This window comes from Amphiprion ocellaris, chromosome 7, assembly GCF_022539595.1.
Source record: "Amphiprion ocellaris isolate individual 3 ecotype Okinawa chromosome 7, ASM2253959v1, whole genome shotgun sequence".
In the NCBI taxonomy this organism is placed as follows: domain Eukaryota; kingdom Metazoa; phylum Chordata; class Actinopteri; family Pomacentridae; genus Amphiprion; species Amphiprion ocellaris.
Window position 1 is genome coordinate 35,574,155 of NC_072772.1, and position 60,948 is coordinate 35,635,102.

The 60,948-nt window shown below is 39.0% G+C and overlaps 4 protein-coding genes across 11 annotated transcripts in view; 2 read left to right on the forward strand and 2 right to left on the reverse strand.

The window, feature by feature from the left end:
• Positions 1–10,352, forward strand: part of ostn (osteocrin) — a 12,043-nt gene extending 1,691 nt beyond the window's left edge. The window contains exons 2-6 of one of the 3 annotated variants that reach the window (XM_035942400.2): positions 3,373–3,516; positions 4,874–4,973; positions 7,340–7,551; positions 8,175–8,301; positions 8,378–10,352. In XM_035942400.2, coding sequence (XP_035798293.1) covers positions 4,890–4,973; positions 7,340–7,551; positions 8,175–8,262 — 384 coding nt within the window. In that variant the 5' untranslated portion in view covers positions 3,373–3,516; positions 4,874–4,889 and the 3' untranslated portion in view covers positions 8,263–8,301; positions 8,378–10,352. Of the gene's footprint in view, positions 3,517–4,873; positions 4,974–7,339; positions 7,552–8,174; positions 8,302–8,377 lie in introns of all 3 variants that reach the window. The other 2 variants (XM_035942402.2, XM_023297172.3) reach the window with 2 other exon arrangements.
• Positions 10,353–11,790: 1,438 nt separating this feature from the next.
• On the reverse strand, positions 11,791–33,302 carry LOC111587265 (interacts with SUPT6H, CTD assembly factor 1). 4 transcript variants are annotated; one of them, XM_023297175.3, is made up of 17 exons: positions 33,086–33,302; positions 31,500–31,582; positions 28,914–29,604; positions 26,610–26,675; positions 25,923–26,130; positions 24,776–24,833; positions 24,228–24,337; positions 23,989–24,139; positions 23,833–23,915; positions 22,174–22,303; positions 21,983–22,100; positions 21,150–21,261; positions 19,740–19,796; positions 17,912–17,968; positions 16,472–16,583; positions 15,014–15,165; positions 11,791–13,784 (listed from the first exon to the last, which is right to left on the reverse strand). In XM_023297175.3, exons 1-16 carry the CDS (start codon positions 33,126–33,128, stop codon positions 15,040–15,042), a joined length of 2,205 nt encoding a protein of 734 aa, XP_023152943.1. In that variant the 5' UTR covers positions 33,129–33,302; the 3' UTR covers positions 11,791–13,784; positions 15,014–15,039. The 4 variants fall into 4 exon arrangements, with proteins under 4 accessions (XP_023152943.1, XP_054868260.1, XP_023152942.1 ...); XM_055012285.1 differs by lacking the exon at positions 19,740–19,796; XM_023297174.3 differs by lacking the exon at positions 15,014–15,165.
• A 1,235-nt stretch (positions 33,303–34,537) lies between these two features.
• Positions 34,538–38,545, forward strand: wdr74 (WD repeat domain 74). The gene is made up of 2 exons (XM_035942398.2): positions 34,538–35,309; positions 37,139–38,545. The coding sequence occupies exons 1-2, from the start codon at positions 34,701–34,703 to the stop codon at positions 37,664–37,666; spliced, it is 1,137 nt and encodes a 378-aa protein (XP_035798291.2). The 5' UTR covers positions 34,538–34,700; the 3' UTR covers positions 37,667–38,545.
• On the reverse strand, positions 37,997–60,606 carry zgc:162872 (BAR_ACAPs and ArfGap_ACAP domain-containing protein). Of its 3 annotated transcripts, none has more exons than XM_023297179.3 (22): positions 60,173–60,606; positions 59,468–59,525; positions 57,056–57,175; positions 56,123–56,176; positions 55,467–55,525; positions 53,892–54,075; positions 53,774–53,818; positions 52,389–52,484; positions 51,419–51,493; positions 51,232–51,335; positions 51,107–51,158; positions 48,658–48,758; positions 48,440–48,551; positions 46,897–47,090; positions 46,388–46,457; positions 45,379–45,473; positions 45,130–45,206; positions 44,471–44,625; positions 42,462–42,571; positions 42,273–42,383; positions 40,870–40,931; positions 37,997–39,969 (listed from the first exon to the last, which is right to left on the reverse strand). In XM_023297179.3, the coding sequence occupies exons 1-22, from the start codon at positions 60,223–60,225 to the stop codon at positions 39,845–39,847; spliced, it is 2,112 nt and encodes a 703-aa protein (XP_023152947.2). In that variant the 5' UTR covers positions 60,226–60,606; the 3' UTR covers positions 37,997–39,844. The 3 variants fall into 3 exon arrangements, with proteins under 3 accessions (XP_023152947.2, XP_035798290.2, XP_023152946.2); XM_035942397.2 differs by having other exon boundaries at positions 40,876–40,931; positions 45,118–45,206; XM_023297178.3 differs by having other exon boundaries at positions 45,118–45,206.
• Between the last annotated feature and the right edge of the window lie 342 nt (positions 60,607–60,948).

Genomic DNA, 60,948 nt, shown 5'->3' on the forward strand with positions numbered 1-60,948 from the left:
ACCTGAACTCTTAGCGTGATGCCAGAGAGTTTCGTCAACCATGTTGGCTCCACAGTTTCTCAATGACTCTGTTGTTTCTGTTGCCACGTTGCTGCAGGTCCTGGACCGGGTCCGATGCCAGAGCCGTGACTCACCTGAACTGCAGCTCCATTTGTTTCCCACCTTAATAGCAGGTGACGTGAGTTTAGCTGAACCTCTGCTGATTCCTGACCCTCACAGCGCACCGTACGTCACTTTAGTTATTTCCACGAACACCCACAAACTCAGCAGCAAAGAGTTCACTCAGGCTTCAGGAAACGATAGCAGTGGGACGTGGTAGACGACAGAAACCCACAAATGATTAAAGGTAGTAGCTGTCAGATGTATTATTAATGATAATAGCTGTTGGTTACAGCCGTACAGATCTCCTGTGATGGAATAATGATAGCAAATATTCAGAGGTCTTCATGGATCGGAGAAAAGACCCTAAGGAACCGAGAAAACCTGGGTTTTTCTGCATAGATGTAGCACAAACTGAGACTAAAAACTAAACATTTAAATCCTCTCTGGATGTGTTGAACCCCAGAAACCCACCGGGAGGTTTGAGAGGCATGTTTTCTTTTTAAAAAATCACAAAATGTCACCATTTCCCACCTAAAAACTGTAGATACGACAGGAATCATTGGACTTGAACCTTTCTGACGATGCTTTAAGCTGCAACGTCCATCAGGAAAAAGAACTAAATCTGAACCTTAAAATGTGATATTTCATCAAAATCCATTTATTCAACACATCTCATTGAAAAACACTCCAAGATTATGATAAATAATAAATGCTTAATGGTTCAGAAACAGTGAACAGAGCAGCAAGTTGTTGGAGGTACATTCAGCATGGTGAAACATCTTTCTACTGGTGATGAGCAGAGACTCAAAACTGGACTAAAACTTGCACAAAATTACTCAAATTGTCCAAAATTACTCAAAAATGGCAATTTTTAATAAGTTTTTATTCATTTTAAACTAGTTTCAGATCATTTCAGACAGTTTTAAGTAATTTTGGACCATTTTTTGTTGTTTTCAGACAATTTACTGTTACTTTGCACACATTTCAAATCATGTTTGCACAATTATTCAGCTGAAAGAAGAATAAAACAGGAGCAAGGAGTTCGTTACAACTCAAAAATGCTCATTTTGAACACATTCTGAGCTAGTTTTAAGTTATTGTGGACCATTTCTTTGTAATAATTTGGACATTTTTTGTTACTTTGGGCCAATTTTGGAAAATTTTATGTTCCTTTGCACATATTTAAGGTTATTTTAGACACATTTTGAGTCATTTCAACAAGTTTAAAGTAATTTTGAGCAGTTTTCGAGTTATTTTGGAGTCAGTTTGGACAATTCTGTGTTACTTTGGACAAGTTTCAAGTTATTTTGGACAAATTAAGAGGAAAATCAAAGCTACTGAATAAAATAAATTCAGCTCGGCTCAGAAACAGTGAACAGAGCAGCAAGTTGTTGGAGATACATTCAGCATGGTGAAACATCTTTCTACTGGTGATGAGCAGAGCAGAGAGGAAAGGTTTTATTGTTTTAGGCGCCGTAAATGTGGAAATCTGGATGTTTTTCTAGTGGTGATAACATCTGTGGACACTTGGAAAAACATCCGACATGTTTTTATTTCCATTCCTGACATTTCTGAGTTCTCTCTAATTCTTCGTTTTGTTTCCATCGAGGTGCTGGACTTTAGATTTTAGAGAAAAATGAGCCACAGTGAAGAAAAACAAGACTTCAGAGGGTTAAATCTGTTCATTGACGGTAAATCCGTAGGGTGAATGTAAAGTCTTTGGTAGGACCTGGACCAAGCCTGTGCTTCTTGAATCCGAGTCTCCGTGGCAACCGGGAGGAAGGTGACATCACCGGAGGTCGTCTCTAATTGGAGGCCGAGCGGTTTCCGTCATTATTAGCGTGTTAGCGTCATTAGCGTTATTAACCCAGGTGTGTTTTCTCAATGATCCAATCCCCCGTCCTGGGATGGACCCGGAGGTCGCCGGGGGCCCCGTCGCCGTGGGAGGAGGGCCCCGTCACCGCGGCAACGGCAACACAAAGAAGACGGAGCTCACATGTAGAACCGATGGGACAGCTGCTGGTCCTCGGGTTAATGTCGGCTAACGAGCTTCAGTCAGAGAGCAGCAGCTTCCTGAGTTTAGAGGAACCACAAAAAGAAAAATAAAAGTTTGAAATCATCGACTGGATCCAGAAAACAAGAATCTGAGGTGTTGGAATTATTATTAATCAAACTGATGGATTCAATGGACTTTCAGTCTGAAGAAACTCTGAATCCAGCTTCAACTAAACACGTTTAAAAGTCTTAAAGTTCATTTCAAAACATCTGAAATGTTTGTTCTCCAACACACACATCAGTTCATCGACTCACAACAGGAAGATATTTACACAAATAATCACCAAACATTCAGTTTTCTGTCCTCTAGACGTGTTTGCATCACTTTGTGGTTGTTTTCTGTCTTTGTGGCTGTTTTATTGCATTGCTTTGTGTCTTTTTGCAGTTGTTTTGTCTCGGTAATAGCTTTTCTGTCATTTTATATTTGTGTTGACGTTTTTTGTCTTTGTGACTGTTTTGTGTTGGACTGGTTTGTGTTACGGGGAGATTTTTCATCCCTTTTTAGAAGTTCTTCAGTAGTTTTTTTTAACTTTGTGGTGGTTTTGTATCTGTTTGCAGTCGTTTTGTTGTTGTTTTGTGTGTCTTTGCAGTTGTTGTGTCTCTGTAATAGCTTTTCGGTCATTTTAGAGTTGTGTTGATGTTGTTTTGTGTCTTTGTGGCCGTTTTGTGTTGGATTGTCATTGTTTTGGTGACATTTTTGCATTACTCTGTTGTCATTTTGCGGTTGTTTTTTATTTTTGTGGTGGTTTTGCATCAGTTTTCAGTCATTTTGTGTTTTACTTTGCGTCTCTTTGCATTCATTGTGAGGTTGTTTGTGTCTTTGTGGACATTTTGTTTTGTTTTCTGGTTGTTTTGTGTTTAATTGTAGTTGTTTTGGTGACATTTTGCATCATTTTACAGTTGTTTTTTGTGTTTTTGTGGTAGTTTTGTGTCTCTTTTCCATCATTGTGCAGTTGTTTTGTCTCTGTAGTCATTTTGTCATCATCGTGAAGTCGTGTGTTTTTGTGATCTTTTTCTTTGGGCCTCTTCAGTATTTAATCCTTATTTTTAGGTCATTCCACTTGAATAATTCCATTTCTCAGAGTTATTCTTTAAGTTTTTGATGGTATTTTATCTGAAAGCTCTGGACGTGTGGAGAGTTTCTGTTTGTGTTTCCGACGGTGTTTGTGTTAAAACCTGAGCCGCAGCTCGTCTCCTGGGAGCCTTCGTTAACAGGTAATCACCTGATGACCCGGCAGAGGGCGTGATGTCATCGCAGCGGAGGCCTCCGATTGGACGGCGGATTCCCGGCAGCAGCTATAAAACCTGATGTGAGGCCAGAAGAAGACAAACAGAGACGAGGTCCAGCTCCCAGCCGAGGTGAGTGTGTGTGTCTGTGTGTAGTTTTATGTGTGTAGATCTATATGTGTGTGTGTGTGTGTGTGTGTGTGTGTGTGAGAGAGATGCAGGTGTGCACAGGTGTTTTATTTTATGTCTCTTCTCTAAACTGTTCCTACCCACAGCTTTAAATAAAAGCAATTTTTTGTTGTTAATAATCATTTTTAATAATAATGATTGAACCTGTTGTTGCACAAAATGTGTGAAGCTGCATTTGTGTGTTTTATTTCAAGTTTCTGTTGCACTAGACCAACAAATTAAGGCGATTTTAAACAATTTGTGTGAGTTTTGTGTGGCCATACTGCTGTTTCATGTGATTTTTCTGCTTGTTTAACAACTTTCGGCAGATTTTAGCTGTATTTTTGATGAATTCTTGCATCTTTTTTAAATTTAAATGCTGATTTGTGCTTATTTTGTGCAACTTGCTGGATCTTTTGTGCAATTTTGTGATTTTAAATCCTGATTTGTGGCTAATTTTGCTGCTCATTTTGAACACAACACTTGAAATTTTAATTTAAATCAATATTTGCTGCTTCAATAAATTAAAAACAAAAAAGAATTAATTAAAAGAAGCAGAATGCAGCCTTGAAAGTAAAAAAAAAATGAAATGAAAAACAGACTTTTTAGATTCAGGTGTGGAGCTGCAGGGAGGAAACTGTGTGTGTGTGTGTGTGTGTGTGTGTGTGTGTGTGTGTGTGTGTGTGTGTGTGTGTGTGTGTGTGTGTGTGTGTGTGGGTGTGTGTGTCTCAAGGGGGCAGAATGCAGGAGCGCGCACGTCACCCAGCGTGCATGTGACGGTCAAAAGGCGTTTATTTGCAGAGATGGAAAATGCTAAAATTAGCCGATGTTGCTGGACGATGCAGAGGATAGAAGAGAGAGTGTGTGTGTGTGTGTGTGTGTGTGTGTGTGTGTGTGTGTGTGTGTGTGTGTGTGTGTGTGTGTGTGTGTGTGTGTGTGTGTGTGTGTGTGTGTGTGTGTGTGTGTGTGTGTGTGTTCAGGTTACTATCAGGGTTTCATCAGTTGTGCTTCACTGTTATTTTCTACCTTTAAAGTTTGATTTTTTTGACGTATTTGGTTTATTAATTATTGATAAAATTGATCAAACATCGTCTTTGTGGATGTTTTGTGTCTCTTTGTTGTTTTTTGTCTCTTTGTGTTACTTTTTTTCTAATTATTGATGAATTTGTAGGTTCATCAGTTTAAAGTTTCAGCTGCTGATTTATTAACTTTATGAGGATCTTGTTTATGTCTGAACCTGTAAACAATATCTGCAGAACATCGAGTAAACAAGTTCTAAAATAAACAACCAGGAGAATAAAGTTCTTCGTTTCTCCGTCAGGATTCAGTGAAGTTTGATGTCCTTCCAGATGTCGTCCTGCAGCTGTTTGTTGTTCTGCTTCCTGCTGAGCTTCATCGCCGTCCTGCACGGCAGTGACCAGGTAACTAGAACTCACCTGGCTGTCGCCATGGCAACCCTAAAACCAAATTCCCAAAGGTTCTGACTCTGAGCTGAACTACCTTTAGTTTCAGTACATAGACCGGTCCGCCCTCTTTTACTTTTACTTTTACTCTTCACTCATCTTATTGTATTCATGCTAAGTTTAGCAACACCTGTTTTAATCCCAGTGCTTAAACCTATCCCATCATCCTTTAAGGGTTCTGTTTTATTCCAGTATATAGCCTTGTTCCACGTCATGTGATTCCAGCAGTTTGTCTGCATGCTAAATAACCAGATGCGTTAAAAACATCCTGAACGTTTCACATCGAGTCTCGTCAAACCTGCCTGGAATTAAAACGGATGGGATGGGTCTATGTACTGGATTTAAAAGCAGGTGCAGTGAGACGACTGAAATGGAAATACTGGAAATGTTAAACAACGTGGGAATGAAGTTAAAGTTGGGATACATCTATGTACTGTTAGTAAATTGGATGAGATAAGGCTACGTGCTGGAAAAACAAGGATGAGATGTTTACAGAGACTGAAGTAAATGGACTGAAAGTGCTGCTACGACTGAAAACTACTGAAGTACTATAACTCGGGACAAGGCTATGTTCTGGAATACAAAGAAGGCGACATGTAGGTGTTAAATGAAGGTGAGAGAGGCTTGACATAAAAGGCTTTGGGATAGGTCTATGTACTGAAAATGAAGGCAAATATAAGATTGGGGGTAAGATGGGTTAATGTACTGGAAATGAAGAGGGTGGTATCAGTCTATGTACTGGAACTCAACAAAGCAGATTAAACGGCATGACTATTGAAGTTAAATGATGTGGGCTCAGGCTATTTACTGAAGTTGACATGAGAAGTTGATGGAGTGAAATTACCAAAAGTTGGGTTAGGTCTATGTACTGATATTAAAGCAGATGGTATAAATACGTACTTAAATGGGGGATACGGCTATGGGGAAAAAAGGACGCTGGGATAGGTCTATGTACAGGGACTAATAGGACTACTTACTGACAGTGAAGACGGCTCCTCAGAGTCGGCGTCAGGTTTGGTGAAGCTGCAGAAGAGAAGCTGGAAGCTGTTTTCTGTTTGGTCTGGAGGAAAGTCGATCCGTTGGACAGGAAGTGAGAACCTGTGAGAACCACAGATGTCAATATTATCCATGAGGAGACTCCCTCATAGTAAACAAAAGACTCAGGAGACGCTTCACACATCTTCATCGCTATGTGGAGTCTTAAACCAACATCTTAGACGTTTCTTTGAACTTCTCCGAGTGTCAAACAGCTGAGTCCATCTGCTGAAGACCAGGAGAAACGGTCAAAATATCCCACCTGTTAACTTAAGTATATAGACCTTTCCCACCTCCTGTTATTTTCAGCGTTTGGCCTCATCCCTCATTAACTTTTGTATTGTTATTGTGTCTCCTTTGAACTTCAGTAAATAGACCTATCCCACTCTGATATCAGTGTGTATACTCATTACACCATTTCTGTCTATAGACTTATCCCTGTCATCTAATTTAAGTAGTCATAATATTCTGGTCTTTAGTTTCAGTATATAGACCTATCCCACCTTCTGTTAACTTCAGTACATAGACCTATCCCACCTTCTGTTACCTTCAGCACATAGACCTATCCCATGACAGTACATTTCCTACTGTGCCTATATTTAAGTTCAGTACATAGACCTATCCCAACCCTATTTAATTCCAATATGACCTCACCTGTTGATCAGCACATAGCCCTTACTATTACCGTATTTGTACTGTTATTGTGTCTGTTTTGAACTTCAGTACATAGACCTATCCCACTCTGATATTACTACGTACACTCATTCCATTATCTCTGTCTATAGACTTATCCCCATCATCTAATTTCAGTAGTCATTCCCGTCTTTAGTTTCAGTATATAGACCTGTCCCACTTTCTGTTCATTTCTAATTCCATAGAGTCCTCCTTCAAATTCAGCACATAGCCTGAGCCCACGTCACTGAACTTCATTGGTCTTATTGTACTTTGTTGATCCCACCCCCTTGACTCTATGTACAATCCCAACTTGTCCCACCATCATTTAATTTCAACTTGAAATTATGCTATGTTTTTTTTAATTCCAGTACGTAGCCCATCCCACATCATTTAACTTCAGTACACAGACCAATCCAATGCTATAGTTTTTTTTTTTTCATTTATCTCCAGTAGTCCTGTAACAACCTCCTGTTGTATGAGCAGACAGGCTTACTCCGCCTTCTGTTAATTCCAGCACATAGCCGTATCCCATTTACATCCGAGTATATTTGCACCCTTGTTTAGATACGGCACATAGACTAGTCCCAGTTTCTTGACACATCCTTGTGTTCCAGCATGTAGACCGGCCCCTGCCGAGGCCCCGCCCTAGAGGGGTGAAGGTGGGGGAGGAGCTGACGGCGAAGCTGCTCCGATTGGACGACCTGGTGAGGATGGAGAACGACGTCATGGAGCCCAAGAGGAAGAGGAGTTTCCCCGGCAACAACGCACCACTGGACCGCCTGTCGGTCAGCTCCATGGAAACCAAACAGACGACAAACAAGCAGAGGTAGGAAACACCTGGAGGAGACACCTGAGATGTAGTTTTTACTGTTGGACTGTTGGATCCTGATTAATTTCAGTTGTTTGACTGTATATGGCTTTAGTTTCAATAAATAGACACATCCCACTTTTAATGTTTTTCAATTCATTTCAACTTATGCTTATTTTACTCCTGTACATAGCCTTATCCATTGTCATTCCAAGTCTTATTGTGCTCACCTTTACTTTGGTGCCACCATCTTTAATCAGTACATAGACCTATCCCATCCTCCTTTAAACTGTACACAGACTTGTTCCACATTATTTAATTTCAGTGGTACTGTTCCTGCCATTAGCTTCAGTACATAGACTGATCCCACCCTCATAAATTTCTACACAAAATTACACCAACCTTGTTTCATTGTAGTACATAGCCTTATCCCATGTCATGCACCTCATTTCAGTAAATAGATCTATCCTATCTCTGGTTTCTCAGGTGTTTTCCGTCTTTGTTTGGATTTAAAAACAGGTGGAACACAGGAAATGGGTTTTGACAGTTTGAAGAACTTAAATCTCGTTTTTCATCGCTGTAGGTCACTTTAGCTCTTTATGCTAACTGATGCTAACTCACCTGATACTTATTGTCTGCAGTAAAGTTGTGGAGTTGCCGCGGCGACGATCCAACCCGCCTCCCATCGACAGGATCGGTATGAGCCGCCTACCGAACAGCCGAGGATAGGCCACGCCCCCTCCTCTGAGAGCCCACCCCTCTGGACAGGTAGCACATCACCTCACAGCATCAACGTTAGCCTAACGAGGCTAAAACGCTCAAACCTTTCTTTATCCGTCCGCAGAGGAATCACAGATGCATGAACCACAGCCAATCACCTGCTGAGCCACGCCCACCACCTCACCTGAACACGCCCACCTCTCCGAAATGAATGTTTATGGACAGTGCATTCAGGTGCAGCTCGGTTATTTTAGCATGTAGAAGTCCGGACCAAAGCTTGTTGAGTTTGTTTGAGTCTTAAGTTGACAGCAGCCGATGATTCTGATCAGCTGATTGATTGATTGATTCTGATCAGCAGCTGAGCTTTAAATCAACCTGTTTAGTTTTAGTTTTAATCTGAAGTCTAAAAACTCAACGACACCCCCTGAAGGGCTCAGTGAGAACGTCTCCAGGACCAGTTTGTCGGTGAGGGTTTTAGAGAAATAAAACACGACGTATTTGTTTAACTGCTGTCTGAACCTGCAGCGTTTCCATGACGACCTGTTTCATTAACAGAAGACTAATTTTTATAAATCAGGACGGTCAGGGAAGTTTGATTTATTTTAGCTGCTCAGCAGCAAAATACCAACAAACATGGCCACCACTGTGGCATATTTCAAAATAAAAGCAGATAAATAGACAAAAATTACTACAAGTCTGGTCATATTGAAGTAAAACAAACCAGTAGATCTCCATTTGTACCTACTGCTCTATTTAACTACTAGTCTATTTACTGACTACCTACTAGTTGACTGACTAGTTTACCTCCTAGTTCCCCTACTTGTTTACCTACTAGTCTATTTACTGATTTACTGGTAGGTAGACTCTACCTACTGGTTAGTCTACCTACCTACTAGTCTTTTTACTGACTAGTCTGTTACCAACTATTGCTCTTCTGCTCTGTGCAGGTTGTGAAGTTAAAAATGAGACTGAAAACAGAATCAGAAATGAGAAACTGTCCTGATTCTGTCACTAAAACATGAGTTTCATTAATCATAACTCTGGACTCCAGCAGCAGATTTCTGTTTTATTGATTATTAATCTGTCAGAGAAACGCTACAGGTTCAGACGCTAACATCTGGATGGTCACAACAGACTGAACAGCTGGATCCTGTCAGAGATCAGGATTTAAATCAGCAGTAAACTGGATTAACTGTTCACATGGAGCAGAAGGAAAATACTGCATTGCAGGTAAAAGTACTCATTCTGCAGTATAAATACACAATCAGCCTGACTGATCAGTAAACAGACGGATTAGTTGACATTTCTGATTGAGTACTTTTACAGAATATTATAGTACTTTTTAAGAGGGGTTCCTGTATAACGATGTTTTTCACTGATATCTAAAAAAGCAAAGTGTTGCATTTTACAGAATCAGCTTCAAACATCTCTTTAGAACAAACTAGTTTTAGTTTCGTCACCTGAATGCGCCGTCCCGCCTCCTGCTGTGACTCGACTGGAGGCGTCGTCGCCTCGACTCGAACCTCTGACATGACTCGAGTTTCCTTCTCATAGTTTTTGTTGTTTTTTTTTTTTTATCTCAGCAGGATGACGGTTTCCACTGCAGCGCTGTGTCTCCATAGCAACAAACAGCGACACCATGTGACAGGAAACAGACGTTTGACTCCAATTTAGTCGGTTTTCTTCGACTGATAGTGACCTAGAGCCAATATGAATAAAATCTAATCAATACGAGGTAATGGAATAATTTAAAACACCTCAAACCACAATTCAACATTTCTAACTAACCGTTTCAGATGTGCAGTTGGGGGATTTTTAAGTCAATTCCAGTTCAAGAATCAAATTAAATGTTGAGTTATTCCTTTAAAAACACATCAGACTTTCTGAATCTGTCCTACAGAAACCCTGAGATTAAATACGTCTCCTCTAACGCCGAGTTAAATCACTTGATGTTGTTTTTCTGCTCTGGCAGCTCTCAGCTGAACCATAAACCTGATTTAGGACCAGCAGCAGTGGAAACCGCCTCCTACTGACGCTGTTTTAAAGCTTCTTTCTGCCTCCGTTTAACTGAGCTTTAATAAAGACTAAATGACCAAATGGCTCAGTCTGTCTTATTCTGAAAGGTTTTGTCTTTAATCCAGTTGTTTTATTCTGAAGGGTTTTGTCTTTAGTCCAGATGTTTTATTCTTATGGGTTTGTCTTTAATCCAGTTGTTTTATTCTGAAGGGTTTTGTCTTTAATCCAGTTGTTTTATTCTGAAGGGTTTTGTCTTTAATCCAGTTGTTTTATTCTGATGGGTTTGTCTTTAATCCAGCTGTTTTATTCTGAAGGGCTTCTTTAAACCTGCTTCTGTTCTGTCTTTAAAAGGAAACATAAACATCAATTTTTGATAATTTACTTCTTTTTAAAAAAAAAAAAAAAAAAACTCTAACTTGACCCCTTTTAGAATCAGACTCTGAACTGACCCTTTTGAACTTTGACTCGGTTTGGACTTGATTCCTTTAGAACTGAACCTGGACTCTGACTCAACCACATTGACTCAGACTTGACTAGTCTGATGCTGGTTGGACTCTGTTTCGACTTGGGCTCAGTGTTAACTCTGACTCGACCCCTTTAGGACTATGTCTTGACTTGGGCTTGACCCTGTTTGGATTGGACTCAGTCTTAACCATGGCTCAACCCTTTCTCTATTAGACTCTAGTCTTTGACCTGAAATCTGTCTAGCCTTGGACTGGATCCCTTTTGGGTTGGACTTGGTCTAGACTCGACCCCTTTTAGACTCTTGTCTTTGATTCAACTTCTTTTTTTTAGGGTCAGTCCTAACTTGGACTCAACTTCTTTTGGACTTGGACTCATCTCAGATTAGACCTGAACTGGACTTGAAGAACTCTTTTAGACTGGACTTGTTCTGGACCTTGACTTGATTCCTTTTGAACCAAGTCTTTGCTCTGACTGGAGTTTTGGATTCAATTTTGACTCTTTTGGATTCTGGCTTGACTTTGACTCGACCTCTTTTAGTTTATACTCTGTGTTGACTTGACTGTCTTTACACTTTCAGACTGGCATTGGTCTTGACGCAGTTTCGACTTCTTTTGGACTCTGGCTTGACTCTGACTGGACCACTTTTGGACAGGTCTGTGTGTTAACTTGGACTTGACCATATTCAGAGCTTGGGTTTCGCTCTGACTCCTTTTGAACTATCTTGAGTTGGACTCTGCCTTGACTGACTCAAGTCACTTCTGGACTTGACCTTGACTTAACCCCTCTAGGATTCCTGTCTTCAATCTCGTTGGACCTCTTTTGGACCAGGCTCAGTCTTGACTTTGACTTGGCCCCTTTTTGAACGCTGTCTAGACTTGGACTCGAACCCTTTTTGTAATCTGACTTGACTTTGACTCTGCCCCAGTTTGGACTTTGCTTGACTTGTACTCTGACTTGGCCTCTTTTGGTCTGGACTTGGTCTTGGCTCTGACTCTTTGGAACTCTGCCTGGACTTGGACCTCCTGTTAGCACCTGAAGAAGGACAAAGAACTGGGGTGAATTTCTGTGGAGTCTTTATTAAGAAAAGTATCATCTGATCCAGAACAGTGCACAGAGACGGGCCGGTTCACAGAGTCCACATCGACTCCGGACCACAGACCTGGCCCGGGTCAAACAGAGTCCTTGTGTCAATGTGTGAACTCAGTCCTGCAGAGTCCATGGTTTCCTGTACAGCTGCTACGGGAGCAGAGAAGGGACAAAATGGACCAGACTATCAGCAGAATACAAACACCTTCACATCCAGAGACAAAGAGGGCAGGAGGGACTTTAATGATCCAATGTTGAAACCTGACGGTCCTCTGGACAAGAAACTCACCAAAACAACCCTCAGATCAGCTGTTTGCCAACAGAAGCTAATGCTAATGGATAAAATGAGACTTTAGACCTTCATGATGATGTAGCTAACAGCTAGCCTTAGCCTCAGAGATTAAAGCTGTAAAAAGTTGAAAAGCTGAAGGCTAACACATGCTAACTGTGTCAGCTTTAGGTAAAGGTAACACACCACTAACATTAGTTATCTTAGTGGATCCTGTTGCTATCCCGTAACTAATGTGGCTAACTGCTAACATCAGCTATTGCTAGCCATTTGACATTATACTGATGTAGCTAACTACGGTAAGAAGTGCCAGATGCTCAAGATATGAAAGAAAGTCAGTTTCCTCTTCTAATTGACATCAGCTAACGTTACTGAAATTTAACATTAGCACTGTGTTAACATTAGCAACAGTAACAATCCAGTTGGTCTGAAGCTGCTAACAACTGCTAAGATTAGCTCGTGTTCTGAACCTATGTTTAGGGATAAAGCTTCAAGCTGATGTAGCTAGCTCATGACACAATCTTAAAGTATGAACGAGCTACATTTACCTTAAAGCTAGCACAGCTAACATTAGCTATCTTAGTTAGCTTTCACATAAAGCTAACAGTTCATATTAAAGACAACGTTATAGTAATTTTACCTCCTGATAGCTAACATTAGTCTTATTAGTTAGCTTTGATACAAAGATAATGTTGGTTAAAATCAGTTTTACCTCCAAGTGACTGATTTCATCAGCTAACTTTCTGTATATGCTAACATCAACAATCTTGGCCGGTGCTAGCATTACATCAAAGTTGGCCGATACAAGTCATACTTCTAAGCAACGGCTAACATTTGCTAAAATTCTGGACTTGGCAATAAAGCTGAATGCTAACATGAGCCTAACATTAGCCATCTTAGTTGGCTATGAGGTAAAGTTAACAAAAGTTATTACTCAGGACTGCATTACAGCAATTTCACTTCCAACCGACTGCTAACATTAGCCAGGATTCTGTTACTAAAGACAGATAAAGATGACAGCTAACAATAACTATCTTAGTTAGCTTTGGCATAATGATAAAATCAGCTTATTTTAGTTTTTCCTCCAAGTGACTGCTAACATTAGAGAGGATTGTGGACCAGTAGCTCTTTTAGCTGATGCTAGCTTAACATCAAAGACAAATAACACCAGTTCTACCAACTGTCTGCTAACATTAGCTAGCATTCTGTACTTGGAGACTGCTAGCATTATTTTGAACAACCTAATTCAGTGCTAAGATCAGCTAACATTTTGGATACAGCTGTTGTGGAGCGACAGCTAATGTAGCTAACTGCTAACACAAGCCAATGTTTGTTCTCTCGATCATTTTGGAGTGTTTTTGTCCAGAGACCAGCGAAGTTTCTTTTATTTTGACATTCTGACTGAAGAGTTTTGACCTCAGTCCTTCAGTAAGGCAGAGCTGAACCTGAGGAGGAAGCAGCTGTTGTTCAGGAGCAAAATGTTAAAAAGAAAAAAACTGAATAAATCCTATGGAGAGTTTAAAAAAAAAAAAAGACAAAAAAAGAAAAATCAGAGCGGCATCCGGTTTCCTTCCACGCTGATTTTAACGGCGTGACCCGTCTTTGTGAGGCGGCGGATGTCAGCAAATCTACGCATCTGTTTATCCACTCGAGATAAACCTTTTTTCACCGGACCCTGGAGGGAAAAAAAAAACACAGAAAAACAACATTTATTTAAAATATGAAGACAGAAAGATGCTCAGCGGACCATCTTTATCTCCTAAAAGGATAACGAAACGCTAAACTGCTGCTGAAGACGTTCCACAACAGTTAGGATTTGACACTTTCCAACACTTTTAGCGTTATTTTTAGCATTTCGTCACTCTGTAGCACACTTCACTTGTCATGCTGGGACAGTTAGCATCCGGAGAATTCACAAACACCTCATTCAGAGCCACCAGGCGTGAGAAACAGAGAAATGTTTCTGGTTTTAAGAAATAAAATCAATTAGAGACAGAGCCGAAGATCCTTTTTCTCAACACTAAGTCCATAAACTCGTGTTTATACGTACGACTTTAAAATCCAAATCCAGACAAGACTGGAACCTACGGACACCTGCTAGCACATTATATTATCTCATATGTTTTAATTTACCGTCTTCTGATGTGATTTTAAAGATGTGTACATTAACTGACAAGTCACCCGTTCATCTTCTCTGTAGTTAAAACCACTTTTGAGACTTTAGCAGTGGTTTGAAAGGTATTTTACAGTCAATATACTATTTTACATCCACATATTTGCAGTTTTAAAGGTTTATTACACCCAAATTACCACTTTATGCCAAAATATTTAGCGTTTGCAAGGTTTGTTCCACTAAAAATACCACTTTCCCTAAAATATTTGTAGTTTTAAATGGTTATTCCACCCAAAATACTACTTCCTGTCTGAGTATTTGCCATTTTCAACATTTATTCTGCCCAAAATACTACTGTATGCCCAAATATTTATACGGTAGTTTTAAAGGTTTATCACACCTAAAATACCACTTTATGATGAAATATTTAAATATTAGAACCAAATTAACTGCAGTTGAGGTTTTTGTTTCGCATTTCGAGGATTAAAAAGCCTCCAGAAATCATTCGTTAGTTTTTTCCTGATCCTCCGTCATGAAGTTTCTGCAGTTTTTTTTTCCATATCAGTGACTTTACTTCAACAGAAACTCAAACTGCAGCGTTTTAAAATCAGTCGAACCACAACAACAACAACAACCGAAGCGTCATGAGGGAGGATTTACTGCAGGATGTGTACTTTAAGCTGGTTGTTTTCTAGTATTTTGTGGTATTTTTTAGTATTAGAATATCAAAGATGTTCTCTGCAGACAGACGCGCCACTCTGAGCTGCTTCACTCCATGCAGTCGGACTTACTGCCCCCTACAGGCGAGCAGCGGCAGCTACAGCGGCATCCTGTTCCCTTCGATGCTGATCTTCACAGCTCCCTGCGGTCGTCGCATTTTCTTCTGCTCGGCGAAGCGACGTTTGTGCTTCTCCAGCAGGCTGATGGCCTTTTTATAGCCACTCTACAGGGGACCAATCACAGCTCAGCTCCTGGACTCACCTGATGGCAGGTAACTGACTGATGGCTGGGACCAGAGCTTTACGGGAAACCACAACCCCAGCGTGATTTTGTTCTTGTTTTTACAGGAATAAAAAGGTTTCTAATGCCTCACCGTTCTTATAATCTCCTGAAATAAACCGTAACAACAAACATTTTAATAATTTTAACAAGTTTGATTCAATATTGTATATAAAAATGAGATACTTTAATGTTTTCTGAGATATTATCTCAGTTTTTAAAGTTATTTTTTATTTCTCAACTTTATAAGCCTTCTGGTTTTACATTTACATTTTCCTGCTTCAATATTACATCTAAAATATGATAATTTACTTTTTTTAAAGAAATGTTCTCATTTATTTCTGATTTTATTGTTCTATTATTTTTCAGTTTTCTTTTTTAACAAGATTGCTTTACAAAATCAACACGAAAGGACTAAAAAAATGCCAAATAAAGCTGTAAAATCACAACAAAAAGCTAAAATCATCATAAAAAGATGTGAAATCACGACAAAACACGTTAAATAATCATAAAAATATGGAAAATTACCACAAAAAGATGCAAAACCAAGACAAAAATAACACAAAAATGCCAGATAAAGACGTGAAGTTTGATTATCTAATAAGCAGAGAGACATTTACTCAGATTTTTTTGTTAGTTATTTTTTTAATCACTTCTCTACTTTATAAGCCATTTTACATTTTCCTGCTTCAATATTACGTCTAAAATATGCCGATTCAACATTGTTTTTAAAGAAATGTACTCATTTATTTGTTTTTATTGTTTTATTATTTCAGCTTAACATAACTTTTTGAACAAGACTGCTTTAAAATTACGCATCTCACATTTTCTTTATATATTTTTAAAAACATTTTCAGACTCAAATAAATTTTTGTATTAATTTCTGTTCCAGTGCATTCAGATCCGACTTGATTCTAAGTTTTTTTTGGGCATTAAAATATTAATTAGTAATCAAACTGAATAAACAAAGTAAGAATTATTATATTAATTCATTGATTATTTAAAAATATATTTTTTTTTTATTTTATTCAACTATAGAACCATCTGTATATGATTTAACAAACGAATTTCACGTGAGACGACAAGAAAGTATTTTTTTAGGATTATTTTACCTAAAATATTCATTAAAATCAGACAATCTGCGGAGGTGAAGCTCCTGTAGTTCGTTTTAAAGCTTCAGAGTCACTGCTTTAAACTTCCTGAAGGTTTAAATCGAGATTTTCAGACTCAGATCTGGTCTCTGGACTCACCCGGCTGGAATCGCCCTCCACGTTCCACTTGGGTCGGACCACGTAGTCCTTGTTGGAGGGCATCGGGACCCGAGCTCGAGCACAGAAACCAGGATCTCCGGGTCGCAGAGCTCTGCAGGGACAAAGCAGGTTTATTATGATTAATATTAATATTATTATTACACAGAATGTGGACAGAAAGGAGCTGCAGGATGAACTTCGGGATGTTTTCATGGAGTTTAAACTTTACAAACAGCATCAGCTCAACATCTGGATCATCTGAAAACAGCAGCTAACTGGTCTGTGTTTCACTCCTCACTAGTTCTTGTTCTGATCATCAATAAATGTGTTTTCAGAAATCAGATGAAAACATGAAGCTGCTAAGATCCCAGTCTGTTCTCATTATTTCAGCATAAAGTGCAAAAAAATGAAAAAAAATTGCCAGAAAAGTAGGTAAAATCACAACTAAAACAAGTAAAATCACCACAAAAAGATGCAAAAATCAAGACAAAAAGGACTCAGAAATGCCAAATAAAGATGTAAAAATCACTACAAAAATCTGTGAAATCACCGCAAAAACATGAAATTAATAGCAATTTCTGGGCTCCAGATATTTGGCCCCAATTAATGATGACTATCCGAATATTCGGATCGTCCCACGAGAGGCGGGGTTTAAATGAAGGGGTGATCTGAATATTCAGATCTCAAAAATTAATATTCAGATATCGGTGTAACGACCGAACATTCGGATATTCAGGTCCAGCCCTAGAAATTACCACAAAAAAATCAAGACAAAAATGGCACAAAACAACACAAAAGAACTCAAAAATGCCAAATAAATATGTAAAATCACAACAAAAAGCAAAAATCGTCATAAAAAGATGTGAAATCCTCATAAAAATGTGTGAAAAAGCCATAACAACGTGTGAAATCAGGACAAACTATTCTTATTACTATTTTTCCTTCTGACCAACATAGTCCACAACTACATTCCTGGTAATTTTAGATGAAAAACCACAGCGCTAAATAAACAAATTCCCACAAAACAAAACTTTATCCACATAAAATGCATCTTTAAATCCTGAATTTGTTCTATGCAGTGAGTAAAAATGTTTTCCTCCTAAATAAAGACATTCTCAAGAAACATATCAACAGGTTCATGTTTGCAAAGCCTTCTGGTTGCTCTTAATATTTGTCATGTTTAACATTAGAAATTAATCTTAAGTGCTGTTGTCTTGTTTGTTTTGTTTATAAACGTGTTGATTTTACAGGCTTTTTTCCTGGTTTCTCTTTAGTTTCTGGTCATATTTTTATTTCTGTCCATCTTCTAACACGTCCAACATAAACAAAACTTGCTTTAATTCTAATTTGACTAAAGTTGGAGCCAAAAAAACTAAACAGTGACGTCATCTTTAACTCCTGTAGTTAAAAACAAACACTGAAATGTGAATTTGAACTCACTTTTCCTCTCCGGTCAGCTGTTTCTCCAGATCCCTGCGAGGCGTCTGACCTCCAGAGCTGCAGAAGAAGAAGAAGCAGAAACACAAACAGACTCTTGGGTTAACGAGAAGATCTTTAATCAGTCCAAAAGTTCATGCTGTTATCTGAACATCACTGCAGGTTAGTCTCCATCTACAGGTGTCTGCAGGTAAACCGGTTCCTCCGGAGCCTCACCTGAACATCTGCAGGTTTCTGAGGATCAACAAACGTTCAGATTCATTCACGTTAAAAAGCACAAAACCAACTCCAGGATTAGAAAAACGTTCCTTAATGTTGACGGCTGTTCAGTCCTTCACTCCGTTTACAGTCCTACACTTTAACCCCGTTCTGCAGCAGCGCCCCCTGCTGGCTGGTTACCAGGGAAACAAGTTTCTCATCAACCATATTTGTAGTTTTAAATGTTTATTCCACCCAAAATACTAATTTATGTCCAAATACCTGTACTTTTGAAGCCTTATTCTGCAAAAAATACGACTTCCTGTCCAAATATTTGTAGTTTTAAAGATTTATCACATCCAAAATGCTACCTTCTGTCCAAATATTTGTTGTTTTCAAAGTTTGTTCGACCCAAAATATTACTTTACGGCCAAATATTTTTAGTTCTGAAGGTCTATTCCGCACAAAATACTACTTCCTGTCCAAATATTTGTTGTTTTTCAGGTTTATTCCACCCAAAGATATCACTTTCCCTCAAATATTTGTAGTTTTAAGGTTTATCACAAACTAAAAATACTACTTACTGTCCAAATACTTACAGTTGTAAAGGTGTAGTAAACCCAAGATACTACTTCCTGTCCAAATATGTCGTTTTCAAAGTTTATTCCACCCAAAATATTATTTTATGCCCAAATATGTGTAGTTTTGAAGGCTTATTCTGCCCAAAAATACTACTTCCTGTCCAAATATTTGTAGTTTTAAACATTTCTTCTGTAAAAAATACCATTTCCTGTCCAAATAATTGTCGTTTTCCAGGTTTATTCCACCCAAACTACCATTTTCCCTTCATTTGCCCTCAAAATATTACTTTCCATTGACATACTTGTAGTTTTAAAGGTTTATCACACCTAAAATACTACTTCCTGTCCAAATATTTGTCATTTTGAAGGTTTCGTCCGCCCAAAATACTACTTCCTGTCCAAACATTTGTCATTTTCAATGTTTATTCCACCCAAAATACTACTGTATGCCCAAATATTTGTAGTTTTAAAAATTTATTCCACCACAAAAGAAGCTCTGCCCAAATATTTACGTTTTCAAAGACATGTCCACCCAAAGTACTTCTTTCTGTTCCACTGTGTACAGTTTAAGCTTTAGTTCATCCAAAATGCACTTTTTTTGTTCAAATATTTGTAGATTTAAGGGTTTATTCCAACCAAATATTTAATTGTAAAAATCTTTATTTGACCTAAAATATCATTTTTCATGCCAACATTTTGTATTTTGGGCAAAATAAACCTTAAAAACCATTTCCCATCCAAATACTTAGCTTTAAAGGTTTATCCCACCCGAAATACCTCCTTTTGTTCAAATATTTATGGCTTGTAAAGGTTTATTCCACACAAAATATCACTTTCTGTCCAAATACTTCCACCAAAAAGTCTGCTTTTGTATTTCTATCTATACTTCACCAGATGTAATGTCAGCTGAAACCACTAATTAAAGGTGCTGAGAGGTTTTACAGTAAAGTTAGACTCAAACAGCTGCTGCAGAAAGAGGTTAAAAGTTTGTTTTCCACTAAACTCCCGCTCAGTCGTAGTTGCAGTGCAAACATGCGGTTTATTGACTGGACCTGGTGGGTGGAGAGAAGACGTCGGGTTCCTCCGCCCTCTCCACCTTCTGAGGCTGACTGAGGGACGAGAGGCGAGACGATGAAGACGAAGGGAAGAAGAAGAACCGTCCCAGAACTCACACTTTAGTACTGAATGATATTAACACAGCTTTCTTTCCTAAAAACTGACTTTTACATGAATCATATTTTATTTTCAGTCTGAAATTAGCATCCTGGAAGGGACATTTAGCAAACAGCTTGAGAGATTTTAAGCTGAAAACCTTCACTAAATCTAAATCTGCTAATCTGTCTCTGTCTTAGAAGTGTCTCCTGATGCAACATTTGAGGTCAAAGGGAGATTTTATTGGTTTGTGTCACACTGAGACCAAATTCTGAGCAGCAGAAAACAAAGAGTTTGCACCTTAAATAGTTTTGTTATCTGCAGTGGTGGCAGTTTGTTGGGCAACAATCATGTTAACTTATGGCGTCAATGTGGAAAATTTAAACATGTGGTCTGGCTCTGTTTGGAACCGACGTTATTTACCAGTAATATCACAATAATACACATTTTTTCAATATCTATGACTTTAGCTGCTTAATTACCTTCTTCCTATGACTACAGCTGCACATTTAGCTTCTTTCTATGACTTTAGCTGCATAATTCGCTTATTTCTATGATTTTAGCTGCATAATTAGCTTCTTTCCATGACTTTAGCTGTGTCGTTAGCTTCTTTCCATGAAATATGCCTGTAAATGTGCTGTTTTGTTCGACTAACAGGCTAAAATCTAAAGATATGCAGCTTTTAACTGAATAAAACAACAGCAAGCAGTTTAATCTCATTACTTTCAGCTGACACACTTTCATAAATGTTCACGAATATGCAATATTTATACGTGCAACTTGAGTTTAGACAGTTTTTAATAAATTAAATAAGTTTTTCTTACAACAATAAGCTATATCACTACTCTAATAGGTTACACTTATATTACTTGTATATAGCAAAATTCTCATTCTGCTTTTAATTATATGTTAAAAACTGGTGTCTGATTTTGTGCTCAATAAAAAAAGTTCTATTTTATTCTTTTTGAGAAGCTGGAAATGGTGAAATTTTGTCAGTTTTTCTGTTTTCTAAAACTCATTAATACCATCAGTGTGTGTTTTGGGACAAACAAATAAATAACAAGATGACAGAAAAGGCTGAAGGAAAGAACAGAACATCTGATGACGAAGAGAGAAGATGAAAACAGAATCCACAAGACAATAAAAAGAATGAAACAGACTGATTATGTTGAGGGAAATACAGAGTGGAGGAGGGAGATGACACCTTAAAATTAATCACTTATTTACATTCTGTTATCTAAACCTGGATTTAATATTACTATAACCTCGGTTTAAGTGTTGGATTGGTAGATTCAGTCTGATTTTCTTACCTGAGTCGTCGTCTCTGAGGCATCTGCTGATCCAGATCTCTCTGCTGTCGCTCTTCTCTCGTCATTCCTTTGTAGTTGGACGTCAAACCGAAGATCGGCCGCGACCATTCATCTAAACACAAGACAGACGTCACGGCAGGAAATACACAAACTACATAATTTAACCTTCTGAACTCCAAGCAGCAGTTTCTGGATGTTTCAGTCAAATTTTTCTTCACTGTGGTTCATTTTTCACTGTAATCTAAAGACCTCTATAGACAGAGAACAGCCACAAAGGATAGAGAACTCAGAAATGTCTCCTATGTGCTATGAATGACAGAAAGTAAGTACATATATATTTTTTGATTCTTTCTGTGACTTTAGCTGTGTAATTAGCTTCTTTCTATGACCTCAGTTGCAGAATTAGCCTCTCTGTAGGACTTAAGCTGCATAGTTAGCCTCTTTCAGTGCCTTTCCCTATGTAGGTAGCATCTTTCTATGACTTTAGCTGTTAGCTAGCTTCCGTATAGGGCTTTAGCTGAGTAGTTGGCTTCTTGCTGTGACTTTTAGCCGTGTAGATAGCTTCTTTCTATGACTTTAGCTGTGTAGTTAGCTTCTTTCAATGATTTTAGCTGTGCAGATAGCTTCTTCCTATGACTACAATTCCATAAGTAGCTTCTTTCTATCACTTTAGCTGTGTAGTTAGCTTCTTTCTATGGCTTTAGCTGTGCAGTTAGCTTCTGTCAATGACTTTATCTGCATAGTTAGCTTCTTCCTACGACTTTAGCTGTACAATTAGCTTCTTTCTATGACTTAAGCTGCATGGTTAGCTTCTTTCTGTGACTATAACTTACTTATGAGTTTGAGAGCGAGGTCTTTGTTGGATCGAGACTCTTTGGGATGTTTGTACAGAAACATGACGGCCCGTCCGATGCCGCTGTGTTTCAAGGTTTCCTGACTGACGCTGGGCAGCTGCAGGAGGAAACGCAGTGTTAAAGACTGAACTCTTCAAACAGCGCCGAGGTTCACGTTTATCTGGACTCACCTCCTGCAGGATTCTGAGCATTTCTTCCCTGATCCTTAAAGCCGGCAGAGATTTGTCTGGAAGAGGACTGATCCACTCTTTGATGGCTGACATCACTCCGCTGTCGATAAAGGTTTCTTTCAAGTCCTGCCTGAGGGACGGACGTAACAACATAGCTGCTTAGTTAGCATCTTTCTCCGACGTTAGCTGCAAAGTTTACTTCTTTCTGTAAATTTAGCTGCATAGTTAGCTTTTTCCTATTACTTTAGCCCAGTAGTTAGCTGTTTCTATGTCTTTAGCAGCATAGTTAGCGTTGTTCTATAACTATAGCGGTGTCTTGAATTTCCCTCGGGATTAATAAAGTGTCTATCTATCTATCTATCTATCTATCTATCTATCTATCTATCTATCTATCTATCTATCTATTTTCCTTCTTTCGGTAACTTCGGCAGCGTAAGTAGCTTTCTTCTATGAATTTAGTTTTGTAGCTAGATTCTTTCTGTAATTTTAGCTGCATAGTTAGCATCTTTCTACGATTTTAGCTTAGTGGTTAGCTTCTTTCTGTACCTTTAGCTGAACAGTTAGCTCTTTTAGGACTTTAGTTGTGTAGTTAGCTTCTTTGTATGACTTTAGCTGTGCAGTTAGCTTTTTTCCATACCTTTAGCTGCATAGTTAGCTTCTTTGTATGGCTTTAGGTGCGTAGTTAGCGTCTTCCTGTAACTTTGGCTGCTTTGCTAGCGCTTCTATGACTACACCTGTATAGCTAGCTTCTTTCAATGCCTTCAGCTGGGTACTTAGCATTTTTCTATGACTTTGGCTGCATAGTTAGCTTCTTTCTATGATTGCATCTGCATAATTAGCTTTTTATGTGACTTTAGCTGCATAATTAGCTTCTTTCTATGACTTTAGCTTTGTAATTAGCTTCTTTCTGTGACTTTAGCTGTGTAGTTGGCATCCTTCTATGATTTAAATGTGTAATTAGCTGCTTTCCATGACTTAACTGTGTAGTTAGCTTCATTATATGACTTTAGCTGAAAAATTAGTTATTTTCTATGACTTTAGCTGTGTAGTTAGCTTCTTTGCACAGCGTTAGCTGCATAGTTAGCTTCTTCCTGTAACTTCAGCTGCTTAGCTAGCTCTTCTATGACTACAGCTGTGTAGTTAGCTTCTTCAAATGACTTTTAGTCATGTAGTTAGCTTCTTTCTGTACCTTTACCGGCATAGTTAGCCTCTTTGTATGGCTTTAGCTTCATAGTTAGCATCTTCTATGAATACGGCTGTGTAGTTAGCTTCTTTCTATAACTTTAGCTGCTTAGCTAGCTCTTCTATGATTACAGCTGCATAGTTAGCTTCTTTCTATGACTACAGCTGTGTAATTAGCTTCTTTGAATAACTTTAGCTGCATGGATAACTTCTTTTTGTGACTATAACTGCGTACTTTGCTGTCCGTTTCAGTTTTGGACAGACTTTAATAGTTCAGATTCCATATTTTCTGTTAGAGTCCCTGTAGCCAAGAAAAACCGAAACGTTCCATAAATTATACCACAAAAATAAAACTCTTATTGATAAAGCAAATAGGGACTACTGGCACTGTTCAGCTAAAACATTTCCTCCTGTAACTCACCTAACAAAAGTAGTCAATATAAAAGTATGTGAGAAGCAGAAAAATGCTGATCTTACTTCTTCAGGTGCATGACGACTTGTGGCAGCAGAGTGAGTTTCTTCAGTGCCGGTTTTTTCTGGCTGTTCAGAGTTCGATCCTCCTGTTGAACAGACAGTCGGTGAGGATGATGCCGCATAGGATTATTACCGAGGCTTTTATTGTGACAGTCGGACCTGCGCCGCCTCGGTCATCTTGACGATCATGGCGCTGACCACGTCGTCGGCGTCGCTGATGAACGTCCCTCCGTCATTGTGCCGCCTCTTCCTGCTGTTCATGGCTTTCCTCTTGGCGAGCATGATGTCAAAGTCGGACATGAAGCTGGTGCTAAAAAACACAAAAATAAGCAGTTTTTATACCAGGATGTAAACGCGTAAAACAAACAGAAATCGACATTATCGATGGGTAATCATACTCTTGGCCGCTGCGATCGACGCCTTCGTCAGAGTCGGAGTCTTCCTCCACCTGCTGCTGCTTCTCCGTCGCCTCCTTCTTGTCTCCTTCTAGATCCTCCTGGTTGAATCCCTGCAAGGTGACACAAAAAAATGGCTTTAATTAAACTGCTTTTGGTTTATGTGCAGCTAAAGCAGTGAGTAAGTGGAATTCCAGAAGCCGCAGCTAATGCTAATGCTAGTTTTAGCTACTGGCATTAGCTTCAGACATTATGTTTGATGCATTTCTGATGAATCTGAACTATTTATATGAGGTTTTTAGCATATTTTTACTGAAATCCTTGCAATTATCGCATTTTTGAGTAAATGCAGCAGTAAGACATTATTTTAGAGACAATCATGAATTGAACAATTTCTCAGTTTGTTTTTTTGCCTTTTATTTATTGTTTTTCCTGATTTTATTTATTATCTCACACCATTTTATTTATTATCTCACACAACTGTTTTATGATTACTTTTAACTGCGTTCCTGCAAAAATAAACAAACTACACACGGAAGTGTTTTTTTTACCGTGAACTCTTCCTCCTCCTCGTCTCCCGACTCTCCGAAGATGTCGGCAATCATTTTCCTGCAACAAAAACAGAAGCAGCTCAGATTTAAAAGGCAGTTTCATGGCAACAGAGATGTTTTCTTGACTGAATAAATAAAAAAGCAGATGCATAAGGACTACAGCCAAAATGTTCCTACTTTCTGGTGGTAAAATCTGTTAAGTTCTAATAGATGTTAATTCCCATTAAGTGTCTTTAAAGTCGCTAAAGTTGGACAAATGGTCTTTAAATAGTCCTGTAAAAGCAAAAATTAAAGTTCTCTGTTTATTTTACAGAATAAACAGGAATCAATGTGTCCAATATTTGTCTATAGGTATTACTAACACTGGAAAAATCCTTGTTTTATTATTAGATATTTAACTACTTAGATTTAAGGTGTTTCATCTCTGCTCTGTGTAAACACTGCCTGCAGTTCAACCTAAAACTTGTAACAGTTTCTCTGCATTGAGGAGCTCAGAATTTTTTTTTTAGGGAATTGGAGCATTTTTTGTAAGTTAAACATGTAGAATAAAGTGAAATTTGCTTAAATATGAGGATTTTAAACTGAGATTTGGTTAATTTTGTAGATTAAACGGTGTAGTTAGCTTCTTTCTATAACTTTAGCATCATAATTAGCATCTTTCTATGACTTTAGCAACATAATTAGCTTCTTTCTGTGACTTTAGCTGTTTAATTAGCTTCTTTCTATGACTTGAGCTGCATAGTTAGCTTCTTTTAGTGCCTTTACCTGTGTAATTAGCTTCTTTCTATGACTTTAGCTGCACAATTAGCTTCCTTCTATGAGTTTAGCTGCATAATTAGCTTCCTTCTATGACTTTAGCTGCATAATTAGCTTTTTAATGTAACTTTAGCTGCATAATTAGCATCTGTCTATGACTTTAGCTGCATAATTGGCATTCTTCTATGACTTTAGCTGCATAATTAGCTTTTTTATGTAACTTTAGCTGCATAATTAGCATCTTTCTATGACTTTAGCTGTGTAGTTAGCATCTTTCTATGACTTAAACTGCACATATTTAACTACATAGATTTTCCTTGTTTTACTAGGATTCAACCCCTTTTGTGTAGTTTTAAGGTTTTCAGGGTTAAACCAGGACAGAACCACTCACTCCTCCTCGTCTCCTGATTCGCTGTCGCTGCCGAACAGCGCCTTCTCGTCCTTGTTTCCCGCCGCAGCCTTCGACCTCTCGTCGTCTTCGCTCTCGCTGTCCGAGCCGAGCTCCTTCAGTTTGGCCGCCAGACTTTTATCTGGACCGACCAAACCGTCGTCGCTGTCCGAGTTCTCGTCGTCCGAAACCGCCCGACTCCTTTTAACCGCTGCACAGGAAACAACGAGACCGACGATGGCGTTAATCTACGTGTAAAAAACTGATGCTCAATAGTATTTAAATATGTCTAAATACATTATTCAAAGTGTTGAAATTAATAAAATCTTATAGGTTTTTCCAAATTTGGACAATCAGCTCCATATTTCTGTTGTTGACCTCCGTAATTACTAATAAACACTGAAGGATGATGGGAAATTTTGCCCAAAAAACATGAAGTTTTGATAACTTTCTCAGAAACGTGTAAAACTTCTCTTGGAATTCATTATATTGACGTGTTTTAGATTAGATTTTTAGTCGGTTTAAATATGTGAATGTGGCCGAAAACCTGAATACGATGCTAAAACTGACTTAACTTCACTAAAAAGAACATTATAACCTAAAACAGGACTCATGTTACACAATATTCGGTCAGTTTTCAGTAAAATCATCCATCGAACCGCTTTAACCTGCAGGTTTCCTTCCTGTTACCTGGTTTGTCTTCTTTCTCCTCGTCTTCGTCTTCGCTGTCCGACAAGATCGCCTTCTTCCTCTTCACTGCAAACACAAAACACACATTAAGAGATAAAAAAAACCACCTTTTTGAAGTGGCACAGAATGTAATTTAGTAGGTTTCTCAGTGTCGTGCACATCGAACAACTACAGAAATGAATGTTGTTTTAACCCTTGTGTCGTCCAGCGGGTCAAAACTGACCCGTTTTAAAGTTTGAAAAAAATTATATTTTCACAGTGAAACTTCTGATGTCCACATTTTCAACATTTTTGGGAAATCTTTAAACATTTTTTGGTGGAAAAAAAGAAATGCTGGATACACATGCTGGATTTTGGTTGATTTTTTTCTGAATCTTCTTAAAGAAAGTATTAGAAGTTTTACTGATATGTAATCACTTTAGATATTTTTAGGATTTTTTTTGGAAGATTTTTACTCATTTTTTGAAAATATTTACAAGAATTTTCTTGCCAAATTTGGGGGATTTTTTAAAAATAAAACTTTTAAGGAAAACTTTTAAGGAATTATTGAAATTTTCTTTCTGAAAGTTTTGCAAATTTTCAGAAATTTGGAGTGTTTTTTTGCTGAATTTTTGGATTTCTTACAGACAAGGAAACAATATTTTTTGGTGCCCGTAAATGAAGACAACAGGAGGGTTAATATTTAATCAATTAATACCAGACTGGGAACCAAAATGCAACCTTTAGTCATCGTAAAAACACCTTTTGTTTATAGTCAAGTCTGTGGACTAATAATTTATTGTCGTGTTCAAAGTTTTTCAGCCTTACGTGATGGTAAATTTAATATTCTTTATGTTCCTGTTATTTTTAAAAGGCAAAACAATCCTAAAAAAATGGAAAATGAACACAACTATTCATAGTTTACAGATATAAAACATCACATCATCACCTACAGACTGCAGACCTTTGTAAACTAAATTTAAGACCTCTAAAGCCTTTTAACTGAATTATTAAGATGAAACACATTTATCTTCATTGTACCATAATTTTGGTTTGCTGTGGACCTGATTTGGACCCAGTTTGATTGTTCAGAATCACATCAGTAATCTGATAGGAGAGAAAACTAATTCTGGTTCTGATTATAAAGATCTAATCACAGTTCAGCTGAAAACTGTTAAGAGAATCACTGGAATTGTTGGGTTTTTCTCTGCAGTATAAAGTACTACGTGAATTACCCTAAGATTACTTATGTTGTAAACTAACACTTGACAAAATAAAGGTAAATATCAGTGGTCCAGAAACAGCTATTTTCCACCCAGTGACTCTGAATGCTGCTGACTTATTTCTACCTTCTAGCTGCACATCAGAGCTCTGAAACTTGAAACTCCACTGTTTTTAAACGTTGACATTTAGGTCCGACAGCATCCCATAATGAGGGGAGATGAGTAAGTAACTTTAGTTTTTGGTTAAATTAAAGTGAATTTAATTATACTGGATGATTACTGATGAATGTTCTAATCTGTGTTCTGTTGGCAGCAAATCAGAACCAAACAGAAAAACACATCTAAGGATTTTCTCCATCACCACCTGAATACATGTCAGTTTCCATGGCAACACAATGCATACAGAGGGTGACACTGCAGCTACACGCCGTCATTCAGTGGGATTAGTAACGTACAGATGTACAGATTTGTGGACAAAACTTCAGCTGAGAATCTGAATCACTCAGGAAGACTGTATCAGTTACCATGGAGATCTAGCGCCGTAGCATCTGTTACCATGGAGATCTAGCTCCACAGAATCAGTTACCATGGAGATCTAGCGCCACAGAATCAGTTACCATGGAGATCTAGCTCCACAGAATCAGTTACCATGGAGATCTAGCTGTGCAGCATCAGTTACCATGGAGATCTAGCTGTGCAGCATCAGTTACCATGGAGATCTAGCGCCACAACATCAAGTTACCATGGAGATCTAGCTGTGCAGCATCAGTTACCATGGAGATCTAGCTGTATAGCATCAGTTACCATGGAGATCTAGCGCCACAACATCAGTTACCATGGAGATCTAGCTGTGCAGCATCAGTTACCATGGAGATCTAGCTGTATAGCATCAGTTACCATGGAGATCTAGCGCCACAACATCAGTTACCATGGAGATCTAGCTGTGCAGCATCAGTTACCATGGAGATCTAGCTGTGCAGCATCAGTTACCATGGAGATCTAGCTGTGCAGCATCAGTTACCAGGAGCTCTAGCTGTGCAGCATCAGTTACCATGGAGCTCTAAGTTCATCGTCTCTCACTGGCCTTTGTCTCACTTCCTACCTGGTTTCTCGTCCTCGTCATCGCTGTCGTCTCGTTGCCGTCGCTCCTCGTCTTCCTGTCGCTGCTCTCCATCACTTCCTGCAGCAGCCTTCCTCCGTCCTCCCTCCTCCTCCTCCTCGCTGTCGGACTGCATCACTGCCTTCCACTTCCCTCCACGTCCTTCCTGTTTGTTGTCATCGTCAGAGTCCATTGCCACCACCTTGGGTCTGGCTGGCGTCTCTGTGTCAGAGTCACTGTCGGCGTTGGACCGGTGGTCTGGAGACGCCGCGGGTTTGGCGTCCTCGTTGTCCGAGTCGCTGTCGGCAGCCGCCTTGTGCCCGTCCTCGCCGTCCTCCATGTCCGAGCTGCTCCCTCTGCCTTTGGCAGGAGACGACGCCTCCTCGTTGTCGGACGCTCCGTGTTTGATCGGCGACGACTCCTCGTTGTCCGAGCCGCTTGTCCTGCGTTTCTCCGGAGAATCTTCCTCCTCGTCGTCGGACGCGCTCATCCTGCGTTTGACTGGAGAGTCGTCATCGCTGTCGGCCGGCCGCGGGGCTTCCGCCTCCGAGTCGCTCCCGTCGTCACAGTGACCCCTGGCAGCCTCGTCCTCGGAGTCGCTATTCGGACCCCGACGGTCCTCGTTGTCGGAGCCGCTGGCCGCTCCGCCGGTCTCCATCCGCTGGGCGGCGTCCTCGTCGTTACTGCCTTCGTCCTGCCGACACAAAAACACCAATCAATCAACCAACCAACCAATCAATCACCAGAAAACTAATCTGCAGCTGTTTAACCCTTGTGTCGTCCTGCAGGTCAAAACTGACCCGTTTTAAAATTTGAAAATGTGGAAAAAAAATATATTTTCCCAATGAAACTCCTGATGTCCACATTTTCAACATTTTTGGGAAATCTTTGAACTTTTTTTGGTGAAAAAAAAGAAATGTTAAAAATGTTTAAGAACATTCACATAAAAATCAACCAAAATCTTTTTTTTTTGTTTTGATTTTTTTGTGAATGTTCTTAACCCTTTGATGCATAACCTGGGTAAAAAGTGACCCACATCCAATGGAAAATGGGTATCTCCTGATGTGGTCTACGCATCAAAGGGTTACAGAAAATAAGTTTTACTGGTATATATTGAATCACTTTAGATATTTTTAGGATTTTTTTGGAAGATTTTTACTCATTTTTTGAAAATATTTACAAGAATTTTCTTGCCAAATTTGGGGGATTTTTTGAAATAAAACTTTTAAGGGAAACTTTTAAGGAATTATTGGGATTTTGTTCCTGAAGGTTTTTCCAAAATTCAGAAATTTGGGGAATTTTTTTGCCGGTCGGTCTTTTAAATCACTTCTGAAAACACACTTTTATGTGAAGTGTACTTTTATCTTTAACTAGTTTTAGTCTTTTATTCTATATTATGTCTCATTTCATTTTATACTTTCTCTCTTGTTTTATTATGTGACGATCAGCGTTGGCTTGTCCGTCTGTCTGTCCGTCTGTCTGTTAGCAACATTACTCAAAAACGGACAAACGGATTTGGATGAAATTTTCAGGGAAGGCCAGAAATGACACAAGGACCAACTGATTACATTTTGGCAGTGATGCAGCTTATAGTCTGGATCCACGGGTTTGTTTGATTTCTGTATCACTGTGAGATAGCGGCACGGCGTCACTGTAACCATGACAACAAGTGAACACTACGTCACATGATTGTGATCCGACTACAAATCCACCACTCAGGACTTATCCATTGGAAATGATTCAAGGAACAACTGATTAAATTGTGGGGGTGTTTCTGAGTCCCATCAATTCCCGCCACCTGCTACATATTTAGGTCACGTGATTCGTTATCTGTACATAACGTACACATGTAGAACACACGCCTGTGCTCAGCGCAGCGTCATTTTGTTTGTGGGTACATCTATATTAAATGACCACATTCTATGTTGCCGTGATTTCTGATCATCAATAACTAAAAAACAAATGCTGCTTTTCTATTTTCAAAAAAGGCAGCTTTTCTGACAATGCCATATGGGGGAATGAGCAGCCTTGGAGGAGGACTGCGCATCTAGAAAAGTATATACAGTTGTGCTCATAAGTTTACATATCCTGGCAAAATTTGTGAAATATTGTTAGTTTTTTAAGAACATATGTTTGATTGTGGAAAACGTTTTCTTTCATTTCGGGTTAGTGGTCAGACAGTTCTTTATCGTCACAAGATTGTATTTATGTTTTCATTAAAGGACATTTTACTAATTCTTCCAGGGGATGTAAACTTCTGCTGTATTTACACAGTTGTGCAAAAACAACAACAGCTTTATTGATTTTCTGATGTTTTCCCGAACAGCTTGAAAGTAATCAAGAGTTCAATCGATGAGGAAAACAAACGTTAGAAGCAGCTCAGCCTGAAAGGCCAGTTTTAGAGTTAAATGATGAGGATTCAGGATTCTAATGTCCTGGACAGATTTATTCATTTTATTTTGGGACACTCGGTGCCGTAGTGTAAAGAAAAGTCTGGGATTCTTGTGCATCTTAAAGGACGTTACACACCTTCCTCTTTAATCCAGAGTGTAAACAAACAGGAATAAGCGGATCATAAAGCAGTTTTACCTCAGATTGACGCCCGTCGCTCCTCATCTCTTCGCCATCAGACGCCGGATGTTCGTCCTGAACCGGAGTTCCGCCTCCGTCATCTGCAGAAAACACATCAGGAACATCCTTTAGCACGTTACAGCCTTTATATTTAGAGGGTCTGCAGCTGATTTCTGACACAATCACCATGTCATAGAAGTTTCTGGTGGAAAAACTGCAACTCGTGAACTGGCAGCCTGTATGGAGGCGTACCGTTTATGTCATCTTGTGGTCATTTGGTGGAACATTTTGGTAATTTTGCACCTTTTTGGAACCATTTAGTGCAATATTTTGGTCATTTTCCATCATTTTGTGGTCATTTGCATCCTTTTCTGGTTATTTTACATCAATTTGGGGATGTTTTGTGGAGGATTTTGGGGATTTTGCACCTTTTTGTAATCATTTAGTGTGACATTTTGGCTATTTTCTATTTTCTGGTGTTTTGCATCATATTTTTTTGTTTTATGTCTTTATGTGGTTGTTTTGTGCAACATTTTGTTCGTTCTATACGTTTTTGTGGTCATTTTGGTCGTTTCATACCATTTTACGGCCGTCTGCGTCCCTTTCTGGTTATTTTACATCAATTTGGGGTTGTTTTGTGTCGCATTTTGGTCATTTTGCACCTTCTTGTATTCATTCAGTCTTTTTGAGGTGTTTTGCTTGTTTTATGTCTCTGTGATTATTTTGTGGAATATGTTGCTTGTTTTGTGTCTCTATGTGGTCGTTGTGCATCACATTTTGGCCATTTTATATCACTTTGTTGTCACATCCCTTTTTGATTGCTCAATTTGGGGTTGTTTTGTGGACAACTTTGGCAATTTTGCACCTTTTTGTAGTCATTCAGTTTAGGTTGTATCTCTAAAATATGACTCGAGAATGAAATCAAGTCATTTGGAGACATTAATAACATTTTTGTCACAATGCAGTCACTTTTTGCCAAGTAGAAAATTGCATTTGAAGAGTTGAACTGGTCCTTTAAAGCTATTTCAACTGGTTTAAAACGACTAAACTGGAACACAGAGGAGGTAAAGTTAGCTGACACATTAGGATATAACTGCTTACAGATCCCGGTGGGTCATTTGAAGCAAATTCCATTTATTATCATACTATTTGTTATGTTATAATCACTATTAGGCCAATAAACATGGAACTAGAGTGAGGCTTCAACTTAGCAGGACGCTAACCGACAGGAAGAGACTCTCAGACGGGTTCAGATCGGAGTAGAGCCCCTGATTGGTCCGTTGTTTTAACATACAAACATTTTCCTCTAATATGGCCGTTTAATGTAACTGAAGCGGCGTCTGCTCACCTTTACTGGAGCTAAAACGGGACACATTTCCTGGAAGCTGCTTCTGACCCACAAGCCGCTCCGGTGTTAGAAGCACCGAGCAGCTAGCAGCTAACTCACCGTCCGGGTGTGGAGTTTAGCGACGGAAGCTTCACTAAACACCCGCTAACGTTGACAAAGTTACCGGTTAGATGGTAAATAATAGTTAACTGTTGGGTGCTAGTTGTTGTTAGCCGGTTAGCTCGGGAGTTAAATAGGAAACAAAGCGGATTCTTACCGGAGCGGCGCCCGGACATGAACTCGTCGTCTTCTCCGTCCATTTCTCAGACGAAGAAAGGTTCGGGTTCGGTCCTGAAGGCGGGTTCGACTCTCTTTTTACTCAACTTTGATATGAAAGCAGGAAAATGGAAACGAAAATAAGCAACGAAGCGCCGTGGAAGCTAACACCGACAGCTAGCTGCTGTTAGCATCCGAGACCCAAAATGGTGTAGCTCCCGCGATATACGCATGCGCCGAGAATCGGGCGCTGCGCAATGACGTCATTCAAACGTTATTATGAACGTGTTTTCGTTTTCACTTCAAAAGTGATTTAGAAATACATTAAAAATACATAAAACACTAATGAAATTAAAAAAAAAAAATCTAAATAAAATTTCTAAATAAACACTTAGAGATTAGTCTGTGAATTAACTGAGAAAAAACGTCTTCTGACTTATTTGTAATGGAGTAAATGTTTTTATAATTTATCTCAGAATTTTAATTCAACGTTTAAAACTTTTTTTACATAGTAATTAATTGTGACCTAATTGAATGAATTAGTTGAAATTAATTATTCAGAATTTTGATCTTTAACCTCAAAGTTTAAGTGTACTTTTCATTTTTTTACCTTATATTGTGTTTTTTTTTTTTTTTTGCTAGAAAATTGATCATTTATTATTCATCACAGAAGATTATGAATTTTTATTGCATTTTTAAAAATATTTAACCATTTAGATGTAGTAAGTATGTTTTAACTCATTAATTCAACAAAATTTGACTTTTTATATCAGAATTTCGACACAGTTCTTGATATAGAAGGAGAAAATAAAAAAGCATCTTTAATTTAGTAAATTTGACATTTTATTTATAGGGTTGCGTTTTCAATACTAAAATAATTACTTCATATTTAATAATTTTGACATAACTCATAGCTTCTTGTAGTAAATAAAATAATAGACTTTTAATATCACATATTTGATGTAAAATACATTTTTGAATGTAAAATGTTTAGTTTTTAACTGAAGAAAATAATTTAGTAAATTAAAAGTGTGGCATTTTCTGTCATAATTTCAACTTACACCTTTTTATGTTGAACATAATATATTAAAAAGATTAATCTCTGAATTTTTACATTTTTTTAGAGCACTGTATTTTAATTTCATAATTTTCTTGTTTTTGTTTAATGTTCTGTTTATTCATCTTTATTAAATAAATTTGGCATTTTACTCATAACGTTGATTTTTTAAAAACCAAAATAATGACTTAATATTTAACATTTTTGACATAATTTTTATGCAGTGAATAAAATTTTAATATAATAAATTTGATGAAAGTGACATTTTCTGTCATAGTTTCCACCTAAACATCTTCTATGTAGAAAATAATATTATTTATGTTAAACTCCGAATTTCATTTTTTTCTAGAGCACTAAATTTTAATGTAATATTTTTCATGCTTTTATTTTGTGTTTCCTTTTTTTGTTCAATAAAGTTTAGTTAAAGCGCTCCAGCTGCTTGATGACGTCTTAGGCACGCGACGCAGTTTACAGGAGATCCACGCGTGTTTTTCAGACCAGAAACCGGAGCGGTTCTAGTCCAGTTCAGAGTCCGTTCAGAGCGCCTGATCCTGGGGTGATGGGGGACCGCAGCCGGCTGTGCTCCGTGTGGCTGGGCTCGGAGACCGGGATCCTGAAGGGGGTCAGCCTGAGCCGCCTGCAGGCCTTCAACTTCTGCAACACGAGCCGCCTGAGCCGAGACCAGGAGGTCCGGGTCCTGAGCTGGTCCGACCCGGCGGAGAGCGAGCTGCTGGTGGGCTCCGTGGACGGAACCGTGAAGACGTTCAGCACCGAGAAGGGGGCCTTCATCGAGAGCCGGAGCTGCGGAGACCCGGCGGAGGGCTGCTTCAGCGGCCTGGTGGCGCTCAGCGGCTCCTCGCTGGTCACCTGCACGGAGAGCGGGACGGTCCGGGTCTGGAGGGAGGACCGCGGGGAGCCGGTGACCGAGCTGGCCGCCGGGAAGAACGTGGCCAGGATGCGCCAGAGCCCGGTGCACCGGAGCAAGGTGGCCACCGGCGGGAAGGAGAACGGCCTGAAGATCTGGGACCTGGAGAGGCCGGAGAGCCCGCTGTTCTCCGCCAAGAACCTCCGGGACGACTGGCTGGACCTCCGGAGGCCCCACTGGGTCCGGGACGTGGCCTTCATCCCGGAGTCCGACAAAGTGGTGACCTGCACCGGATACCACCAGGTGAGAGCTCCGGGAAGATCAGAAAGCGTTTTAAACAGTTTTAAAGTTTAGTCTGCTGGAGGAAAGTTTTAAATGTCAGATAAAAGTTCTCATCGGTTGATTTTCTGATCTTTAAAGGTTCCTCTATAGTTCAACACTTATTAAATACTTAAATTATGGAGGAATATTTCATAAACAGAACATTTGAACAGAAAACACAAGATAAGAATGATTTTAGACCGGCTTGAACTTGATTATTTAAAAAAATATGTTAGAAAATGTAGAATCTAGTTATTTTGACTTCATTTTTTTGAGGAAAAAACTTTCTTTAGAATAAAACTTGATGAATAAATGATGGTTAAAGCAAATAAATCTAATGTGAAAAAACTGTCTTTATAATCAAACTTGATAAAAACAGCAGCATCAAATTAGATTTTTTAAATTATTATTTTAACATCATTTATTTAAGGGAACACACTTTTTTTTTGGAATAGACATTGATTACTAAAGTATGTTTTAAAAAGTAAAATCTAATAAAAGGGTGCTTTTTTTAAATAAAAAAAACTTTCTTTAGCATAAAACTTGATGGATAAAATATGTTAAAATTATTAAATCTAATGTGAAGCTGTTTTTAAGGGAAAAAAACTTTCTTTAGAATTTAATTGATAAAAAAATTTAGCAGCATCAGATTTTTTTTAACATTGTCCATCCATCCATCCATCCATCCATCCATCCATCCATCCATCCATCCATCCATCCATTATCTACACACCACTTAATCCTCACTAGGGTCATGGGGGGCTGGAGTCTATCCCAGCTGACTCAGGTGAAGGCAGGGGACACCCTAGACAGGTCACCAGTCTGTCACAGGGCTACATACAGAGACAAACAATCACTCTCACATTCACACCTACGGGCAATTTAGAATAATCAATTAACCTCAGCATATTTTTGGACTGTGGGAGGAAGCCGGAGTACCCGGAGAAAACCCACGCATGCACAGGGAGAACATGCAAACTCCATGCAGAAAGATCCCGGGAAAGCCGGGACGCGAACCAGGGATCTTCTTGCTGCAAGGTGAAAGTGCTAACCACTACACCACTGTGCAGCCCCGTTTTTAACATTAAAGAAAAAAAACTTAAAAAAATAAAATGTGATAAATAAATGATGTCAAAGGAGTAAGATTTAATCCAAAGCTGCTTTTTTTAAACTAAAAAAATAAATAAATAAAACTTGATAAAATAGCAGCATAACATTAGATGTAAAAAAAATAGGAAAAAAAACTTTCTTCAGAATAGAAAAAAATCTTTTAGAATAAAGCTTGATAAATAAATGATGTTAAAATAATAAAATCTAAAGTAAAGATTCTTTAAGGAAAAAAACTGTTTATAATTAAACTTAATTAATAAAATATGTTAAAATAAATACATTTAATGTGAAGCTGCCATTTTAATTAAAAAAACTTTAGAATTTAGTTAATAAAAAATTAGCAGCTTCACATTACATTTTTTATCTTTAACATCATTTAGAATAAAACTTGATTAATAAAATATGTTAAAATGCTAAAATGTGATGTAAAGCTGCTACTTTAAGTTTAAAAAGACCATTCTATAGAATAAAACTTGACAAAAACAGCACCATCACATTAGATTTTTAAAATTTTAGCATTTATTTAAGAATCTAATGAATAAAAGTGGATACAAACAGCAGCTCAACATTAGATTTTTCTAACTTTAACATCATTTATTTTAGAATCTTTAGAATAAAACTCAGAATAAAGGAAGTTCAGATACTGACTTGTATTGTAAAGCAGTTTGTTTTTAAATAAAGTTATTTAATTGCCCCCTCAGGTCCATGTGTTTGACCCCTCGTCCCCCCAGCGGCGTCCCGTCCTGGAGGCTGAGTTCGGAGAGTTCCCGCTGACCGCCCTGTCGCTGCCTGCCGGCGGCTCCACGGTGGCGGTGGGCAACACCCGGGGGCAGATCGCCCTGCTGGACCTGAGGAAGGGGCAGGTCCGGGGCTGCCTCAAGGGGCTGGCGGGGGGCGTCCGGGGGCTGCAGTGCCACCCCAGCCGGCCTCTGCTGGCCTCCTGCGGCCTCGACCGCTTCCTCCGAATCCACGGCCTGGAGGACCGCAAGCTGCAGCACAAAGTTTACCTCAAGTCCCGACTCAACTGCCTCCTGCTGGCCGGACGGCTGGAGGACGGGGGGACGGGGGACACGGGGGAGGACGGGGAGGGGACGGAGGTGAAGGAGGAGGACGAGGACGAGGACGAGGTCTGGGACAGCATGGAGCAGGTGGAGGAGAAGGCCAAGAGGAAAACCACAGAAGAAGGAGGAGAAGAAATGCAGAAGAAGAAGAAGAGGAAGAAAGACTGAGAGGCGTTCGAGGACCGAGCAGAGCGTGGGACGTTTGGACTCCTGCAGCCACAGACTAAAAAACACAAACTGTTTGAAATGTGAGAGACTTTACAGACATTTTATATAAAATGAATTAAGAGACGTTTCCTCTGAGCCTTAAAACACATAAAAATAAATCAGAATCTGTTCAAAACCTGTTTAAGTTTACTTTGATGGAAGTAAAATTTCTACAAATTGAAACATGAATTATGACATAAAAATGTATACATACAAATGATGAGACACAAACGACCACCAAGAGACACAAAATGACGACAGAGACACAAAACAACCACAAAGAGTCACTAATCTGTTTCAGTGGTTTTATTTCGGGTCACAGTAGTAACAGTGGAATGAAATGTCTCTCGTCAGCAGACAAACGTCTTCATCGATCTGATGCTGAAATCAAAACTCAGCTGTCAGAGGAAACAGGAAGTAACAGCAGCTCTGCTTTAATTCAGTCTCATTAAAAACAAAAAAACAAAACACTTAAAACAGATAAAATGAAACCGACTCAGCAGTTAAATCCCTTTAAAACCAGAAACACAAAGTTAGAAACTGGAAATAAACAGAAACTCCACAGTTATGGATTAATTATTAAAAATATTCAGTCCTGTGATCTGCTGCTGGTTTTAATGTTAAGCGTTTTTTACCTGATTTATTTCATATTTTGTGTTCAATCTGACAGTTTGCGAGCTATTTTTCTGCTTGAAACTGCTAAAAGATCTAGTCAAAATGTTTACCACAGGATCCAGTCGTATCTGCTTTATGTTATTATTTTATACAGTGGTGGAGAAAACAGCAACAATATTCTGCTTTATTAAATAAAATAAACGTTTAAAGTGGTGTAAACTTGGAGATTTTCACAATAAGTGCCTCCATCGTTGTGTTAAACTTTCTTTGATTCTGGCAGCAGCTGTTTGTGACACGTTTTTACCATTTTTGGACTTTAAGAAGGTTCCTTGAAGATGTTTCACCTCTCATCCAAGAGGCTTCTTCAGTTGTGGTGGTGGTTGATGTTGCCTCAGCTTATAACCTCTGTGAGGTGTGGTCAGTGGCTCCTCAGCCAGACAGGCCTTGGCAATGGTTGTCAGGATGTGAATAACACTGACCACACCTCACTGAGGTTATAAGCTGAGGCAACATCAACCACCACCACAACTGAAGAAGCCTCTTGGATGAGAGGTGAAACATCTTCAAGGAACCTTCTTAAAGTCCAGTTGGACTGATTTAAACAATTTTGGATAACCATGACTTGGATGAATGAGAAACTACACAGACATGATTTTGGACAATTTTAGACTGAGAGGAAAATAAATGTTCGACACAAACAAAAGACTCTATTGTCAAAGTGAAACCAGATTTCTACATATTAATGCCAAACACTGAAAAATAGTTATGTAATCATTTATTTTACATTTTGTGTTTTTAATTAATTGACATTAATAAGTAGAAAGCTTGTTTCACTTTGACAATAAAGAGTCTTTTTGGTACATTTTGGTCTAAAACCTCAAATTAAATTGACCATAATTCAACGTTAAAAAGCAATAAAAGGGGAAAAGTTTTTACAGTTATTGTAGGCAAATATGCCAGGACATTTCTCTACATTTTACTGTTTTTACCCACAATTCTCTGCTCAGCTACGTAACAGACGGCTAATTTCACACGATTTTAAGCCTAAATTTGCTTATTTTATTGTTGATGTAACAATACGATGACAAAACTGATTAATTCTTTCTGTTCTTACAGTTTCTAGCTGATAATTTGAGTCGTTTCAGTGATAATTCTGGTCGTTTTAAAAACATTTCTGTAACTTCGGTGGAGTTTAAGACGACATCTGTGAGGCAGATTAATCTACGATGAATATACTCGTCACTATTTAGGTTTTTTTCACCGTTTTTCAGGAATGTTTCTCATCATTGCACGTTTTACTGAATCGATCTGAATCTTCGACGAAACTCTTTCCAACATGTTGACCTTCGTCTCCCTGAGATCCAGTTTAATCCAGAGAGACGCGACATTTAATCCCATAAAATACTTCCTCTAACATCCTCTTATAGAATAAACTGTCAGTCGACTGCATGTTAAATCTGTCTGTTACCACGGGAACCCAGCATCACTCTCCCTCCTCTTCAACACTGTTCTGGCTGTTGGTCATCACTCCTCATCCTCCTCCTCTTCATCTCCTCCTCGGCTGAACTGCCGTCGGGTCAGTCTGTCCGGATCGTGGGATGCCATGTCGCTGAAGTCCCGGAAGATGTCCTGAAACGTCTCGTCGTCTCCTGAAGGATTAAAAAAAAACGTCAGACGACATTGTGGTGCATTCAGGGTCAAACAAAACGTCAGAAAATTTTTATGTAAATTTCATCAGTTTCTTCTTGTTAATTCGGACAAATTTTGAGTCAATGATGAAAATTTAACTTTGTACTTTGGACAAGTCTTAACTAATTTTGGACAATTTTTGACTGAGAGGAAAATAAAACACTGGATCAATGAAGAATTTAACCAAAAAGACTCTTAATAAATAATAAAGTCAATAAATTACAAATATCAAATGCAAACTCAGTGATTGCATAATTTTTTAAAAATATTTGACATTATTTCGTGGAAATTTGATTTCACTTTGACAGGAAAGAGTTTTTTTTTGTAAATTCTTGTCAAAAATCCAAATTAAATTGACCATAATTCTGGGTCCAAAAGCAATAAAAAGGGAAAATTCCCATTTTTTTATATTATTTTGGACAATTTTAGACTGAGAGGAAAATAAAATGCTTGTTTGATGCAAACAAAAAAGACTCTTTATTATAAAAGTGAAACCAGCTTTCTACATATTAATGCCAATTACTGAAAAATATTTATGGAATCACTTATTTTACATTTTGTATTTCTAATTAATTGACATTAATAAGTAGAAATCTGTTTTCCTTTTGACAATAGAGAGTCTTTTTTGGTAAATTTTTGTCTAAAAACTCAAATTGACCATAATTCAACGCTAAAAACAAATAAGAGAGGAAAACTTTTTACAGTTACTGTAGATAAATATACCAGGACATCCCTCAGAAAATTGAGCTTCATTCATTTTTATTCCACTTTGACATGCCGGTGTAAATCCTGTGTGTGTTTGTTGAGTAAACTTTATTCTAATATGTTTATTTATTGTATTATTTAGAGAGTCGACTGACCCACACCTCCAAAGACTCCCTCTGAATCCCTCATCTCCTCGTTCATCCGGGCCATCCGCAGTCTGAAACGCATCAATAACAACAACAATAAAATGTCAAATGATGCATTTAGTTGTGTTTTGCAACCATCACAACACTTGAGGACAAATCCTAAACCACATGCAGGATTTAGAACTTGATTCTTAGAGATAATTTCGAGAAGATAGCTGAAGTCGTCATCCTAATTTTCAAAAACTGGTTCAAAATGACTTAAAAATTGTCACGTTGAGTAAAGATGTGAATGATTCTGAACTGGATTCAAGTTATTTTGGACAATTCTTGAGTCATATTTGACATTTTCTCTTAATTTGGACAAGTTTCAATTTATTTTGGACAATTTTAGACAGAGGAAAATAAAATATACAATATCAGAAATGGTGAACAGAGTAGCAAGTTGTTGGAGACACATTCAGCATGGTGAAACATCTTTCTACTGATGATGAGCAGAGACTCAAAACTGGACTAAAACTCATCAAAAATGACAAAAAAACTTGTATAAAATGACCCAAATTGTCCACAGTGGCTTAAAAATGGGTGTTTTGTACAAATTTAGAGTCATTTTGAGTTAGTTTCTAGTAATTTTGGACAATCTTCAAGAAATTTGGGACCTGTTTTGAGTCAGTTTGGACATTTTTTTGCTACTTAGGACAACGTTCAATTTACTTTAGAAAATTTTTGAGTCACTTTGGACAATTTCTAAGTTATTTTGGACAAATCAATACTACTTTAGACAAATTCTAAATCATTTTGGACAAACTAAGAGGAAACTCAAACCTCCTGGATGAATAAAATAAATGCAAAATTATAAAAAAATTGTTTAAAATGACCCAAACTGTCCACAACGGCTTAAAAATGGGCATTTTGTACAAGTTTTTAGTCATTTTGAACTCGTTTCAAGTACTTCTGGACAGATTTTGAGTACTTTTCGACATTTTTTTGGTACTTTGGACAGAGTTTGAATAAATATGGACAACTTTATGCTACTTAGAACACACTTCAAGTAATTTTGGACAATTGAAGAGGAAAATAAAACCTACTGGATTAATACAATAAATGCAGCATGGCTCAGAAGCAGTGAACAGAGCAGCAAGAAGTTGGAGATACATTCAGTATGGTGAAACATCTTTCTACTGATGATGAGCAGAGACTCAAAAATGGACTAAAAATTGTTCAAAATGACTCAAATTGTCCCCAGTGGAATAAAAATGGGCATTCTGAACACATTTATGAGTCATTTTCAATGAGTTTCTAATCATTTTGGACAGTTTTCAAGTTACTTTGGATAAATCTCGAGTCATTTTGGATAATTTTTGTTGCTTTGAACAAGTTTCAACACATTTTGGGAAAACATTGGAGCGACTCACAGTGTGACGATGTCGGCATGGGCTGTTTCCACGGCGATGGCCAACGGGTCCTGTCCCGTCTCGTCCACTGCGTACTGATTGGCTCCCCTCTTCAGCAGCAGACACACCTGCCTGCAACAGCCAATCAGAGTCAGCCGTGTTGGTTCCAGGTTACTGTTGATGTGAAGAGGTGAGTGTGGCTGTAATTACCCGGTGTGACCAGCGGTGGCGGCGGCGTGCAGCGCCCCCTGCCCTCTCTGGTCTCTGTGGTTCACATTGGCTCCGTTCTGCAGCAGGAATTCACAGGCCAACAGTGACCCCTGCAGGCAGAATGAAAAATACAACCGTTGAACACAACGACGACTCAAAAAGTGAATATAGACGAAAAAAAACCCTCGATCAACACCATATATATTAGTGTCCCTGTGATTCTGGGAGCTATGTTGTCCGGGGCAACAGCCCCTGCTAGGGTCTCTCAAGGCAAATTGGTTATGGGTGAAGGACCGGACGAAGAGCGATTCAGAAAACCTCGATGACAACAAAGAGAAGGAAAGTGTGGTTGGAGTTCGGAGAGACTATGGAGAAGGCGTTTTAGTTGACCTCGAGGAAGTTCTGACAAACCGTTCAACGCCTCAGGAAGTGGAGGCAGGACCTTCCCCAGATTGTGTACAACTGGGGTGGAGAACTGTTGACCCATTTTGTGGACATTGTTGGGTGGTGGAAAGAGCACTTCGAGGAACTCCTGAACCCAGTAAACCATCCTCTGCAGAGGCGGCAGAGCCTGAAGACTCGGGGGAATCTACATCCATATCCGTGGCAGAGATTGCCGAGGTAATTAAGAAGCTCCTCGGTGGCACCAGGTATGGACGAAATTCACCCTGAGATGCTGAAGGCTCTGGACATTGTTGGACTGTCATGGTTGACACGTCTCTACAATGTTGCGTGGGCACTGTTAGGGTTTCTGTGGAGTGGCAGACCGTGGTGGTGGTTCCTATTTCTAAAAAGATGAACAGGAGAGTGTGTTCCAACTACCGGGGTATCACACTTCTCAGCCTCCCTGGGAAAGTTTACTCTTGGGTGCTGGAAGTGAGGCTCTGACTGACTGTCAAACCTCGGATTCCATCCTGGTCGTGGAACGGTGGATCAGCTCTTCACCCTTGCGGAGCTGCTCAGAGGGTCATGGGAGTTCGACCTGCCAGTCTACATGTGGTTTGTGGATCTGGAGAAGGACTACGACCCTGTCCCCAGAGTGGCTCTGTGGGGGGTACTGAGGGAGTATGGGGTACTGAGGGAGTATGGGGTACTGAGCTCGCAGATACGAACCATTCTGCAGCAAAGTGTGAAGCGGCAGGGATGTAGATCAGCACCTCCAAGTCCGAGGCCATGGTTCTCTGCTGGAAACTGGTGGATTGCTCCCTCTGGGTTCTGGGTTGGGGCGGAGTTGCTTCCCCAAGTGAAGGAGTTCAAGTATCTTGGGATCTTGTTCATGAGCGATGGGAAAATGGAGCAAGAGATGGACAGGAGGATTGGTGCAGCGTCAGCAGTAATGAAGGCGTTGTACCGAACCGTCGTGGTGAAGAGGGAACTGAACTGTAAGGAGAAGCTCTCAGTTTACCATCCATCTATGTTCCAACCCTCACCTATGGTCATGAGCTCTGGGTAGTGACCCAAAGAATGAGATCGTGGATACAAGCAGCTGAAATGGGCTTCCTCCATAGGGTGGCTGGACTCAGCCTTAGAGATAGAGGAGAAGCTCAGACATCTGGAGGGAGCTCGGAGTAGAGCTGCTGATCCTTCACCTCTAAAGGAACCAGCTGAGGTGGTTTGGACATCTGATTCAGATCCTCCAGGGAGGTTTTCCGATCATGTTTGCCTGGGAGGAGACCCCAGGGCAGACCCAGAACCAGCTGGAGGAATTATGTATCTCATCTGGCCTGGGAACACCTCGGGACCCCCCAGGAAGAGCTGGAAAGTGTTGTTGGGTGGAGGAACGTCTGGAATGACCTGCTTCGCCTGCAGCGACCCCGGATAAGAGGAAGAAGATGGATGGATGGATGGATGGATGGATGGACGGATGGATGGACAGACAGACGGATGGATGGATGGATGTAGAAAAAAATTAAAACTTTCCACCGTCTATAGAGTGTTTTCAAGTTCATTTATGTGAAATTTCCATGATAATTCACCGTTATATTTGAATCTTTTTAGCGCCTCCTCACCCCGACAGCGGCTCCGATCAACGCCGTCCGTCCTCCCTCCTCTCCGATGCTCCCGTTGACCTCTGCCCCCTCCGATAACGCTGTCGCCATGGCAACCAGGTCCCCCGCCAAAGACGCCCGGTACAGACGAAGCCCAGCCTCGTCCTTACGACGCCCTGAAACGAGTTTGTTAATGTTTCTACAGTGAATTGAACAGATTTCTTCTCCCATCTCGGTCGCTAACCACAGAGGTGTGACATTTAAATGAGCGAACACGCTGGCCTGAGGTTATTAAACCTCTAACAAGTCTTTGTCATGGTGCTCCTTTATTCACTAAAGTCACAGAATCTCAACACAGAACTGCCGACATTCATTGACTGCAAAACTATTAAACAGTAATGTTCTGTGTTTGTATAAAAATGAACCAGAAGTCCATTAATTAAAATTGAAGGCCTCCGTGATCTACAACGTGTTTGAGAAACTTTGCCTTTAGCTTTTCTCCATATGAAAGTTGCCTCAAGCATGTTTTTAAAACCCAACCTTGTGACCAGGAAGGTAGAAAAACTAATTAGCTATCAGGCAAAACATCCACTTGTGTTGTTTTTTGCTGAATACTGATATAATCATGCTGATATTTGTAGTAAAACGACACAGGACACTTCACTGACAGTCGGACTTATGAGCTTCTCCTGAGCTGCTGAGCTGAACAAACTTCTTCTCCACGTATTTCTCCTTGATCCACATCTCTTTCTCGGCTCTGAAAGAAGAAAAACAAACACATTGTGAAACAAGACTTTATCTGGAGACAAAGTTAATTTAGAACCAACAAAAGCACAGGAATAAATGTCAAAAGCATCTAGATGAAACTGAACACATTAAAATCTAATTATGAAAATGATTATTGATGAGTTAACTCATGATGTTTTTACCGAGGACTGTCGGCTTTGGGTTTGACTCCTTCCTCCTCTGAACATCGAGCCTCGTAGATTTGGTTCATCACGTCGTTTCCTAAAACACACAGCAGCTAAAGAAGAAGAAGAAAAAGAAGAAGAATTTTATAAGTTAAGGACTGAAAAATCATAATCAAGGCCTACAAAAATAAGAAAAGCAGCAGATTGTCTCTTTTTATTAACGATACTCGATATTTTACTCCCTGTGCAACAAATAGTTAAAACTAATTATTTATTTTAAAAGTTGCAGCTTGACTGATCAGAAGGTTCTTCCAGTTTTCACCTCGACACAAATAATTCGATTTCTTTTACTTCCAGGTAAGTTGGGAACAAATAACAAACGTTCCACTTCCCTTGGGCAAACGGTACAGGAGCATAAAAACTCTGACCTCCAGACTGAAAAACAGCTTTTATCCCAGAGCTGTCCATCCATTTCCCCCTGAACACACAACAGACTCACTAAGTGCAATAAAGAACTGAGTCTTGCACTGGACTGAACTTTACACTCATCCTACGGCTCATGTGCACTAACTCTGTTCACATATTTATATTTTGGAGGATTTTTTTTTTTTTTTTTTAAAGTTATTTTTTTTGGCCTTTTATCGGCTTTATTTAGGCACAGTGAGAGAGAGACAGGAAACAGGGGAGAAGAGTTGGGGGAAGACATGCAGCAAAGGGCCGCGAGCGGGAATGGAACCCGGGCCTCTGTGTCAGGGACCAGCCCTGTACATGGGTCACCTGCTTAACGCGCTGAGCTATACAGGCGCCCGAGGATTTTTTTTAAAAAAAAGAAAAAAGTTTTATTTTATTTGTACATAGTGTGCCATTTTCTATTTTTTATCTATTGCTGGGAGTCACCAGTTGTAATTTCACTGTGTGGAAACACAATGACAATAAAGGTTCTTGATTCTTGAAATATAAAAGTCAAATAATGTTTCATAACCATCAGCCTGCTTTTTGTTCTACTTTATAAGTTTCTGTGTTTTACCTTCAGCTGTTCGGTGTCCCAGGAGTCCAGAGTCAGAGACCTCACCTTGGACAGGTGAACGCCGAGACTCCTGCAAACAGGACGACACCTCATTACACAAATACTGCAGCACGTTTTATTATAAAAACACATAGAAGAACATTTTAATAAAGGCTGTTTCACACGTTGCTGAATCAATTTTACAATTTATTTTGGTTCATTGGCGTTAAATATTGAAAACAGCCTTGTCAAAGCATCAAGGATAATGTAATAAAATAAATTAAAAACAAAACAAAATACAGTTTATTATGTGGAATGATAGAATTGGGTAAAATTACTTTAAATAAAAAAAAAAATCCTACAGCACTTCATATTGTTTGGTAAATCACCTCAACAGCATCAAAAAAAGAAAATTCAGTGAGTATGTATAAATAATTTGAAAATGATCTAAATATTCAGCTTAATGTATTAAATATATCTGAAAAATCCAGGTTCTGCTTCTTAAAGGAAGGAAAAAAAACACTTCTTACCGGTGGATTCCAGAACATTCGATGCACATGGTCACTCCCAGGTTGACGGACGCCCAGCGAGGTTCCTCCTCCCCACAGTCGCAGCATCGATGGTTCCCGGGGCCCCTGAGGGCCACACCGAGGGCAGCCGGCCTCCGAGCTGGAGGTCCAGGAGAGGCTTCAGCTCCAGACAGGAGAGGAGGAAGCTCTTTAGGCTGCAGGCAGGGAGGGAAAATAAAATTAAAATGTGTATTTATATCAAAAACATTAAAGAGAAATATTAGCGTTAGCAATAGTTTGACAGCTAGCCATGTAACAGTCAGCTAAGAGTAAAATAATAAATATTTAAAAAGTAAATAAATACTATAAGTGATCAGTAAAACAACAGATAAATAGTTAGCTAAACATAAACACCTAGCTAAAAGTAAAATAACACATTTAAAAAGTAAATAAATACTATGTGATCAGTAAAACAATACATTAATAGCTAGCTAAACATAAACACCTAGCTAAAAGTAAAAAATAAACTAAAAGCAACAGAATAAATGGTTAGCTAGTCACTTAGCTAAAAGCATTTAATGGTAACATGAATGTAATATCTAGTTAGCTAAAGGTAGCAGATTTAATGGTTAGTTTAAAAAAATATTTGATTAAATGGTTAAATGTAATGGGTAATTAGCTAAAAGCAACCTAATAAATGGTTAATTAAAGGTAATAATGTCGCTAAAAGTAAAGTTTAGGTAGTTAGCGCAACATAAAAACTAGCTAGCTAAGAGTAAAAGTTTAAATGGTCAGTAAAATGTAACAGCTCGTGAGTTAGAAGTAACAGATTAAAGATTGATTAAATGTAATAACTACTTAGCTAAAAGTACAATTAAATGCTAGCTAAACATAATAACTAGCTAGCTAAAGATAAAAGCTTAAATGTTAGCTAAATGTAATAATTTGTTAGCTAAAGATACAAGATTAAATGTCAGCTAAATCTATCAACTAGCTATCTAAAAGTAAAAGATTAAATGTTAGGTAACGTAACAGCTAGTTAGCTAAAATGAAAACGTTAAATGTCAGCTAACTTAACAACTAGTTAGCTAAAAGTAAAAGACTGAATGTTGCTAAACGTAATATTTAGCTAAAATGAAAAGATTAAAATGAAAAGATTAAATGCTAGACAATGTCACAACTAGCTAGCTAAAATGAAAAGATTAAATGCTTAGCTTAACATAACTGTTAGCTAAAAGTAACAGAGTAAATTAAAAGTAATGGATTATGTGGTTAGATAAATGGAAAAACTAGTTAGCTAAAAATAGAAAAATGGTTTGGATCCCACTCTAACATCTGTACAGTTAACACGAAGCTAGCAGGTGGTTAGCTTAGCATAGCATAAAGACTGTTAGCCTGGTGCTCCTAAAAGGTAAATCCACCACTAGCATCTCTAACCCTGACAGATTACCAGGTCAAACTTGGTTGTTTACTCTGTACAACAACCTAAGCGTGAGCCTTCATGCTAAGCTAAGCTAACCAGCTGTGTGACTACATGTTCTAACCACCAGGTGAGCTGTTTCACCTGTGTGACCTGGACGTCGGCTCTCTCCCGGTAAGCCAGGTCGATGCTGCCCTGCAGGGCGCTGAGCCAGGCCTGCTTCAGCTGCTCCGAGTCGGCCTGCAGAGCGCAACACCTGGAAGCACACGAGTCACCTGTTCAGAGGTGGACACGCAGCTAAACGTGTAGAAAACAAATACTTTATTTATCATCCTGTCATTCTGAGTGTGAACGGGTTTTACTTCTGGACTGAGAGCAGCTCGAAGCAGAACCGTCGGTCGATGTGCTCCAGAGATTTAACGGCACAAAGTCGGAGATCCTCGAACAGAACCTTGGAGTCCTCCTGCAGAGAAAGAACACGTCAACAACGGTTGTTTATTTTTTCTTCTTCATTTTACACAAGTTTTGAGTTGTTTTGAGTCATTTCAGGCTGGTTTTAGTCAAATAGGACAGATTTTGAGTCATTTTGAAAGACGTCTGAGTGATTCTGGGACTAGTATGAATCATTTTGAACACTGTGAACAGAGATTGTAGGCTAGCTTTTGTCATTTTTGGACAATTTCTGAGTAATTGTGGTCGTTTGAGTTATTTTGGACACATTTTGAGTAATTCCTGACTGATTTGTGTCATTCTGAACAAATCTTGGCCAAATTTTAATCTTTTTGGACACGTTTAAGTTATGTTGGAACAGTTTTGAGTCATTTTTGATAAGTTTTGAGTCATGTTGGACACGTTTGAGTGGTTTTAAGCCAGTTTTTGTCATTTTTGGACAATTTCTGAGTAATTGTGGTCAAATTTGAGTTATGTTAGACACATTTTCAGTGATTCCTGACTAATTTGTATCATTTTGGAGTAGTTCTAGTTTATTTGGAATAAATCTGAGTCATTCTGAGTGAATCTTGAGTCATTCTGGACAAATCTTGGCCAAATTTTAATAATAATAATAATAATAATAATAATAAATTTTATTTATAAAGCGCTTTTCCAAAAACTCAAAGACGCTTTTAATCTTTTTGGAGACGTTTTGAAACCGTTTTGAGTCATTTTTGACAAGTTTTGAGTCATGTTGGACACGTTTGAGTGGTTTTGAGCCAGTTTTTGTCATTTTTGGACAATTTCTGAGTAATTGTGGTCAAATTTGAGTTATTTTGGACACATTCTTAGTCATTCCTGACTAATTTATGTCAGTTTGGACGAGTGTCAGAACAAATTTAGAGTCATTCTGGGTAACTCTTGACTAACTTTGGAAAATTTTAACTAATTTTGTACAAATATTGAGTCATTTGGAGCAAATTTAGAGTCATTCGGGACAAAGAAGAGATTTTAGTCTTTTTAAACAGATTTTCAGTCATAATTTTTGTCATTTTGGACTAGTTTTATTTCATCTGGAATAAATTTGTGTCATATTGGGCAACTCTTGGCCAAAGTTTAACCTTTTTGGACACGTTTAAGTCATTTTGAAACTATTTTGCATCATTTTTGACAAGTTTTGAGTCACGGACAGATTATAGTGGATTTGGGCCAGTTTTTGCCATTTTGGACAATGTTTAAATCATTTTGGTCAAGTTTAAATCATTATACACAAGTTTTGAGTTAGTGTGACTAATTTCAGGTCAGTTTTAGTCATTCTGGACAAAAGAGAGAGGTTTTGGGTTAGTTGTTGTTATTTACGGCCAGTTTCAACTATTTGGGGGCAAATTTTGAGCTATTTTGGACAAATATTGAAGTGAAAAATGAACCATGGTGATTTGAGAAACTGCTGAGACTTCAGAGGATGTTGTACTCCGAATGAAGCCTCATCAGCTGTTCCTGTTCCAAATCTTCATGCTAAGCTAGGCTAACAACTTCCAGACTGCAGATCTGTACAGACAAGAGACTTAAATCCATCTAAACGTCTCACTCGTGGTGCTACAAACCTACGAAACGTGGACAAAAAAAACTGCCCACTTTAAACAGACACTGTGTGAAAACGGAGGAAATAAATCCGTCTCCGGACATTTTAAAGCCTTCCACTGAAAGTATTAATCACTTTTCTGTCGTCAACTTTGTGTTTAATTCTCCATTAAATTAACTTTAATAACAACAAAGTCCAATAAAAGAGCTGAAACACTCATCGAGGTGCTAACACTCGCTGGTCTAACTGGTCGTCTTCCTGTAACTTCAGGTATTAAAGTCACATGACCCAAGAAGTGGAACCTGATTGGCTGGATTGTTTGATTTCACACAGAATCAGCTGTTTTATTAAATTTGGCAGTAAATGTGCAGAAAGTGATCAGAATTGTAAAAACCTGAACGTACAAATGTTACGTTGAAATCAGAAACTTATCATTTGGATGCCAAAAAACCCCAAAAATCAGTGGTTTAAATTTCAGCACGTGCTGACAGATTTGTTTCAGTGTAAATCTGATAAAAACATGCTCACAGGAAAAAAAGGAAAGAGCTGCAGACTGTATTTTAGCCCAGATTTGTCTCTATTTAGTTGATAAAATTAGATTAATTAGCTGTTAGCAGCTAGTTTTTATGATATACAGCTGCCACTGCTGACTGACAGTTGTTTAAGTGTCCTAATTACGGACTGACATGTGTTTTAGTCTTAAATTACCACTGTGAGGATTCGTGACATGTAACTGATTAAATACCTTCTGGATCAACGTTGACTGATTGTGAAACTGATCAAGGCTGAAGTCCTACCTTGTGTGACTTCCTGTAGATGAGCTGGTTGTCTCTGATCGTGAACCAGCACCTGGAACAAGTTCAAAAGTTAAACTAACTATTTTAAACACAGCAGTAATAAGGAAGTACAGGTGTGCTCGTACCTCTTCCAGGTCTTAGATTTCCTCCTGGACCGTTTGAACAGGTAACCCTGGATGATGTCATCGCTCCCAGGACACGGACTGACCATCGGCTCACCTGACGCATCCTGGACATGAACACACAGGTGATGCTGACGGACAGATGTTCTGACAGATGTGATGATGGAAACAAGAAGAGCTGAGTTCTTACTCTCTGTTGGACCAGCAGGTGTTTGTTCTCCAGCTCCTTCCTTTTAGCTGCACAGTCTGCAGACAGCTGCGACATCTGAGGACACCGAAACACCTGTCAGTCCATAATTAGGGCATCAAAACACCTCTCTATCTATAATTCGGGTACTAAAACACCTCTCAGTCCATAATTAGGGCACTAATACACTAATTAGTCCATAATTAGGGCACTAAAACACCTGTCAGTCCATAATTAGGGCACTAAAACACCTGTCAGTCCATAATTAGGGCACCAAAACTCCTGGCCGTCCATAATTAGCTCACTAAAACACCTGTTAGTCCATAATTAGGGCAGTAAAACACCTGTCAGTCATAATTAGTGCACAAAAACACTCGCCTGTCAATTATTAGGTCACTAAAATAACTGTCAGTCTATAATTCGGGTACTAAAACACCTGTCAGTCTATAATTAGGGCACTGAACCACCTGGCAGTCCATAATTAGGGCACTAATACGCTCGTTAGTCCATAATTGGGGCACTAAAATGCCTGTCAGTCCATAATTAGGGCACTAATACACCTGTCAGTCCAGAATTAGGGCACTAATACACCTGTTAGTCCATAATTAGGGCACTAAAATGCCTGTCAGGCAACACTGACAATGCAAACACTCATTAGAATACAATAAAATCATACAAACAAGCTGTAAGCAATCACTGAAAGCATAGGAGCTACTGTAAGCACAACCGGAGCAAAGAAGCACCTGTAAGACTATACTGAGGGCAATGCAAAACACTTATAAGTACAGACTGAGAGTACAAAAACACCTGTTAGGTGACACGGAGGGCATAGAAACACCTACAAGCACACAATTACAAAATAAAAACAAAGGTAGGGCCACATTAAGGGTACAGAATCACTCATTTGGTCACTCTGAGGGTAAATCATTACTAAACGATGAGTTAAAGTTGAACAAAGTGGATGAAAGCGAACCTGAGCTGCCATCGTCTTCATTGTGGGCTCCAGATCTCTGAGCAGGTCGAAGCCTTGGTGGAAGAAGGTGAACTGAGCGTGGACGAAGGAGAACACCTGAGAACACAAACATGCATCAGTATCAAAGACTGTACATAAAAGACGACTGTAGTCTGAAAAGTGAAGCTTTAAACCTGCATTCTTTCCACCAGCCAGCAGGGGGCGACTCCTCCTGATTGTATGGAAGTCTATGAGAAACTGATCGTACTTCTCACCTGATTTGTTAACTAAGTAAACGTTTTCCTAACAGGTTTATGGTCTGAATCTCTAGCTTCAAGTCTCCTTCAAACAGGAAGTTGTTCTTTTAGTGAATTATGGTCCCGTTTAAAGGAAAACAGACGATAAAGCAGATGCACCCATACTGGTTTGATTAAACTAAGTTGCTAACAGGTAGGTTTCTCAAAGATTTATTCCATATTTCAGCACCAACAGAGCAAAACACTCAGTTTGAGAATCACAAAACACCTTCTTCATTCACTTTGCTCTATATTTTCTACCTATTACAAACTTAAATATCCATAAAAATCTAACTTTAATGCGATCAAGACAAGTCAGGTTAATGAAACTCAACAATAATGAACATAATCCAGGTTTTGACTAACAGGAACTAGTCCTAAACAGCCGCAAGCAACAAATTATTGTTGCTTCCAGAAACACCTGTCAGTCCACAATTAGGGCTCTAAAACAACTGGCAGGCCATTATCAGGGCATTAAAACACCTGTCAGTCCATAATTAGGGCACCAAAACATCTGTCAGTCCATTATTAGGGCACCAAAACATCTGTCAGTCCATTGTTAGGGCACTAAAGCATCTGTTTGTCCATAATTACAGTATAAAAAATATGGCTGTCCACACTTAGGTCATTAAAACCCCTGTCAGTCCATATTTAGGGAACTAAAAAAAAACTGTCAGTCTAACCTGTCTAACTAACCTGTCACCTGTCTAACTAACTGAATTTTCCTTCGGGGATTAATAAAGTTATTGTATTGTATTATTATTGTATTGTACTAAAACACCTGCAAGTCAACACTGAGGACACAGAAACACCTGTCAGGCTCTGGAGGAAATAATCCTAAACTGCTGGAAGCAACAATAGTTTGTTGCTTCCAGCAGTTTAGGACTATTTCCTCTGAGTTTATTAAATATTTTTCTTCATTAGCAAAAAAGTGCGGTTAATTTAACGGGTCGACAATTTAACGCCTACCTCATGTCTGAAAAGGGCTTTAAACTATTTATCCAATACTTTTAGGTATTTAATCTGTTTTATCTGTTTATTCATAAACTACTTTCTCTACCTTTTATTACTTTTAGCTTCCTAAAGTGTTAAATGTTCAGAGAAACTCACTGAGTTTAAGACGTCGATCCTCTGCTGAGTCTTGAAGGTGTTGAGCTGAAAGACAAGACGAGCAGAGTCGGCATCAGGCATTCACAGGTGAGTTTCAGGCGACGTTTTCGTGTCGTACCTGCAGACAGTAATCCAGGGCAAAGTGTTGGTAGCATTTCCGGGTAGCGAGCAGCAGGTGACTCGCTCGCTCAGCGTCGGCGGCTTTGTGTCGGGAAACCTGAGCGTTCTTCGCCGCCACCGTCTCCAGATCCTCCCCAATCCGGATGAACTCCCTCCTGGTCTCCATCAGCTGAGGAAGAAACCTCAGAGACAGACATCGTAACCGTTAGCAACCAAGGCTAATTAGTACAAACAAACACCTGACAGCCAATCAGGAAGCAGGATCTCTGCAAGGTAAGTTTAATTTAACACAGGGAGTTGAATTTAAAATGTAAAAATCTCCAATAAACTTCAAATATTTACTGCATTTAGCTACAATGTGAGGCTAAACTGTTAGCATGAAGTTAGCTCTAAATTGCCTGGATAATGTTTAGTTAAAATGGTGGCAGTGGGGTTAATGGAAGCACGTATGATTATTGGTAGATAACTACATTACTGCAAATCTACAGCTATATGCTGCACAATAGTCCAGCTTTGTAAGAATGATAGTAAAATTTGTTCATTTTGAACAAGATTTTGTCATCTGTGGGCCTTATTGAAGGAAATTTACCTTTAAAGTTGTACATTTAAAAAAAAAATACACTTATTAGTCAACACTGAGGACACAGAAACACCTGTCAGTCCATAATTAGGGCACTAATACCCTTGTTATTCCATAATTAGGGCACTAAAATGCCTGTCAGTCCATAATTAGGGCATTAATACACCTGTTAGTCCATAATTAGGGTAATAAAACCTGTCAGGAAACACTGAGGATGCAAACACTCATTAGAATACCATAAAATCATACAAACAAGCTGTAAGCAATCACTGAAAGCATAGGAGCTACTGTAAGCACATCTGGAGCAAAGAGGCACATGTAAGACTATACTGAGGGCAATGCAAAACACTTATAAGTACACTCAGAGTACAAAAGGTCATTTGGTGTTGAATTTGTCCGTCTTTGATAAAGCATTATATGAGGCATAACATTTTCAACTTTACTTCAACATAATCGATGGAACAATTTACCCAACATATTTTCTCCAAAGGCTCAGTTTATCCACAGCCATATTTTAAGATCAGTTCATTTTAAATCTAAACCAGTTATTCCCAGAGATGCCCCACATCCTGAAGTATACGTACATGTTTTATTTTTTGACATGCTATAATGACACCTTAAGTAAAAACTGGCTCATTTTACCTCATTCTCCTCTAATGTTAATAAAAATAACTTAATAACTTTTCCTTTACATTAAAACTTTTTTTAAAGGAAAAAAATCAGAAATATCATAAACCAGCAAAGCAGAAATGAGATAAAACCATAAAAAACAGGGCATTAAGGATGATAAAAATGCTGATCATACATGCTTAAATTAAATTTTTTTTTTTAAAGTTTGAAGCTTTTGCAAAGAAAACAAACACTTTTAGATTAAAACATACAGAAAAAGCAGATCAACAGGGAAAAAATACACCAAATAGAGTGTTTAATGGAGGTTAAAGAGCTTCGATCCAGAGCTTAATTTAGTTTAACGTCCTCTGAAGTGAAACTTACTGTGTGCAGAGGTTAGTCAGCTGCTGGCCGATGGCTCTCTGAGTCTGATCAAACAACATCTGAGGACGAAACACACAAGAAACCTTACATACAATTTCATGTTTCAGGGATTGTATATTCACACAGACCAATTAGGGAACTAAAACACCTGCCAGTCCATGATTGGGGCACTAAAACACCTGTCACTCCATGATCAGGGCACAGTCCTCGGAGTATTTCTTTCAGTTTTTCATCTCAAAAACACAACAAAGAAGGTTCATTTCTCCATGACTGTCTAACTCCAGGTTGTTCTAAATGGGCTGTTGCAGTGTCTGTAGCTTTAAACTGCTGCTGTCTACACCTCCTTCAGGAAGAAAACTCTCTGTGTCTGTGATTGACAGCACTGAGTATGCATGAGCATGGCTTTCTATCCTCTAGCTTTCTCTCTAAGGATCATTTTACATGGAAATATGTGTAAATTGTTAGCACAGATGTTTTCTTTAACTCTTGTGTTTAGTGAGTTTGTCAGACGACGTTAAAAAAAATCAGGATTTCAGCTGCAGTACGTCGTCTGAATGAGTTTCAGTCACTATTTCACATTCACGCTGCTGTTTAACAACAGAATCTGTAAATGAAAGCAGCTTTATTGTGACATCAGCTCAGGAAACTGGACTCACAGTGTGGAAGCTGAGCATCTCCTGCAGGCCCTGGTGGAACTGGTTCAGGCAGGTCTGAGGGGAAGGAAACAGGAAGTCAGGGGGAAACATTTCACAGGAAAATGACAAAACAGACAAAACGGAAAGCTCTCAGGAAGCTGCAACAAACCGCTGACCTGCTGACAGTTTACACAGCGTCAGCTAGCCTGAAGACATAAGCTAGAGCTGGAGTTCAAATATAGAACAAATAAAGCTGCGTAAAAAAATAATTGAACACCTGTTAGCCAACACTGAGGGCACAGAAACACCTGTCATTCAATAATCTGGGTATTAAAATACCTGGCAGTCAATTATTTGGGCACTAAAACACCTGTCAGTCCATAGTTACGGGACTAAAACACCTGTCAGTCCATCATTTGGGGCACTAAAACACCTGTCAGTCCATAGTTATGGGACTAAAACACCTGTCAGTCCAGTTCTGAAATCCGTCAACTAACCTGCAGACATAAACTACAGCAGCAGCTAAGCTAAAGTTGAAACATAGCACAAATAAAGTTGCTTCAAAATTAATTTGTTGACAAACTACTACTGTTACGAGGCAAGGCAACTTCATTTTAAATATCCACGCGAATTCAAGCACCTCAGGTAGAGCATTAAACTGTTCAAAAGTTACAAAAACTGCATAAAAATATTCAAATTCCAAGAAAAGATTAAAAGTGCAATAAACCCATAATTTACTAAACAAACATGATGCTGTGTTGAATTAGACTTTGAACAACCAACTTTGACCAAAAACTCGTGAGGAAAATATTTCCTGAGGAAGCAGATCAGCTGAGAAGTCGGCTCATGTTTCCGTAGACTTCTATATAATCTGCAGGAGGAGGAGTCGCCCCCTGCTGGCGGGTGGAGGTAACACAGGTTTAAAGGCTGCGTCCGTTTATCGTTGCTGCGTACCGTTATGACGCCGTCCGTCTTGTGGTAGGTGGACAGCTCAGCCAGGCCGCTCAGGAACAGCTGATTGGCCGCATTGTACGTTTGCCCCGCCTCCACCATCTTCCCGCACAGCTTCATCACCTGATTGGTCAGAGAGAGAAGATGACAGACCAATGAAACACCCTCTCAGGCTTCCTCCAGCAGTGACAGAGTTTACATGAGCTAATATTCAACTATTATTCTGAGTCTGATACGGATCAACAGGGTTTTCTGAATTATGCATCATTCTGATTGGAGCTTTTTCCAGTTACAACCTGTGAGATATGCTAGTATTATTCAGGTTTTATAGCATTATTCAGACTTTTATACAGCACATTTGTGTTAGAAATCAACAGCAGCAGACGGAGATTATTCAGAACACTATATTTTTATATAAAATTAAATAAAAGCCGAGTTAGGTGCAAAGAAACTGAGTAATTACAGGATTCTTGATGTATTTGATGCTTCAAAAAACACCCTTACAATGCTCACACCAGGATCCATATTGCGCTCTGTGTCTATGTGGTGGTAAATCCTCATTAATCTTACTTATATTCTGGATTCAATGAATGAACGAGCAGCAAAATTCCCTGGTTTACTCTTTAAAAGTCCCACATTTTGCCTCTTGTAAGCAAATTACAAGCAAAGTTGCACATGTCTTCTCAGTGTTTCTTTCAGTTTTTCAATAATTTGGGCACTAAAACACCTGTCAGTCTGCTATTAGGGAACTAAAACACCTGTCAGTCTGCTATTAGGGAACTAAAAAACCTGTCATTCCATAATTTGGGCACTAAAACACCCGTCAGTCCATAATTAGGGCACTAAAACACCTGTCAGTCTTCAATTTGGGCACTAAAACATTTGTCATTTGAGCACTAAAACCCCTGTCAGGCCATAATTAGGGCACTAAAACACGCAGTCCATAAGTATGACACTAAAACACCTGTCAGTCCAAAATTTGGGCACCAAAAAACTCGTACATCCATATTTCAGGCACTAAAACAACTGTCAGTCCATAATTTGGGCACTAAAACAACCGTCAGTCCATAATTTGGCCACTAAAACAACCGTCAGTCCATAATTTGGGCACTAAAACACCTGTCAGTCCATAAGTATAGCACTAAAACGCCTGTCAGTCCAAAACTAGGGCATCAAAACACCTGTCAGTCCATAATTCAGCCACTAAAACATCTGTCAGTCCATAATTCGGGCATCAAAACACCTGCCACTCAATTACGAGTAGAGGTCGGCCGGCCGATATTTTGGGCCGATATATGGACTTTTTTCAATATCGGCCATCGGCCATCGGCCATCGGCCGAGATTTACAAATAAAAAGCCGATTTGTGATCAGGCACCGCTTTTTCCGTAGAAGGACCCCCGGCCCTCAGAGAGCGGAGCGAGTGAGCCAGGCAACAACAAGCCTCGCTCCACACCTGCTTATTTGTCAAAAAAAAACAGGTAAGAGATTTGTTTCTTGGTAAGAGAGAAAATGCAATGTTGATTTAGCCTTTAAAAGTCTTTACTGTGTGATCATCAAACTGTAAAAGTTAGCCGTTTAAGTTTTAGCGTCAGCCTCAGGCATACAAGCAAGTGAGAAAATGAAAGTAAATCTGTGGATGCACTGTGTGTGTGTGTGTGTGTGTGTGTGTGTGTGTGTGTGTGTGTGTGTGTGGTGCGCGCCTATGCCCAGAGCGAGGCTGCTGCACATCCCTCATCTGCACACCCAGCGTCCGTATGTTTATATTATCTAATTATACCAGCAGCCCCACCCCCACCCCACCCCCGCTTTCACCCCCCTTATTTTGTGATCATGTTTATCTTTTATACTTGAACAAGCAATTGCACTTTCAGGTTACCTTTTAATTGTATTTTTTGTAAACTTTAAGTATTTTTTTTAAGTTATTGTACTTTTTCACTTTTTGTGTTCAATAAATGTTACAGTTCTACTAGTGTATTTAATTTGTAATATATACATGTATATACTTTTAGTGTTTAAATTGCTTTTTGTAATCAATGTGCTAAAAAAAAAAAAAAAAAGGATATCGGCCTTAAAAATCGTCTTCTACAATCGGCTTTAGATATCGGCCATCAGCTGAAATTTTTAAAAAAAATCTGTATCGGCATCGGCCTTTGAAAATCCCATATCGGTCGACCTCTAATTATGAGGGCAGTAAAACACCTGCTGGTCCATAATTTGGCCACTAAAACATCCACACTTCCACAGAATAAAACTGGAATATTACCGTGCATGTAAACAAAGTCATTTTTAAGTAACAGTAGCTGTAGTGTTGCTATTTTTATTCCTACAGTAGAAAGTGTAGTAGCAGTACTTGTAGTGGTAGTGAAAGTGACAGTAGTAGTAGAATTATCAGTAGTATTAGTAGGATTTGTACCTTCTCCAGTTGCGTCTCCAACAAAGAAACATCCACCTCAAACTGATCCAGATTCAGCCTGAATAAAATAAGTAAAACATCATGAGGAAGAGGAGTTAAAATGGAGACCGGCATATCGTTCAGCCTGAGAGTCCAAATGTAGCTTCCTGTGGAGAATCAATATATTGGATTTTTACACAGTTTTGCTGCTTGTTTTCAATAATATTTTCAGTAGTTGATTTACTGCTAGCATGATCTGACCTGATCATTTATATATATGAAAATACAGCAACAAACATCTGGTTTAATACTGAAAAACACACAGTTTCTCAGTCTGTAGATTACTGTAGATGCAGGGTATATGTGATATGTTGTATTGTTATCCTTTCTAATTAATCAAAATTACTAAAAAGCGCAGAAAGCACATAAAAATTTAAGATAAAAATGAGAATCTTGGTTGTATCTGGCTGTTTACAGTGTTCTGACAGTGTAGCTGAATGGAATTTAAATTATTAACTAAATAATGAACATTTCTAAAAGTTCAACAACTGTATTTATTTCCCTAAAAACAGCTGTTATTATTCTGCAGATGTACCGTTTCACTGGAACTACTTTTTCCTGAAATAACAGTCTCTGCTGTCTGATCTGACTCTGATTACAACTTCTGCACATGCGCAGTTTGGAGCTACTCTAAGTGTATGTGTATTTGTGAGTAGGTGTGTTTACCTGAACTCAGGTGAGTCTTGGACACACGCCTCGAAGTCCAGCAGAGAGTCCATGACGCCTCTGTTATTGTCTCTGTGTCCGGCTGCTGATAAAGTTTATTAAAACCGCTTCATTTTGACGGTTAGCCCGTTAGCTCCGTAGTTAGCCTGTTAGCTCCGGTTCGCCCGTTACCGTTCAGTTAGCCTGTTAGCTGCAGGTTCATCTCTGCCGCATCAAACTCCGCACACAAACACGCACTTCGGCCCCCGTTCGCGCGCCTAATCAATACTTTCACGAACGCCGGATCGATCGGACGCCGAGCACGCGCTCCCGCCGGTCCCGCATGTCGGCTCGGTTCGGTTAAATCCGCCCAGAACCGGAGTTTGTGGAGTTTTAGACTAACAGCTGTCTGCCCGCATCCTGCTGTTGACGGACTTGTTGCTAACCGACAGACAGCTGAGGCGGCCGGCGGAGGAACAGCGACCTCCTGAGACAGCGACACTCTACGGCCCGGAGTGGAACTGCACCTAGTTAACATTTAAACAGTTATGTTTGGACTGTAAAACACCAGAAAATATAGAAAAATGTCCAAGATAAACAATCAACAATGAATTATTATTATTAAATTACTTTTGTTCAATAAATCAGCCAATACTTTTTATACCTGTATTGTTTATTTTATGTTGTCTTTTTTAATGTTTTTTTATGATTGTGATGTGGGATTGATTGTGTTATGAATACAATGACAGTAAAGGCATCTCATCTTATCTGATCTGATCTTATCTTGTCTGATCTTA

Bases quoted from the DNA above. Each gene is read 5' to 3' on its own strand.
- wdr74 (XM_035942398.2), top strand. From the start codon at position 34,701: ATGGGGGACCGCAGCCGGCTGTGCTCCGTGTGGCTGGGCTCGGAGACC. The intron at 35,310-37,138 runs GTGAGAGCTCCG...TTGCCCCCTCAG, and splicing joins CCTGCACCGGATACCACCAG to GTCCATGTGTTTGACCCCTC.
- LOC111587265 (XM_023297174.3), bottom strand. From the start codon at position 33,128: ATGGACGGAGAAGACGACGAGTTCATGTCCGGGCGCCGCTCCG. The intron at 31,583-33,085 runs GTAAGAATCCGC...TGTTTTCTGCAG, and splicing joins CATGTCCGGGCGCCGCTCCG to ATGACGGAGGCGGAACTCCG. The intron at 16,584-17,911 runs GTGAGTTCAAAT...TTGTCCCTGCAG, and splicing joins CAGCTGACCGGAGAGGAAAA to AGCTCTGCGACCCGGAGATC.
- zgc:162872 (XM_023297178.3), bottom strand. From the start codon at position 60,225: ATGGACTCTCTGCTGGACTTCGAGGCGTGTGTCCAAGACTCACCTGAG. The intron at 57,176-59,467 runs GTACAAATCCTA...CTGACCAATCAG, and splicing joins TGGAGACGCAACTGGAGAAG to GTGATGAAGCTGTGCGGGAA. The intron at 51,159-51,231 runs GTACGAGCACAC...AACTTGTTCCAG, and splicing joins AAATCTAAGACCTGGAAGAG to GTGCTGGTTCACGATCAGAG.